At 42.9% G+C, this 72089-nt stretch overlaps 1 protein-coding gene and 1 pseudogene across 1 annotated transcript; both read left to right on the top strand.

Moving 5' to 3' along the window:
- The first annotated feature begins 46069 nt into the window (after positions 1–46069).
- LOC126124968 (gustatory receptor 23a-like) lies at positions 46070–46642 on the top strand. The gene has a single exon (XM_049915134.1). It carries the CDS (start codon positions 46070–46072, stop codon positions 46640–46642), a length of 573 nt encoding a protein of 190 aa, XP_049771091.1.
- A 4925-nt stretch (positions 46643–51567) lies between these two features.
- Positions 51568–51685, top strand: LOC126098509 (5S ribosomal RNA; annotated as a pseudogene).
- The last annotated feature ends 20404 nt before the right edge of the window (positions 51686–72089 follow it).

Raw genomic sequence — 72089 nt, forward strand, 5'->3', positions numbered from 1 at the left:
CGCTTTGCTCGACGCTCTGGCTAGAGTCGAGACGGTGGGGTGAGCGTTGAGCGGGCGAGTTCCGAGGGTGGGGGGGAGCGGTGAACTCACCTGCTCCGAGACAAATCGTCCGTTCCCTTGCGACCAGGTTTTTGCAAGTAGTTCCTATGTTATCCGCTAGGTGGCTCGCTGTCCTGTTGCTCGCATCAACTGCCCAGAGGGCAGGACGTGCGACTGAAATGATCGCTGACAGAGTGCGATGCGAAGTTAAGCTGCGCCAGACACTGCACAGTGCACACGGCAGACGATGCACAGAGACGGCACGGCATATGTGAAACACAAAATCCAATGGGGCACTGCACAATGTAGGCAGCCAAGGTAGAAGCAGGGCAGAGGCCGGCGCTGGCTGTGTTGTGTGGCGTGCACTGTGCTCTGACCAGCAGAGGCGCTGCTGATATGCTCCGTCTCTCTCTCTCTCTCTCTCTGCCGTGGGAAACGTTTGGAGCTACCGTTCTTTTTTTCTGAATCACTGATTGTTCACTCCTTTGAAAGATTGAACTCTATGAATTAGTTCAAGAGCGGATCCCCCATCTCTACTGCCTAGAGCTCTGAGCGCTGCCACGAGCGGGGCTGAGGTGTGAGGAGGTTCAGGGAAGTGAAGGCTGCAGCCGGACGCCAAACATTCGCCTTGTCAGATGCCAAGCAGTTTGCCGACAACACTGCTCACGTTACATTAGATTTACGTTGTACACTGTAATTACTATTGGAATTAAAAAATAAAAAGTGGAGAAGGAACACTGTTCAGCGCCGAATGGAACACTTTGCACATCGTTTAAAGTCCGTGCAAAGTGCTTAATATGCCATCACCTTACTATGGCCATGAAAACACTTACTGGCTCGTGATTACAACACAGCCAGGCAGACGATATGACGCACTTGTCATCTGACGAAGGACAGCGGAAGTTAGATGAACCGAAGGTAGCCATTAAGAAGAAAAAACCGAGTTAAATTTAAGGACAGTGTTGACAAAATCTTTTGTGACCATCATGCGTGTTTTTTGAATTCAGTAAGTGTCTTAACGGAACGAGACAATCTTTTGGTAACATATGGCGGACAAGATTGATGTCACCAAATAAAAAGTAGTACTATTAAAAGATCAGCTTCAGGTTCATGACATGGAACATTTCCCACATGTCAAGGGAATGGTTTGTGGACCAGACATAGCCGACAACGTTTAAGTAACAAACATCTCATTATAATTTCTGGTTCAAAAAAGACTGACTATGTGCAGTCATTATAATTTCTGAAAGAGATTCGAAGAGACAGCACGGTTCAAGACGGATTTCAATTTATTTTTTAGATCGTCTCACTTTTGACTGCTAGTGACCTCATTACTTCCAATTTAAGCTGATCCAGGTACTTACAGGACTTTTCTAAAATGTCACACCAAGAGCAATAACCTCAACAGCACAGACATGTCACTAAAGTTATTTCAGTGTGTTGTACAATACATGTGTGCGAACTATTTTTTGTGTTAAAAAATTAAGAATGACCCACCAACATTCAGGTTTAAGATATTTTAACCTGTGTAGAAGCTCCATGTCTTTGACTTTATCACGAATCTTAGTTGTAGACATCACATACTACAGCACTGAACTGTGTATAAATTTATAAACATTACAACTTAATGTAAAATGCCTATCTGTAGAGCTTCCGTAGTTCTGCTCAGGGTAATAGCACTGCCTTATGTGCTTCTTTAATCAAGTGATAAGTTATTGCTTTGGAAGTAAAATAAATATTTGAAAGTAAAAGTGGTAAAATCCTGCTTGTGTGCTGCAATATTCGCCTTTTAGGAGATGCTGAACTGTATTGCGAACACGTCTTCCTAAGTTTCCTGCGTATGCAGCTTTCAGCATGTAGTCCTCTTACACACTTACTCGGAATAGTGCAGTGGTGGGGGAAACCGGAGCGCTGACCCGACTTGAGCCTGCTCTGGGATCGCAAATCTTGGCCACGCCTGATCCAGACGAATGGTGTTGATCCAACTCATACTTCATAATTTAGAAGTGTCAGGGAACTTTACAATCGCATAAGCTCCTCTCCAAAGTTCACAATTCATTCAGGCAGCAGTAAAAAGGTACGGACTCATGTGAGAGGCATTGAAGCCTCTTCAGATACAGCAATAGCGAACTTCAGTTGACTTACGTTGAAATTTTTGGGATAAAAACTTCGGCACGACAGAAGAAAATTTTTGCAACATACCTTTGGAAGCTCATGACTACTACGTGCAGTTACACTGATTTGTGTCCCAGTATTCCACTTTTTGCAAGAAGGCACATGTAAAAAAATAATTGTAAGCCTGTACCGTTGATGTGAATCTTGATTTTTGGACCATGTTTTACGCTCAATAATTATAACGTTCTGGAGAACGAAAATATCCTCTATAAAAATCACCGTTGATTCAGCAAACAGATGTTACTAAACTGTTCGCTTTATTCCTCCAAGAGATCCATAGCACTTTAGACAATGGCGGTCAGGTTGGTGCCATGTTCCTTTGCTCCGTGAAGGCATACAACACCGTCCGGAACTGCCGATTAATGAAAAAAATACGAGCTTACTGAGTATCGGACTAGATCTGCTACTGGATTAAAGACTTCTTTGCATCATCGGTCCATTATTATTTATAATTTCTACAAATAATCTTGTAGAAAGCGTCGCAAACTTTAAGACTGGTGGCAGATGATGCAGTTGTCTTGAAGAAAGTAGCAATGCCAGAAGACATCATCGATTTGCGGAATGACCTGGAGAGGACCGATAAATGGTGCAGGATCCGGCAGTTGCCTCTGAACATAAATATCTGTAAGACACTGCGCACATATAGAAAAAGTAATCTACTACTGCATAACTATACTATTGATGACAAACTGCTGGAAACAATATCTACCGTATAATATCTAGGAGTAATTATCCTGAGCGACCACAAGTGGAATGACTATCAAGCAAATTATAGGAAAAGCAGATGCCAGACACATTCATAGGAAGAACCTTAAGGAAATGTAACGCATCCACGAAGGAAGTGCAATAGAAGGCCGTTTTTCGACCGACTTTTGAGTATTTTTCATCTATCTGTGATCCTTATCAAGAAGAGTCGATAGACGAAATAAAGATACAACGGAGAGCGGCCAGTTTCGTCACGGGTTCTTTCAGTCAGTGCGACAGTGTTACAGCGATAGTCAACTTCCAGAGGCAGACGGTACAAGTTAAGCGTTGTGCGTCATGGAGAGGTTCTTTCAGAAAATGTGGAAACAGGTATTATATTAATTCGACGTAGAATCCAGTTCAACACTAAAACTGAATACGAATCATCGTGAATGGATACGCACCAAAGAATCACACATCATTAATTAATGAAAATCCGCTCAAATTGCTTTATTAAGTCAACACACCACCGGTTTCGGCCTTTGTAACTGGTCATTACCCATGTGTATAAGAAACTGCCGAATGTTAATATATAATATGATAGATATAAAAATATTTTCCTATTTTTTATAATAGGAGACGAGACAACGTACAGTGCGAGTACAGAAGGAATCAACAGCTTACTTTACGCAGTATAACAGCAACTTCACATGATAGAAACATTAAACTAAACTGGATTTAAACACTTTCGCGCCCAGTTACGTCAAAGAAAAATGATCGTAACACAATTAAAAAACTGTAGATTCCAAGAAATTTAAGCTTAACATGCCTTAGCTTAATAATTTATTCTGACGTATTTCAGAAGCACAGTGCTACGTTTTACGAGTAAAATGATCAGGCAATACTTAGAATAAATAAATGTGTGAAACAGTTGCAATGAACGAGACAGCCAGGCACAGCGTAAGCAATTGGCGTGGGTTTTCATTTATTGAACGACATTTGCGGAATCAGCATCATACAAACATGCAGAAAGTGCAAACAGACCATTCCTCTACGATTACATACAATTCCATTTAACATACACGGCCAAAAAAAAAAAAAAAATAATTGGAACACCAGAAGTGACAACGTCCATTGTGTTCCAATGATGGCATATGCCACCTGGGGGATAGCAGATGTACTGATAATGGATTCGATATCATCCACCAACGGAGAGCGTTGCGTGTTGTTCCAACAGGATAATGCTCGTCCATACACTGCCCGTGAAACTCAATGTGCTCTGCCAGACATGCAGCAACTTCCCTGGCCACCATGATCTCAGGATGTGTCTTCAATCGAGCACGTGTGGGGTATGATGGGACGAGAAGTGACACATGCGACTCACCAACCAACAACTCTTACAGAAATACGTGAACATGTCGATCCGGCAGGGCACAACGTATCTGAATACACTATTTTCATCTGTACGATCAACGAGATGTCAGAGTCAGCGCATGAATTGCCGCTTGTGGAGGCTACACCACATAGCAACATTTTTCAAACAAAAAAAAAAAAAAATGTTGAAATGTGTGTGAAATCTTACGGGACTTAACTGCTAAGGTCATCAGTCCCTAAGCTTGCACGGTACTTAACCTAAATTATCCTAAGGACAAACAGACACACCCATGCCCAAGGGAGGACTCGAACCTCCGCCGGTAAACATGTTTCAGCATTGGTCCTAATCTAGTACTCTGGAACCTTTTGTGCTGCTGATCTGTAATGTAATCATTTCATTTAATCCATACGAGGTGTGGCTAGAAAAAAACCGGACTAGTACTGGTGAAACAATAAAACGAATGCAATAAGGCTGAAAGTCACGTGGCCTGTCACGTGACTCTCGCTCCGCCTACTGCTCGAGTTTCATCTGCCTCATGCACTCAGTCTGCCCGTGGCTTCTGTTTTAAATAGTTGACGTTTTGTCTGTGCATCGGAAAATGTTGAGTGTACAGAAAGAACAGCGTGTTAACATCAAATTTTGTTTCAAACTAGGAAAATCTGCAAGTGAAACGTTTGTAATGTTACAACAAGTGTACGGCGATGATTGTTTATCGCGAACACAAGTGTTTGTGTGGTTTAAACGATTTAAAGATGGCCGCGAAGACACCAGTGATGACACTTGCACTGGCAGACCATTGTCAGCAAAAACTGATGCAAACATTGAAAAAATCGGTAAACTTGTTCGACAAGATCGCCGTTTAACAATCAGAGCAGTGTCTGAGTTAACAGGAGTTGACAAGGAAAGTGTTAGGCAGATTCTTCATAAAAGTTTCAACATGAACAAAGTGTGTTCAAAAATGGTTCCAAAGTGTCTCACAATTGAACAGAAGGAACGCAGAAGAATGATTTGTTCTGACATCCTGGAAAACATTGAAAGTGATCCCACCTTATTACAAAATGTTATTACTTGCGATGAATCGTGGTTTTTTACTTACGATCCCGAAACTAAACGCCAATCGATGCATTGGAAAACTCCTGGTTCTCCACGACAAAAAAAAGCACGAATGTCAAAATCGAAATTCAAGGCAATGATGATTGTTTTTTTGACATCAAAGAGATTGTGCACATTGATTGGGTACCAGAGGGACAAACAGTGAATCAGCATTACTACATTAGCGTCCTGGCTACCCTACGTGAGCGAGTACGGAGAAAACGGAACGATTTGTGGAGAAAAAAGTCATGGATCCTTCACCAAGACAATGCCCCAGCCCACAGTGCGTTGTCAGTGAAGACGTTTTTGGCAAAACACAACATTCCTATCTTAGATCATCCACCCTACTCACCTGATTTGGCCCCCTGTGACTTTTTTCTTTTCCCTAAAGTCAAGTCAGCTTTGAAAGGAACTAGATTTGAGACTGTTGAAGCAGTAAAAGAAAGAGCGACGGAAATAATGTATGGACTTACCGAAAATGATCTGCAGCATTGCTATGAACATTGGAAAATTCGTATGGAGCGGTGTAGAGACCGAGGAGGAGAGTACATTGAAGGAGATAACATGAAATTGTAAATAATTGTAAATAAATGTTTTTTCCAGCATCAGTCCGGTTTTTTTCTAGCCGCACCTCGTATGCACTATTGCAACAATAAATTTTGAGTGAACTGGAAACCTCAAAGGGTGTACTAATTTTTTTTTCCAACAGTGTACACCGATGCTTTGTAAACATTCTGATAATTAAACGTATGCAACGAAAAAACCAAAAGTCTGCCTTTTACAATGTAAAAGACAAGACTGAACCAGTCATTATATACCGTAAGTGATTTACACTGATTGCACAGGCGATGTAGCAATCACTGCACTGGTCCTCTATAATATCACAAATCTAACTGGCTATCAGTAAGCACTGACATTAGCCATTTTAGGTTTCATTAAGGCTTACCTTTGCAAGGGAATTTTATTCAATCAAGAGGTACTACAAAGTATGCTGTCTATTTCATAAGGAGCACTTTTAGACCTAGCTGATTTTATAAACATTGATCAGCTTTTATTGGAGAAGAGAATTATGAGGGAACCCCTAATTTTCTTTCATTTATATTCCGTCACTTCGTAGCAAGCCGAAATGACTCCACGTAGGCCTAAATGACGTCACTGAACAGTATCCTACATTTTCTTGCCTCTTGCTATCACTAAGAAAACGAGAAAACTTCCTATCAGGTTGAAAACAAATAATGAATAAAAAATTCGTCTGCACTTGGCCCCTCTTTAAACAGATGTCAGCATAACCTCGAAGAGTTAATAGATTTTCTGTGTGAAAAAAGCGCAGTCAGTCCCTACAACAAGGAGGAATACACGTCCAACAGATAAATATGCCAACGGATATACGATGTTCTGTGTCTGTACCTTCGTGCATATTTAGTCTAGACGACGCTTTACACGTCTTAGGGTTTGAAAAGGTGGCTTATGAGCCGGCTGAAGAAACTGCTTGAGACAATCTAGCAAACTGACACTGATGAATTTCTCCTCGTGAAAGCAGCAGCGTAATATGATCGTTCTGGAGCGATGTTTCTACGAATTTCTTTTCTGTCTTCTGGCGACAAGGACACATTAAGCTGCTGATTTCCCGAAAAGAAATCGCCAGCGTAGTTTGCCAGGGAAGCCTGCATTCACATAAGAAAGTAGCAGATTTTCTGAATCAGAGAAGTTGTCGCCTCTGTAGCGGCGCAAAATCGCCAGTTCAATCCGATTGAAGGCTTAATTCATCCACGCACCGAAGTCTGCAGTGGTTCGTTGAAACTTGGAAATACGCCAGGATCCAAATCTTACGGTGGAATTTATGCTATGTTAGTAAACACTTATGACATAAAAAGGGAACACCTGAAGTCGAACCTCAAAGCATGAAGCGAGCTGCCAGGCAACATGGGACGGACAGTCAACCTTAGGTACATATCTGACTGACGATGTAACAAGCAATTTCGCGACTCGCCTCTTCCAGCTGCGTATCCTGCTCCAATAATAACTACTTCGCTATTTCACTGACAGTTTCACATATAAGTTTGCGATACGAAACGTGCAGGTTCAGCGTACTTACCTGCTGCATATATACTTGATGTGCACTTCCTACTGCGCTACCTCCTGACTGTGTCACGCCCTGCGAGTGACTGTTACAAACTTCCAAGCTACGCGAGGCGGCAGCAACTGTAGTGTCACGTGACTCCCGTTCCCCGAAATGTCGCGGAGAAGGCCGAACGCGCGAGGCGTGATCTTCGCTGCGCCCAGAGTTTCTTTCCAAGAAATTAGCCGACTGGTTCCTGTGCCGGAACGGTGCATTACGAGTGATCTATGATGCGAATGACGTCTTGCGGAAATGGTAGACGCGGCTGAACAAGTAGTTTTAGCCTACATTGATTTCTCTCCTATTTTGTCGAATCGTCGATCATACGTAGTATATGCGCAAATATTGTGTATTTCATTAACAGAACAAAGTACGTTATAATGAACGGCGAATGTGCTACGGAAACGAAAATAGCGTCGTGTGTGCGGAAAGAAATTCTAATATGACCGATAAAGTTCTCAGTATTCCTAATTATTTATCAGATTCAGTCAGATAAACTAAAATTTTTTGACCTTTCTATGTTGTCTACAAAATAATACTCCATTACAGTATCGTAATGTGAAGATAACCCTTAGAACGCTTCAGTTTTGTTTTCATTTTTTCCCAACATTTTCTTTTATGTAGTTTTTGTTTTAATTTCATTATACATTGAAAACGTTATTTCAGAAAAAGCTATCATAAGTTTAATTTTTGGTTCAATTATGTTTCTGTTCATGTCATGTACTTGTGATGAATTTGATTGCTATTTTCATTTGTTCTGATGTTGCATGCTCCCTCTTTAATTAGCACGACTATTTAATTCAGTTTCTATGAGTAGAGTAACATGAAACTGTGTTTTGGCATAAAAGTGCAAATCAACGTAATCAGAATCATTGAAAGTGTTATGTGAAGCGAGATGTATGAATGGTGTGGAACTATACCGATATGTCGACAGAGGAACATCAACAAAGACTCGAGCGAGAAGTACAGAATGGAGGTGACTGTTTGGCCGTGCATTTAGTACTATGCAATGTGATAGTGGCCAGTAAAAATCATCAGTGTTTCAACACCGTTGTATTTATCATTTCTATGTGTATCACGATTAAAGAACTAGTGACTTTACATGTCGTGTTGCTCATTAACCAGAACTGCGTTTTCATTCATTAAGCATAAAACTTTGACGTGCATACGTGCATACGTGCATACGTGCATACGTGCATACGTGCATACCGTAATGAAACCGTTTTCGATTGTAGACAGCACGAAGCAGGGACAGTTAAATCTAACAGAAAATATGATAACGCACTTTGTTGTCGCTTATCGATACTAAGAACTAACTGTGAACGTGGGGTGTGCTGCGTGACGGAAGGGATTGCGGGGACAACAGTGCACAGCACGAGTGTTCGGTACAAATCGCGAAAAAATGTCTTACGGTACGATTAGCTTGATTTACTTTCTTAATGCGGGCGGATATACTGTGAAAAGTCATGCGCCGCAATTGATTAGTAAAAAATCACCCTAAAAACTGACGATGTTGTACAGTATACAACCTCAGATTACGTCAAGTTTCCTATGTTCGTCGTTGCACGCAAATATGTAAGCTGAAACTATTTCTGCAGACATCGATCTTTCCTGTTAAATCCGCAACAATTGCCCACGATGAAGGAGTTCAACAAGACGATACCTGTAGTTGGTCTACACTCTCACGGATCATGGACTAAAGACGCGGACATGTACGACTCGCTGGCAACATCAGCTAAGTATTGTAAAGGGACAATGGGTAAGAGACAGTACGAACTACATTTTTCTAATCACTGCTGTAAAAACTCATTATATAGTTACAACAGTAACTTTTATTGATCATTCATTTTACGTAACTGTGATGTGTCATATTGTAAAGCTATTCTCATTTATTTTCAGTAACGTTCAGAACAATGGTTAAACTTGAGTTCGTTGACTGAATTATTTCTTTCTGTGATCTTAATACTTTTGCAAAGTCATTCATTTACAGCTCAGTAATTATTGCAAACAGTTGCTATTAATACTAATGAAGTAAAAGTTGGACAATTTTTTGATTGCCAATGTTTCTTTATTTATGTACGTTATAGGTGTTCATCTGCATTTGTATGTTTTATTGTTCTGCATTTAATTCCATACAAATTGTAGTGATGTGCAGATGAAGTTTGCGTGCTGAACATTATCTGCTATTACATTAGCAGACAGTAGCATGCCACGAGTTGTGTAGTTTGTTTAGGAGAATATCTCATCAATGGTAACTGTTTTATTTGGTAAGTGAGTGATCACCCATAACGTTAAAGTTTTTGGTTAATTACTTGCATGTGTAAGAGTAGTGTTCGGCTAAACTAAGAAAAAGGTAGAGTATTTCTGGTTTCAGTAGTCTTTAAATTTCCAGGCGCGAGAAATTAGGGGACATGGATTGGGGAATTCTCCATTCGAGTAATTGAACATGGTCAGTTCTACCTAGTCGATCTTCGAGAACATGCTGTTTTGTATAGTACAGTTACATTTTTTGATATCCTCTGATCTGTTATCTTCACAGTAAGGAAATTTAGAAACAGCTGGAGTAAAATTTCACTTGGGGTGATAAATGGCAGCTGTCGTTAAATGTGGCTAAACAGAAAATAATGCCAGTAACAAGGGGGAAAATCCAATATCCCGTTTCAAGAACTTAACTGGCAACAAAGCGTAAGAACAGAGGGGCAGTAGTAAGAAGCGGTGTGAAACTGGTCTAATTAAATCAGTATTAGGGAAGGCGAATGGAAGACTTGGATTTATTTGAAGAGTTCAGGGAAGCTTCACTCTGTAACGCGTCTTTCTAGTGCGACTAACACGTTATCACAGTGTTTGTAGGCATGACGTTAGACATGGAACGATTTCGAGGCGTACTGTTCAGATGCAAAATGGTCGCTATAGTCCGCACGAAAATGTAATAGATTGTCGAGAAACTTATTTGCTAACCATCGGAAAAAAGGTGACGCTCCAGAGCAAGTTCAAAAAACCAGCCTCCTACAGAGACAGCATGACCTTTCTGCCGTCGCCATCGTCATACTGCGTAGGGATCTTAAGAATAAGGTGAGCGGGACTGGGGAGTGCTGAAGCATGTAGAGTCATTTTCCCTCGTCCAGTATGGAAACGTTATAAGAAAAATGTTATAAGAAAGAAAATCTAAGTAATCTCGACCATAAAGTGTACTGTTTGGTGTGGATTATGTACTGTAAGAGGCCTGCCTAAAAAGTATCCCACTTTTGGCCAGAAAAAGAGTTCGAATACCTGACAGGGTTGGGACCCTAACCCCCTTCAAAGTAGGCCCATTGTGCCTGCACACCCTTAGACCACCGATCCTTCCACTGTTGGAAACACCTCTGGATGTCTTCTTTTGGAATGGCGTTCACCTCCATCCTCGTGTTCCGCATTGTCTCTTCTCTACTCCCAAAATGGGGTCCTTTCAGTTGCTTCTTTAATTTTGGAAACAACCAGAAATCGCAAAGAGCCATGTGTGGCGAGGTGGGAGGTTGGCGAACGGCTGTAATTCCACGTTTGGCCAGGAAATTTGGGATCAAGTCGGATGAATGTGCGGGGGCGTTGTCGTGATGCAGTTGCCAGTTTTTCGCCGTCCACATGTGTTGTCTTTTGCGCCGAACTGCTTCACGGAGTCGCCAGAGAATATCTTGTTAGTACTTCTTTGCCACTGTTTGTCCTTCCACTGTTTATTCGTGATGCACAACTCCACGAGCATGAAAGAAGACAGTCAGCATCACCTTGATTTTGCTTCGCAACCTGCCGTACTTTCTTCGGCCTTTGAGACTCGGGTTGCTTCCATTGCGACGACTGTCTTTTTGTTTCTGGGTCGTACCCATACACCCATGACTCATCTCCAGTTATCACGGTGTTCAGAAATCCAGGATCAGTATTCGTGGTGTCCAGAAGGTCCTGTGCAACGTCAAAACGGAGGTCTTTTTGTTCCGGCAACAACAAACTGGGCACGAATTTCGCAGCCACTCGGTGCATGTTCAAATCATCACGCAAAATTGCATGTGCAGAATCTTTACTCACTCCAACCTCTTGGGCAATCTCCTGCACGCTCAAACGACGATCTGCCATTACCAAATTTTGCACCCTCTCAACAACAGCTGCACTCCGTGCAATTTGGGAACTGCCAGACGGCTGGTCACTCTCCGCTGGTGTGCGGCTATTTTTGAATCTGTTGAACGACTCCTTCCTTAATTTGTGCTACACCCATCACACCTTCTCCAAACACCTGCTGAATCTCACGACTTGTTTTGCTTTGAGAATCACCAAGATTTTGAGAAAATTTGATGCAGTATCTTTGCTCAACACGTTCAGTCATCTTGACAGACTCGGTAACCCGACGAACACGTTGTGAAGCACCTGCCTCAACGATCGACAGGCAGCGACTGACATGCTGGAAGGCGGGGACAAAATTCACGCATGCGTATAAAGGTCTCTTCCTTTACTGTGTACAGTGGTGCCGCGCTATCGTCTGTATTTTGCGTGGGAAAATCAAAGGACGGATACCTTTCAGACAGACCGCGTATGTAGATGTAGATTTATTTCAAGTAATGCAACATTTACGTTGTTGCTTAAGGAGAATGATGCCTTGTCGTAAAATCAACCACCCGATTTTGTTTCTTACTAGCTTACTGTCCATTGCTTCGCTCGTATAGACCGTATGGTATTCAGATTTTTTTGTTTTCTTTTAGTCGAATTTTTGTTGTTCACAAATTGCAACACCTTCTATGCTTTCCACACTAATAAGTGTTCGCGGGGCTCTCAACGATGTTCTGTTCTCTTCCAACCGATGGGATGAATCTGTAAATTGTGTGAAACAATCTAACATTGAGATTGTTGCAATGTTGCACTCGACACAGATTTTAGTGACAGGAAGTATATCAACTGATTGGCCGGATCTGGAAAATTTATTAGAATCCTTCTTGAAAACCGGTTCTTTTGTGAAACCTAGTAGCCGTCCTATTGAATCTTTCCGTTTAAAGTCAGTGGCTGCTTTCAGTGTCCTCATTTCAAATTTAAGTGTACTGATGCTTGCATGTAGCGCAATCTCTTTTTCAGTCCGTTTTAAAACGTCGTTTAAATTGTCTATACCGTATCTCTAGGTTCTGATTCCAAAATTTGCTTCCACCATTAATTTCGGATGACGTTTGTTAGCCTGTGTGATATTCGGAATTATGTTGAATGTCTGCAATGCAGTCAGCGCAATACTCCAGTCTCCATCGCTTTGATCAGTCCGTGTGAAGTAACTCCCTCTTTATTCTGACGATAGTTCTCTTGAAGTCAGAGTATACGACATTCCAACTAAACTTCAGCAGACGAGTGGACGCTTAACGCACCTCCTTATATATGCTTCTTTGTGAACGTTACGAGGAACATGATGACCAGATGCCCACACAAGTGACCATTAAAGTCTCGGTATCGACGAAACTTGTGGGACACACGTCCTCTGTCGATGAAGTATCGCTGTAACTCTTCAGGTGGCTGCAGGTCTCCTAAAGAGCCGAAATAGTAGATGTTAGTGGTGTTTTCCTTAACATACGCCACTGAGGAGGTTTCTGGTCCCACAGCGACAGCTAAATTCACAATTCCACATTTTCTGGATTTCCAAATAGTCTTGAGTAACATATTCCGCGTAAACATACCATGGAATCTTTGAATGCGACACGGAGCTGAACTGGAAGTTTGCCGAGAATACCAGCACCTTATGTAACGTGTCTCCTATCGGGCATGTTATGCTACTGTGCTGGCTGTGCTCTCTACACCCCATTCTATAGCAATTTGTCAGCATTAATACAACTGTTTGTGCTGCAGGAAAATAAAGCCATTTAACTAGTTCACTATGCCCTAGATGTCTTATGATTTTATCTTATGTTTTACGGGAAACACATATGATTCTCAGCTCTTCTGCACTTCCTGAAATTTCAGTGGAACTGCCATCCTTTAAGATGTAAGTTGTAGGATTTGTTCTCTGTGCTCTGGAAACTGTGAATATCTCATTCTTCCAGTTAGGGAAGTATGACTTTTCAAATGCTGTCTTGTGTTTTGAGATATACATCAAATAAGCCAAATTAAATTTATGTTTATATGACTCCTACATTTTAATGCGATAGTATACCGCATTCATGAGTCTGTTATCATGAACATCGACTGGCCTGATTTTTATTGTGCTACGTTTGGTTCGATTATATTGTGCAGTTAATTCTGGAGGATAGTCATCTATTTGTACGAATTGCGCAGATTAATACGCATGCAGAGTTGACCATTTATTGTTCTGCTCGGATGTTTCATGATACTCGTCTTCAGGTGGGTGAATTTTCAGTGGTGATGCATTCCATACTGCTGCATCATGGCCTTGAAATATCCATTGTAAAACTCTCCACTGTGATTGGTTTGTAGGTTGTCCGGGCATCAGTTCGTACCTGTCTGCTACCTCTGTGACATCTCTCCCCATTTTCATTTTAACATATAATACCTAGGCAAATGTTGAATATTTACCAGTGACCCTTAAAATATATTTGTATCTATTATTCTCAGGTGAATATTATCTACAAAATCATCCTGTCAAAAGACATCCAAGCCTTTAATCATAACATGCTTATGAGAGTATGTTTTTCGTGCTAGTTTATGCAGTTCTTGAACTATTGACTCCATATTTATTTGATTACATCTTTCTCACTCTCTCTAAGCTATTGACTATTGAAACAACCTTATTCGAATGAGCAGTATTATGAGCTGCAGCTGATGTCATCAGCAGGTGAAGTCGACCTGTAAGCTCATTGGGAGCATACTAATATATAATATATATAAAGCTCCCTGAGTAATCTTTCGAATGACATGCAGTCCTCCTCTCCCCTAACTTCCATGTATTTTTAGAGTGCCAAAATTAACAGTTTTTAGCTCGAGCACTGCGCTGCATTCACTGCCTTCACTGTCTCCACTGCTACTGTCGCTCTTCACTGCCCCGTCCGCAGCTCGTGGTCTTGCGGTAGCGTTCTCGCTTCCCGCGTATGGGGTCCCGGGTTCGATTCACGGCGGGGCCAGGGATTTTCTCTGTCTCGTGATGACTGGGTGTTGTGTGTCTTTCATCATCATTTCATCCCCATCGACACGTAAGTCTCCGAAGTGGCGTCAACTCGAAAGACTTGCACCAGGCGAACGGTCTACACGACGGGAGGACCTAGCCACACGGCATTTCCATTTCGCTGCCCCGTGCTAAGCAGAAAGCTCCTAGCAGTGCGCAGGAAACAGCGTCGCGCCAACGAATCGCACGAAACTGCTCTCGACTAGGAGAAACAATAGCACCCATCGACTTCCAAAAAACTGTAAAAATCATTTCAAACCTTTCCGAAACTTTTTCTAGCTTTCACCCCCACAAAAAATGTAACGGGAAAAAGTTAGTCACTTACTACATTTAGGACGTTTCCTCCGTAAAAGTTCCACGTCAGACTTTCCTTTTTAATTTATTTCTTCATTATTCCCAACTCTATTGGCGAGAACTTTTGCAGACGTTATCAACATATGCTACTGATGGCAACTACAACGTTGCGTTGTACAATTTAGGATACATGGCGTGATAAATATCGAGTAGCGCGTTGTTGTTGGCTATTGTAGCGTTGCGCAGTTGGAGGTGAGCCGCCAGCAGTGGTAGGTGTGGGGAAGTGAGATGGCGGATTTTTTTAGAGCGGATGATCTGGACGTGTGTTCATCAGAAACAGTACATTTGTAAGAATGGATGTCATGAACTGCTATACATATATTATGACTTTTGAACACTATTAAGGTAAATACATTGTTTGTTCTCTATCAAAATCTTTCATTTGCTAACTATGCCTATCAGTAGTTAGTGCCTTCAGTAGTTTGAATCTTTTATTTAGCTGGCAGTTGTGGCCCTCGCTGTATTGCAGTAGTTCGAGTAACGAAGATTTTTGTGAGGTAAGGTATAGGTTAATATTTGTCAGGGCCATCCTTTTGTAGGGATTACTGAAAGTCAGGTTGCGTTGCGCTAAAAAATATTGTGTGTCAGTTTAGTGTTGATCAGAATAGGTAAAGAGCGAAATGTCTGGGTACGTTCAGTTTCGCTCCGCTGTTTGAAAATCAAATAATGTAAGAGGTTTATCAGCACAGTAATTCGATAATTTTTCTAAGGAGACGTTTATAACGTAGCTGTAGTAGTAATTATAATGAATCTGTGGCTAGCGGTATTGATCTGTCCCGTTCTGATAGTGAAGGTCATCAGATTAGCGGTGTCATGGCTCCTCTACAATACTCTGCGGTTCATAGGGCCTTTGAGGGGCGCACCTCATTTAGTAGAATAGAAAATCCGGCTGGGGGGAGGGGGGTATCGTGACCCAGTCAGGTTTCAATAAGCGTGCCTCCCAGTGTTGGAGGCAGTGCTCCTGAAAGCCCTAGAAGATCCAAGATAAACTGCGATTAAATGTAATGCTGTGCTCTGCTGCGAGTTGACCCATCCTCCCAAACAGCAGGGTGCCGCCGAGGAGGAAACTTTACATTATATCGGGGTGATAATGGGCTTATATCTCGGAGTACATCAGTAGCTGAGTAGTATTCTGAATCCATCTTTGGTGCTCTCGTTCAAATGGCTCTAAGCACTATGGGACTTAACATCTGAGGTTATCAGTCCCCAAGGCTTAGAACTTCTTAAACCTAACTATGCTACAGACATCACACACATCCATACCTGAGGCAAGATTCGAACCTGAGACCGTAGAAGCAGCATGGTTCTGGACTGACGCGCCTAGAACCGCTCGACCATAGCGGCCGGCTTTGGATGCTATACTGGCGCTGCTTTCTGAGATGAACGTAAGAGAGTCAGCTAAAGCACTCAGCCAATTACCCCACCTTGACACCTATAATCACGTCTGTGATCCGTTAAATGGGCTGTCTAGTTAAATCGAACTCCCTGAGGATATTAAGAAGAAGTGGGCTTCCATTAACGTTCAAAAAGAAAAAGATAACGCTTTTTTTGGATGGTCAGTCTCCTCTTCTGAAATAAAAATTAAACAAAATCCAGAGCGCACATCTCGATATGGGATAGGACTTAATATTCGTCGATATTATAGCTTTGACGGTGTCGAGATCCCTGTAAAGATTCAGGATATATCAAAATTTGAGGCACAAAATCCCGTAATATCGGTTCACGCTTATGTCCTGAAGAGTAAGCAGAAAAGCAAGCCAGATGAGCACATCAAGAATATGATATTTGACCCACTCCATATTTTGAAATATGCAGCTGAGCGTGATCTTGATATAACACGCTGCTCTTCTCTGAAGGTGATAATCAGCATTACGTATGGATCAAAGACATTTCCCGCCTCCTTTACAGCCAATTGTCGAACCATAAAGGTAAGAAACACATTTGCTACAGGTGGCTAAATAAATTTTCAGAAGAAAAGTAATTTCACCAACTGCGACATAGTCACGAATATGAACAGTGACCCAATACTGTCAATTTTTATTCCAGTATTTCATCACAATATCAATTATTTAGACGATGACAGGTTTCAGTCCGTAATGACCATCCTCAAATCTACAATATACAAATATATACACCTAGTAAGCAGTGCGTCTTTCAACGTAATACAGCAATACGTATCACAATATACTCCATACGACCAGGGAAATTTACAAATAAAATACGGTAAAACATACATTTTTTTACACCATGTCCTAAAGCGATAAGGCCATAATCGCATCGTCAAAACATATAAATATAATCAGCACAGCATCGTCAGATAGAACTAAAATATGGTGTAGAATAGGCCACATCGTCCACGCAGTTATTATTTCAACTGCTTACTGAAGTACAGTAGCTACCAGAAATATGTTTGCCTACATCCTCCCTAGATGTCGCTACTGTGGGCTTAGATGGAGTCATCATTTACGCAAAAAACTAAATCTGATGGAATCACATTAGGTAAAATACATGCAGCAGACTTTGAATTTACTGTCAACAATTAATATACATAATAGATTGCCTGTAGCTAGCTATAAATTGTCTATTAAAGATAAAACGTCTATATGACAGCTGACAAAAGACAGAGCAATTATCAGCGCCCTCTGTTGGGTCGGCCGACAGGATGTTATGTAGGCGCGCACTGATGTGTGTGTGTTTGAGGGTTACGGGCGCTAAACAGCGTGGTCATCAGCGCCCAGCGCGCACTGATCGTAAGAACTTAATCACTAGAGGGCTTTACATACATCGTGATATGTCTCCCACAGAAAACGTTTAAACAACATATTAACAGTCAATAAATATGATTGTATAGTTTGGCTATACATTCCTTGAATAGGTAGGACATAATCAGTTACAGGATTAGAGCTACTAATGTATAGCAGTAAGGCAAAGCCCTACTGTTCTGAACATAAATCATCAAATAAGGCTAAGTATAAATACATAGGCAACATGCACCAAAAAATAGCGTTTACTACAGAAATAGAAGAAGCGGGCGCTATTAACTATTCAGACTTTACCATTAAGAAGATTGATAACAGACAAAAATTTTCGATTTTCAGAAAGCCTACATGCACAGATACTATTATCGGAGCCAGTTCATGCCATCCTCCACGATATAAAAGAGCCTTTTCCACCTCTATGCTCCACCGACTTTTTACATTACCATTGGCCGACAATGAAATACGCCGAGAACTTAGTATATTAAGGCAAATTGCAGTAGCCCACGGTTTCTCTGCTGAAGATGTTATGCGCTCATACAATAAGATAAAAACCCAGAAAGTAAATAGAAGGCAGACCCACAATCATTAGAAAAAAGAAAGAATAACGAAAACCTGAAAACTATTCGAATGAAACTTTTACGAAAAATGTCCAAAAAGTAGAAAAGTGTTTGAGTAAATCTAAGGTTAGATGTGGTTTTTAAGTTAACAACACACTGAAACTCCGTGTAAAACATAATTTGAGCAAAGATTCTGATAAATTTCACGATTCTGGGATTTACAAGATCGTTTGTAGTGTATGTGACAAATTTTATATCAGTCAAACTGGCCGTTCTTTTAAAATTAGATTCAGGGAGGATTTGCAGGCACATAAAAAAACTGTATTGGGAATGCATTTGGCAGAAACCGGCCACACCGTAGGCAATATTGAGAGTTGTACGCGTTCTACACACGGCAGAGAAGGGTCGCGCTCTCGACTTGTTGGAGGAGTTGGAGGTTTTCGAAGCCAAAAATCATGAGCCCACTAGGGTACTCAATGGACAAAGAGATTTCGTGCCCAAAGCCTACTTTGCTTTGTTCGATAACGTACTACGATAACCAATTTTTTTCTTTATTGTTATTTTAACACCTTATACTAGGTAGGCTGGCAGCGGCAATACTACGCCGCTCATCAGCCACAGATAATACAAGCAGAACATAGGAAGACATAGATAAACAAAACAAAATGATGGACAAAAATCAGTACACAGACTAAGAAAAAACATGGAGCTTTTCACCGGCGTATTAAAATAGGAAACTTTCAGCACTGGTACACGAACATAGGCGACTGCAATGACACACGTGAACGATGGAGTGGGGGCGGTGAAAGACAAAGGCACTAACACGATGGTACACAAAAAAACCGATGGTGATGATCTCCAGCACGCCAATGTTCACTGTACGTGTACCAGTCCCGGCACCTGCCAAAGCGGAAAAGGTGGGTAGAGGGGAGGGTGTAGATGCCAGTGGCAGAGGAGATGGGAGGGGGGAGGAAAGAAGGTATGGGGTAGGGGAAGTCCAGAGGAGAGGAGGGAGGGAGGAAGGGAGGAGGGAAAGAAGGGAGGGGGGGTGCCCTTGGGAAAAGACACAGGGGGTGGAAGGGGAGGATCAAAGTTGGTACGAGGGGTAGATGGAGGGGATGAGGGCATCACCAGAGGCGGGGAGTCGGTGGAAGCCACCTTGGGCGAGGGTATAGAGACTGGAGACATGGAGAGCAGATGGGACTTGGGAATGCAGGCGTGGCTGTGGACGTGGTTGGGAGAGGATTGGAGCGACAAGCAGGTGAGGGGAATCAAGTTTACAGGAGGTGTAGAGGATCAAGGAAATGGAGGAGGTGTGGGAACGGAATGAGGTCATACAGGATCCATGTGGGGGAGGGGAGGCGGATGTGATAGGCGAGGTGGAGGGCATGGCGTTCTAGGATTTAAAGGGAGTTGTAAAAGGTAGGAGGGGCGCAGATCCAGGCAGGATGAGCATAGCAGAGGATAGGGCGGATGAGGGTTTTATAGGTATGGAGGATGGTGGAGGGTCCAGACCCCATGTGCAGCCAGAAACGAGCTTGAGGAGATGGAGTCAGGAGCGTGTCTTGACTTGGATAGTCTAGAGATCGGGGATCCAGAAGAGGTGACGTTCAAGGGTGGTGATAACCAAATATTTTTTTTTCTTCTTTATTGTTATTTTAAAACCTGTACAACAGGCAGACTGTCAGCAGCATTCTACGCTGCTCTTCAGCCATAGAAGAGACAATGATAAAACAACAGAAAGAATATACATAAGTTACATAACGGTGGGTAATAAAACAGTAGACACTTAACGACAAACACGGAGCAATTCACACTCGACGATAATCCACACTACAAACTGTTGTCAAGACACACTAACACTGAAGATGGCGATGGCACAGGTGAACGATGGAGTGTGGCGGTGAACACTGAACACTAAACACGACGGCACACACGAGACACTGATGGCGATGATCTCCAACGCGCGAATGTCCACTTAGCGTGTGCGAGTCCGGGGACCTGCCAAGAGGGGAGGAAGGGTGAGGTGAGGTGGGAGAGAGGGGAGAACAAAGATGCCAATGGCTGAGGAGATGGGGGGAGGAGGAGAGGGACAGGGTAGGGGAAGCGCAGGGGAGGAGTGGGGAGAAATGGAGGAGGGAGGGGAGAGAAGGGTGGGAGGGTGCCCAAAGGAGCAAAAACAGGAAGAGGGAGGAAGGATCTAAGTTGGTAGGAGAGGTAGATGGAGGGGAGGAGGGCTTCATCAGGGAGAGGGAGCTGGCGGAAGCCACCTTGGGAGAGGGTAAAGAGGGTGGAGAGATGGAGACTGGGTGGGACATGGGAATACAGGCTCGACAGTGGGTGGGGGTGGGAGAGGATTGGCGAGAAAAGTGGGTGAGGAGGATCGAGTTTGTGGGAGGTATACAGGATCCATATCCTTTCAAGGAAAAGGAGGACGTGGGGGAACGGAATGAGATCATACAGGATCCGCATGGGGGAGGGGAGATGGATGCGATAGGCGAGGCAGAGAGCATGGCGTTCAAGGATTTGAAGGGATTTATAAAAGGTAGGGGGGGGGGGGCGGCGGAGATCCAGGCCGGATGGGCGTAACAAAGGATAGGAAGGATGAGGGATTTATAGGTGTGGAGTATGGTGGAGGGGTCCAGACCCCACATACGGCCAGAAAGGAGCTTGAGGAGACGGAGTCGGGAGCGTGCCTTGGCTTGCATTGTCCGGAGATGGGGTGTCCAGGAGAGTTGACGATCGAGGGTGACGCCAAGGTACTGGCGATAGGACGGCCATAGATTGTGAGATAGATATCAAGGAGGCGGAAGGAAGGGGTGGTTTTGCCTACAATGATCGCCTGGGTTTTGGAGGGATTGAGCATGAGCAATCATTGGTTGCACCAAGCAGCGAACCGGTCAAGAGGGGATTGGAGAAGGTGTTGGGAGCACTGCAGGGTGGGGGCAAGTGCAAGGAAGGCGGTGTCATCGGCAAACTGGAGAAGGTGGATGGGGGGTGTCGGCAGCGGCATGTCCGCTGTATATAAAAGGTACAGAAGGGGAGAGAGGACGGAGCCTTGGGGCACACCGGTGGAGGGAAAAAAGGTGTAGGAATCCGTGTTATGGATGGTGACGTAGGAAGGTGGGAGAGAAAGGAGCTGATCAGACGGACATAGTTAATGGGAAGGCGAAGATTTGGAGCTTGAAGAGAAGACCGGAATGCCATACGTGGTCATAAGCACGTTCGAGGTCCAGGGAGAGGAAGATAGTGGAGCAACGGGAATTAAGCTGTTCGGAAAGGAGATGAGTGAGGTGAAGGAGAAGGTCGTCGGAAGAGAAGGACGGCCGAAAGCCACACTGGGTAACGGGAAGGAGGCGGTGTTGGCGGAGATGCTGTTGGATGTGTCGGGTGAGGATAGATTCAAGGACCTTGCTGAAGACCAAGGTAAGGCTGATGGGACGGTAGGAGGAGATGGCAGACGGCGGTTTACCAGGTTTAAGGAACTTCAGGATACGGGAGGTTTTCCACAGGTCGGGGTAGTAACCGGTGGAGAGGAAAGAGACAGGAGCTTCACGAAGGTGACGGTAGGTGACACGATCGTGACCAGGAGCGGTGTTGTGTTTCGTGCGGAGTGTAGCAATGAGATCCTGTGTAGTGATAGCAGCATTGAGTTCCGTGTGTGCAATGTTGTCCAAGTACTGGAAAGCAGGTGCGAGGGCAGGGACAGAGGTATCAGTTCGATCGCGGACACCCGGGAAGAGGGAGTAATCGAACTGGGGATCATCAGCGATGGAAAAGACACCGGAGAGGTAAGAGGCAAAGTGACTGGCCTTACTAAGGGTGTCAGGGAAGCGGTGATCATCATGGAGAAGAGGATAGTAGGGGGAGGGTTTAGTTCCGGTAAGGCGATGGAAGGCTAACCAGAACTTGGACGAGTTTATAGGTAGGGTAGCATTTAAATGGGTGCATGTCTGTCGCCAGTCCCGCCATTTCTTAGCTGCGAGCAAATTTCGAATGTGTTGCTGGAGTTGCCAGTGGCGTCGGAGTGTGTCCGGGTCACGCGTGTGGAGGAAGGCTCGGCAGAGACGGCAGGATTCACGGAGGAGGAGGACGGCCTGTGGGGGTAAGGTAGGATGGTGGGGGTGGATGGTGACAGTAGGGATGTGGGCCTCCACGGCCTCAGACAAGGTCTGCTGGAGAAAGGAGGCGGCATGGGTTACACCGTCAGGGTGGTGGTAGGGGAAGGGGTGGCTATCGACCTGGGTGGAGAGGGTATTCCGGTAGGCATTCCAGTTGGCATGGGAATAGTCATGGACGTACTTTGGGGGAGGGTCATTACGAGGGTCAGGACGGGGGCGACGACCATCTGAAGCAGTGAGGAGGACAGGAAGATGGTCGCTACCAACAGGTTCCAGGACATCCACTGTTATGCGGCCAAGGAGGTTAGGGGAGGAAAGGAGAACATTGGGAGTTGGATTCGGGATGGGTGTGCTGGGGGATGGGGATGAGGTCGCCTTGAAGGGAGGAGAGGAACCGATGCCACCGCCATAACTGGGCGGCGGAACGACTATGGATGTTGAGATCGGCGGTGATTACATAGGAGGAGAAGGTACGGTCAATGGGCGAGAGGAAGTCGAAGGGATTAGGGACGTTAGGGCGGACATAGATGGTGGCGCAGGTGACGGTAAGGCCGGGGAAGAAGAGACTAAGGATCAGGTGTTTGGTGGGGTCGGGAAGGAGAGGTTGGAGCCGAACTGGGATCTGGCAGTGGTGACCAATGGCAACTCCGCCACGCGCAATCGGGAGGGGATTATTGGAGCGGTGAAGGAGGTAGGGCGATATGTGGACGACGTGGTGTGGTTGGAGGAAATTTTCATTGAGGAGGAAGGCATCCGCGTGGTCGGTGGCAAGGGTGTGCAGGAAGAGGTTCTTATTGGCGGGAAGGGAGCGGATGTTGTTGAAAAGGATATGGTGCTGTCACGCCATGACAGGAAATTAGAGAAGGGTGCCAAGACGGGAGAAGGTGAAATGGGCCTTGTTGTTGGAGTAGGTGGCATATTTTTTTAAGTGGAAAATGGAACGGGCAGCGAGGGAGATCTGTTGGAGCTGTGAGGGCGCTGGAAAGGGTGGACGTTTTGCAGGACAATGGTGAGGAACCTGATGATGTCCTCAGCGGTGGGGGGGGGGACGATGGGAATTGCCAGGAGGGGTGGGGGCGTCCAGAGGATGGACAGTCATGGTGAGTTCAGGAGTGGTCGGTGGGGGTCGGACTTTACACTTTTGGGAGTAGGTGGGATGGGAGAGATTGCAGGTATTGCAGGAGGGAGGGGATTGAAGGTTAGGGCACTGCCGGAGGAAGAGCACTTGCCTACAATGCGGGCAGGTGGAGGCCTCGTGGTACTCGGCTGTTGGGTGTGTGTTATAGCGCAGACACCTCTGGCAGCACAGGGATTGAGGAGGGGAACGGGAGGGGTCGACCTTATAGCGCTGGTTGAAGAGGAGGGCACCCTCCTTCAGGACACAGTCAGTGGAGGGGGCGTCCTTGGAGAAAACCCCCATAAGGCAGGTGGGGATGGCTGAGTTGAAAATGCGGCGGACCACCCGCACCTCCAGCGTGGGATGCACCTTGAACTCCTCAACACCTCCTCCTCTGTGATCGACAGACTGAGCCGAGTGATCAAGGCAGTGAGGGTCGGCGGGCAATGCGAGGGTTGGGGTTGGCAGGTAGGAGATGGAGAAGGAGCAGGGGTGAGGGAGGCGTTGGGGCCAAAACGGTTGATGGGGGGTGGGAGAGGATGTCAGTATGGAGGGTGGGGCTGGGGGAGGAGATGAGAACGGAATCCCGTCTGGGAGTGAGGAGAGAGATGGGGGCACCAGGGAAGTGCTGGCAGAGGGGGAGGGAGAGATTCCGGGCCTCAAGAAGGGAAGGATTGGGACGGGAGAGGAGGTACTTGTATAAAGAGGGGGGGAGGAGGAGGAGGAGGAGGCGGAGGGAGCAGGGCAAGGTGGGGGACTTCCCTGGTATCCTGAGGGGGAAGGAGGATGGGGCGGGGCCTTTTTGGGAGCAGAGGAGGTGGTTGTGCCTATAGGGTGTTTAACGGCGGGAGAAGGGTGGGTGGTGACATGAGGGACGGGAGCTAGAGGGAGGTGGCGGGAAGGGGCAGGTCCCGGCGTGGACGCAGCAGTCGGCGCCGGAGATGGTGACAGTGAAGGCGACAGCGACAGCGACGGTGATGGTGGTGGCGGTGATGGCGAAGGTGATGGGGAGAGTTGGACATGGGCAGTGGCCTGACGGGCCCCCACCCTAGCTGGAGCTGCAGTGACAGGCTGGGGGAGTGGGGGGAAAGGATCAGAGGGAGAGGAGCGGGAGGAAGAAGCTGGAGAGGGGGCGAAGGGAGAGTGAGAAGAGGAGGGATGGAAAGGGGGGAGTGTGACTGGGCACACCATGTAATGGTGGTGGTGGTGGCGGAGGGGGAAGTATAAACAATGGCTGTGGTGGTAGTGGTGGTGGGGGCTGACATGACGACAGGGATAAACAAAAACGCACAGGACGAAAAGGAAACGACAAAAACTGGGGACTGACGAAGACAGATGAAGACGAAAACGGATGAAGACGAAGACGGACGAAGACCAGAGTCCCACGCTGCTGGCGCTGACGGCGACGGCGACGACAGGTGGCAGGAATGCCGCAGCTGCTGTCGCCACTGCTGCTGCTGCTGCTACGGACGGGGCCGGGGCCGCAGCTGCTGCTGCTACTGGAGTGCTGGCTGGCTGGCTGGACCGCTGCTGCTGGAGGGCTGGCTGGCTGCTGTCGGCTGGATCGCTGCTGCTGGCCGGGACTGCTGCTGCTGCTGCTCGGCTGGACCGCTGCTGCTCGGCTGGATCGCTGCTGCTCGGCTGGCTGGCTGGCTCCTGGAAACCTACCACTTCGATTAGTGCTGGATTGGCACATTCGAAGGGCTGTATCCTTGCGGAGTACCGCCGGAGATGGATGGATAACCAAATAATCTCCCACCTATTTATACCTACCCTTACTTGATGATTTATATCGAGAACACTAAGCATTTGCCTTACTTCCGTAGATTAATCACTCAGATCTCGTAACTGATTATGTCCTACCTATTCAAGGAATGTATAGCCAAACTATACAATCCTATTTATTGACTGTTAATATGTTGTTTAAACGTTTTCTGTGGAGAAATATTACGATGTATGTAAAGCCCTCTAGTGGTTAAGTTCTTACGATCAGTGCGCGCCTACATAACATCCTGTCGGCCGACCCAACGGAGGGCGCTGATAATTGATCTGTCTTTTCTCAGCTGTCATATAGACTTTTTATCTTTCATAGACAATTTATAGGTAGCTACAGGCAATCTATTATGTATATTAATTGTTGACAGTAAATTCACGATAATAGGGTGGGATCTATTCTCTTCACATATTTCCTTTTAATAATTTTATGTGGGTAACTGTATTCGTCTTTATATGTACCACAATTTGTTTCTATGGTAGTTATCAATATTTAAAAGTCTGCTGCATGTATTTTACCTCATATGATTCCATCAGATTTTGTTTTTTGCGTAAATAATGACTACATCTAAGCCCGCAGTAGAGACATGTATGGAGGATGTAGGAAAACAGATATCTGGTAGCTACTGTACTTCAGTAGGCAGTTGGAATAATAACTATGTGGACGATGTGGCCTATTCTACATCATATTTAAGTTCTATCTGACGATGCTGTGCTGATTATATTTATATGTTTTGACGATGCGATTATGGCCTTATCACTTTAGGACATGGTGTAAAAAAGGTATGTTTTACCATATTTTATTTGTAAATTTCCCTGGTTGTATATTGTGATACATATTGCTGTATTATGTTGAAAGACTCACTGCTCACTAGGTGTATATATTTGTATATTGTAGATCTGAGGACGGTTATTGGGGACTGAAACCGGTCAATATATGAAGAATTGATATTGAGTTCAAAGACTGGAATAAGGAACATTAGAAAACTACTAAAAAGGCAACTGATGGACAGTGAATCCAAGGAAACCGATTTGTGTTGTTATGCCTACAGAAGAAAACAAATTCATTAAATTAAAGAATGCTCACCACCAGGAACATTGTCCATTTGTTGCATATGCAGACTTCGAATGTTTCCTTGCCCCTTTTAGCTGCTTTAAAGGTAACCCCCTAGCCTCACATATCCTCTTCACGCAAAAACACATACCGTATGCGGTAGTGTACCAAATTTTATGTTAATATGATCCAAGTCTTAACTGGTATGAATCTTATGTCGGGGATAATCCAGTAGTTTGGTTGCTCACTGTGTTTGAGAAGCACTCATAGGATGTTGATAGGCTTTACAGCACCAAAATCCCAATGACCAAATTGGAGGAGGATAAACAATTATACAGTGATAAAGTTAACTGTCATATGTGTTGGTGTGGGCTGCCATTAGATATAAAAGCTCAAACTACGTGTAGAGATCATTGTCGCCTTATAGGGAAGTTTCATGGTGGAGCTGACAATGCATACAATTTGGTATCAGTTACCACGACACATACCCATTTCTGTCCATAACTTAAGTGGGTATGATGCACACTTTCTAGTTGAGCAGTTAGCTAATTTTGGTTGGGAGAAAAATCAGGTAAGTAGTATTGGAACAAGGGTGACTCTGAGCCACTCTGCATTGTCGCTAGATGTATGTAAGATGGTAGCGATTACATTATCGAAGATGGCGGCATGTGGACTTGCCAACAGCACATGACGTCATTTAAGATTGTGGCCATGACATCATCCAAGATGGTGGCTTTTGGTGGGAAGTTTGAATTTTGGCCGGAAGATAGCTCAACTGGGCTACCTCAACTAACCCAACAACCCACTTTCCGTCCCCTCCATCAGAAAAGTTGGGGAAGTTAAAATTCCCACACGATAATGCATCACAGCTATACTAACCTAAGATAATCGCAAGAAGATATGGCACTTAGGATACCTCCACTAACCTAAGTGATCCAACTGCCACCTCTTCCTATGGATTCGCGGGAAAAGGACTTGTCCAGTGCTGGACATAAGTCTTTATTATTTTGCATGCAGCAGTCTTTATTTTAACAACTTGATGCAGTACAGCCATTCAGTATGTTCACCTCCAACTGACCTAGTACACAGTACTGCCACCAGAGGGCGCTGTTATCTGTTCCGTGATGTAACCCAAGATGGCGGTCTGGGGTGGGGAAAAATGGCAGGGAAAGGACTCTGCATGTGCTGGACATGAGTCTTTATTTTGTAGGCAGAGACTCCACCACAAGATCTAGAGTCCTACTCACCTAGAACACAGCACTGCCACGAGTGGGTGCTGTTATCCTTCCTATGATGTAATCCATGATGATTGGCCAGAGGGGGAAATTTGCACAAAAGTGACTCAGCCTGTGCTGGGCTGCTGGAGAGAGTAAGGAAAGAGTGTTCTTTATTTACTTTGGATCACTTTATTTAGGAATGGAGTATATTTATCACACTGATACAAAATACACTCTGGTTTCACAATAAACAGTTTGCGGCCCTGTAAACTGCTCCTTTATAATGCTCTGCAGACATGCAAACACTTCCTAACTTACCGAAATAATTTTAGTACAGGCCAGCAAGCTGCTCCTAAATAATGCAGCACAGTGATGTGTAGACACACTCATTATTGTAAACTATCCAAATAGTGCATAGCACTGCCTAAAGACCTACTTGCAAAATAATGCAACAGTCATGCACAGACACTGCCTACTGCCCCATGTCCATTGGACCTCACACGCACCCAGTTGCACCGACAGCCCTGTGAGGTAACACAACTTGAGCAGTCAAAACACACAAGGCGCCCATTTGCATCCCACATGAGTGAGGTGGCGGCATCCCTTTCACACACCTGAGAATTTCCTCTCCAAATTAAGCACTCCTGATGACGCGACTGGACTGGAGCGAAGACCTACATACAAAGTGCAGATGTTCCAAGGTGGGCCGCATGTGCTTATTCACCGCTGCTGGTGTGAACCGTCCTACCTGAGGTCTGGCAAAGAGCTTATTGCTGAGCGACACTGCAGAAATCTGTTCCAGAATAGCACAAGCTGCTATCTCGCTAGTGATTGTAATGGACAATTCATGAGGTGTGGCTGATGCATCACTGTGTTAGCTACATACCATCACAAGTGCATTTAGCAACGTTCTCAATGTTATACAGAAGCCACATGGCTATCTAAAATAATAAAGAAGTCGAAGCCTAGTAAATTGCATAGTGTCCCAGAAATACTTAATGTGTGTTTTTGTAGTTTTCATGATGTCTCAGCTTGTATGCACGAAATTCTTTACCTAACAGAACCTGTTTACGGAAATAGCTCAGAATACTATCGAATGCACACTTCCCAGAGGTCCTAACGTGATATTATTCCTGCTCTGAGCATATGCAAACGTCCTCATTGCTATGTACAGATTCCTATATACCAGCACAAAGGATGTCTTGAGAGTGATTCGAGCATTATGATTGGCTGTTATCCAATTTACCCGCCGAATTATTGATGTCCCCTGTATCAAGGCACCATCCACCTTTTCTTCTTTCTGCAGATGACACATTCAGTGGTAAAATTATTTTGCACAGATAGCTAAATTGTGTTGACAGTTAAACCCACAAATTTGTCTACAGATAATTAAATACATAATAGACTCACAAGAACATTGGAAGCCAGGAACATATTTACCAGTCTAACTGCAATTAAATATTATGATTGCTGCTACAGTCTGACACTGATCGACGTACAGGTAATGTCTCCTCGTGATGGCTGTGCCTGTGAAATGAATCTCAGTATCTATAGTGCACCTAATTTTCCACATAAAAATCTCTCTCATACCCTTGCAGTTATCAATGTGCTGAATCTATACATCCCTTACAATAGCTCACACAGTCATCTTCTCTTGTTATGCCACAACACAAACCACAGTAACTTTACATTGCAATATATACACATTTTACACAAACAGTACAGTTATCTTTTATATCTGTACAGCACAAAAAAAAAAATTATGGTATGCCTACACTCACACTGGCTATAAGTCACAGTTATTCTCAGTCCTAGGGAAGCACCGTCCACCTTTTCTTTCTTTCTACAAACGTGACTTTCAGCAGCAAAAAAGGTATTTTACACTGATCGCCTTATTGCACCGACAACTAAACCTCGCAAAGCGCCATACACATCTTCAAATACGGAAATACTCTTACTGAATTACACTGCTCTCCCACTGAGGATAAGAGATTGAATAGTAGAGCGTGAAACCGACCTCCAACCCTGCAATAAATCAGCGTGTACCGTGTCGATGTAGTAAACATACACTTCATATCCTCCACCTTACAAAGTCATCCCTTTTACATCAGAATGCCGTCAGTGGATCGAAGTCACTCTCAGAACTGTTGTGCAAAGACTGACCCGTTTCCCCCTAGTCATAAGCGCTGTACTGTTTCTGGTCCAGACATGCTTCCCTGCTTGCTTTTTTCTACACCCATCTCCAGACTCTGGGGATTACAAGAACAAATATATTTTCGCATGGTTTGCACACAGCAGTATCCTACTGATCTCTCACGCAACATAATTCCGAAGATGTGGACAGGGAATTATATCTCTACATACCCGAAACTTTAGCTAAGTGGAGTGTGCTCTAGACCATTGAGTAACTAGGAACTTAAACTTTACTCAGCAGCAAGAAACAAATAGAGGAACCTGATATTATCACTCTCGAATACCGATGTCGGTGATGTAGTTGATTCCAAATCGTCCCTATAATTTACAAGGCCAACTAAAATGTTCCTTATGTCTAAAGAACTGGGAAACAGGCCTTTCACATGCTAGATGCACACACCACAATCCATCTTCACTTAACTAAATAGAGGCACGAAATGTGCAGAGGCAGTCAACCAAACAAATTACAGGGGTGGGAATAACAAACCAGTGCAAATGCACCTACATATTCAATCTCAAATTTCCAAGCTATTAAGAAAGCTATCCAACGCACACTAAGTATTAGCTCGCTATTAGGTCGTCTAGAGGATAATACGGTTGATTCATATGCATTACTACTCTCCAACAGGCATCTCCAGTCTGACAGCCTCTACGTTAACGGGAAACGTGACTCACCCCAGCACATGTCACCAGCGCTGCAGGCCGAGAACATATAAGTAGAATGTTTATCCTAAGAAATCGGTCTCATATATATTTTATCCCTGTACTTGCAATGAATTGTTACAATCGCAGTCTCAGCTGAATGACATTCGACAAGCAGCAAAGTATCGGAAGTACACTCTGTTGATGGCTGGAAATGGAATTATCTGTACCATCCTTATTAATGGATATAGTCATTTTCTTTACACATGTCCAAACACAAGCACATACATTATAAGCCTCATGCTGAAATTTGAACATATCACGTACCCCCCACTACTACTAAGTATAATACTTGACCGATAAATGATGCAGAATAATGCTGACCGAAAATCAACGACTGGTGGGCTTGTCTCTTAGTTTTTTCTTGCGACTGCTACCACTGTGTCTTAGGACGAGGGACGTAATCGGACAGATGGAAAAAAAAAACCGATCGCAACAACTACTGTATGTTACTGTCACAAGCGGTCTTGGTTCTACGGCTGCACACAAGTATCTATGCTGAAAGTTATACCCGCTTTAGAAATTGAGGAACGACATTACCTCTGAATGAGGTGGATTTTTCCTGACAAATGCCGTGATGGTGATCGTAGGCATGTGTATTATCAGCCCAACACGTAGCCCACAATGCAACCTCATGATAAAATTACCTCATTTTTAAAGTGATTTGGCTAAAGAATGTGGTATGTAAGCAGCATCTGCAACTCCCTCACACCACCGCTGCTAGGTAATTCTATAGTATTTGTAGCGCATTCTGTCTCGATATCATAACAGAAGTTCTGCGATATATTCACTGAGTTATTGGCGATGACTGATTGAGAAGGAACACAAACGGCAACAGTAGATGATGTGCTGGTTAAGGTCAAAAGAAAATGTGCACTAATTTCTCAGATCTCGAGTGTTACGCTATCCGCTAGAGATGATGTCCATGATTTCGAATGAGGTCTTTCCATTCAAGCACATACCTACGTTGGATCCTATTGACAATTCCTTTAATGATTACAATCCTTTAGTCGGGAACCATGTTGCTGGTATGGTCGCAGGTTCGAGTCCTATCTCAGGCATGGATGTGTGCGATATCCTTAGGTTAGTTAGGTTTAAGTAGTTTTAAGTCTAGGGGACTGATGACCTCTGATGTTAAGTTCCATATTGCTCAGAGTCATTTGAACCATTTGATGACAAATACTACCCAATCATTTTTCTGGCACTCCCGTATCTCGAAACGAGTCACCTTTCCCGAAGGTAGTTGCTACAGTAAAATTCCAATGTGGTTTCAGTCACACCCTACGCATCTTGCAACTATCCCACTTCTATAGCTTTCCACACGTGATCGTTCGAAATTAAGTCATAACTGAGCGTAAGTCAGAGAAAAACATATCCACAACCTTCTGCAAAACCTTTAGAAACAGAATGACCTGTGTTAGTGCAACAGGACCGTGTTTCGATCATTCGGCGTAAATGCGCGCAATGTGGTACGTCGCCAAACTAGATAAGGGACCAACATGTGAAGAGTTTAAGAAGAAGTAGAAAGAAAAACATAAAGTTACAATTAGGCAGTTTTATTTGACGAAACATGATATTTGTTTAGGAAGTGAAGTGGAGATAATTTGGTGTGGAGTTGTTTATTCCTGGCAAATTATTCAGTGAATTAATGTTGTTTATATGTTTGAGCTACAAAAAATGGTTCAAATGGCTCTGAGCACTATGGGACTTAACTTCTGAGGTCATCAGTCCCCTAGAACTTATAACTACTTAAACCTAACTAACCTAAGGACATCACACATACCCATGCCCGAGGCAGGATTCGAACCTGCGACCGTAGCGGTCGCAGGGTTCCAGACTGTAGCGCTTGGAACCGCTCGGCCACCCCGGCCGGCGTTTGAGCTACAGGGACAGTGATGTAAAGGAGAAGTTTCACGAACATAATGGAAAATACTACTTTCTTAATATGGAGAGTGGCGTCTGCCCAGATTTCATTTCACATAATCTCAGTCAAGTGGCAAATTAGCCAATAGTGTCACACCATACACTTTTATTTCAAATTATTCTGTCAAGATTGGAAGAGCCCACTTCAGTTGACATGTTTGGAGCTATTACAATAACTGTTCAAGATTATTCCTAATTTTTTGTTGCTGTAGAGCTGATGTCTAAATTTGCTTTACCAACACCAGTGAGTAGAGCTACCAGACAGTGTATTACACAAGCATTTGTACGTCGTTTCCTACGCAATGTTGAGAATGTGATTGCTGAAATCGTTTGCAGTTCATATTGATAGTTTGGAAGACTGATTTGCACAGTAGAAGAATGCAAACAGTTTACATTTCTTCTTACCACCAGGTAAGATTCGGCATCTTTTCCTGTTATTTTAGTGTTGCATAAAAAGTTTCCCTCAAGTAAGATAAGAGAAAATGCACTATCTCTTACTTTCACTAAATTAAGGCACAACATGGAAGGCTGCTGAGAGATGTCAAAGAAATGATAGGTATAAAGTATCAAAAAAATCGGGTAAGGTCTGATAGATTTCACAAACTGTCCCACAAGCGACGTGTACTGACACGTATGTTTTTATAAATTATTCCAATCTATTCAGGGTGGGACTTGTTCCACACTCATATGCATTAGTAGTCGAAATATTGGGGAGCAGGACGCCGAAAGCAGTCAATCATGTTTCTAATGTGGAACTACTGTAGGGGTAATTGTTTTAGGATGTGTAGTAGGAATACTGCAACTTAACTAAAAATTAAGTGTCCTGAATATTTACGTAGTTATTATAGAATACTAAAATGGTGTATCACACAGAGAGTGATCATGGAGCCTATAAGGCGATGTATAATGAGAGCTAGTGCAAGGTACTCATATCACTCAATGAAACGTAACAATGTTAGGGTAGTTATTATTGCCATATGTATTTTGTCTCCTTTAATTTTTTTTATATTGTGGCCCATGTTATGTACTGTATTGCGTATTTGGTTTTTGAATGAATCAATTTTGAATGAATCAATAAATCTTGATTAGGACGAGGTGCATCGGAGGTTGTAGCAAGGAATAACGAAAAAGTGTTTAAATGTAGTTGATATGAAGAATTTTGTTTAGTAACCATGATGTATGCAATTTCATTCTAGGAACTGCTCATACATGAGAAGAAAGTTTCATGCTAATTCATTGTGCATTATTTACAGGAGATGTGCAGGAGATGTCTTTTGCTGTTTCCATTTTCATTGTTTATGTTACTGAGCACTGCAGTTTGTATTAACTGATAGGTTTTGGAAATGAAAACACACACACACACACACACACACACACACACACACACATATATATATATATATATATATATATATATATATATATATATATATATATATATGAACAAACCTCCAATTTAAGACTGTTGTCAATAAAGGGATTTGGCATACAAATTTTTATTGGCCAATATAGTATTATTGGTTTGAAGTGGAAGGCAGTGCTGTTGTACCTGATTACAAAAGCAGTTAGTGAAAAAAAATGAAATTCCTATGTAAACAATGTACTGATCTATACTAAGTATTGATGTATAGTTACTGGACCAATGAATGATCTATTTAATTTAGTAATGCACATTAAGTGCCACTTACCCTTTCATATTAAAATCCTAATGTAAATATTTATTGTTATTGCGAACTCTCTGTGAGAATTTTATGCTATCTGGAATATCTGACATGAGCTAGTTAACCCTCAGCAGATTTCCCTGATAACTATATGATAGTTAACTTGGAGCATATTAGCTGTCTTTTACAAAGCGATTAAGTTTGTGTTAATCATAACAGTGATGAAATGTAAATATAAGGCATGGAGAATCATACTTATTGTTTCTGCTTTCATATCAGTCGGAAACAGAGAGAGATGAGAGACGGGGAGAGATGGTATGTGGGAACAAAAATGACAGGCTAGGAAATATGTAGGCTCATGTATGATCCCTTGGGGCCATAGGAGGAGTGACCTGAAAGTAAGCAGAATTAGTCTTTTTCAGAGATTATAGAGTACCTCTAACATACAGAATTGAATATCCATACATGGAAAACACGTTACTCATGGTATATATTCAACACTTGAAAGTGTGATGTGTAGCTAGATCATAAGGACCTTTTATGTAGTCTGGATGTAGCTAACATTAAGCTGCTACATTAAGTGAGTGGATGGGTGTCAATCTGCATGATTGAATGAGGATGTAAATTAATTGCCTATTCCTGCTTGTAATCTGCACTTAATTCACTGAAACAGTAGCCTAAAAAACGTTTAAATGAACAGGTTCCCTTGAACCGCAAATAATGTTTGTATCAGTGCCCTCAGAACAGAGTTACCTTTGTCTTTCCAGTGTGCCAGTTAACTAAGGAAGCCTAGGCTAATGGACTAAAATGAGGTTTCTCTCTCTCTCAAAATGACAAGCAATCTGCAATTTTTGTGTCGTAATGTTTAGTGTCCTTAAATATCATGTAAACTGTAAATTATTTAGTGTTAAAACATCAAACACATCTATCTCAGTTGTCTATCAGGAATTAAAACTTTATATGGATCAATTTAGTAATGATTTTCAGATTTGCTTAATTATTGCTTATACACACTTATTTTTGCGGAGTGTGTCACTATTTTCTACTATTTCCTACTTTTCTGGAATTTAATGAATATGTTATTACACTGCACAATCTTAATCTTTTAGTAACCATTTTAAACATATGGTAGCGTATTCAGCATCATTTAGATTCTCTATAGTTGTATGTGCTGATAAGGATATAGTTAATATTATTCACCTAGGAATTAATTTTAAATAGTAACACAGTTTGCTTATTGATTTTGTGATAATTGTATGCTCTTCAAGCCAAGCTAGCTGAGGATAATGAAAAATAATTGCGTACAGTAATCTATAAGGCGTTACTATTTTCTCCCCAGAATATTCAGTCGTTGCTTGAGTTAATTTTTACTCACTTACCTTAAAAATATTTTCTTGTTTAGCAATATAGTAGGATATCATGATGAAAGTTGGAATATCCTATGATGGTCTACTCCAAAACATGTTCCAAGTCTTCTCAACCCATTAAGGTAGAGGAGATGAAAGGTGTTTGTTTGCTGGCTCTTTCATTTCCTCACCAACTACGTTACAGTTTTCAAGATCTGTAATACTTATTTTACAGATATCCCTGAGACAATGAATTACCAGCTCCAATATACGTCGATTACGATATTTGTTCATACTTTTTGCTATGTCTCTAATTTGTAATTTAGACTGTAGTGAGCCAGTTAGCCAACAGCGAATATCGTGTTTTGGTTGTTGAGAATGTTATGTGCTTAGAAGGTATATAGAAAGAGAAGGTAGGCCATTCCGGCTCCTGGCGAGGAAAAATATATGTAAGTGTTCTAGCGCGTCGTGATTCACTTTGAGAAATCTTGTAGCTACGCATTTGACAAAACACGAAGTTTTGGTTTGCATCCAAAGAAAATTACTAATTTTTTGTCGATTATGAGCAATGATCACTTGAATACGCCTCGGCAGAATGCATTAATATTGCTCAAAATACGACAAGCGTTATTTATCATGGTTTTACCAAAGATAGCACCTGCACTGTGAGTGAATAGTTCGATGCAGACATGCATTCAAAGTTAATATGAAAACTATGTGTGTCTGTTCGGTTCATTTTCGGTCTGACGATTCTGAACGAGATTTGAGATACAAACTTTTAGGATTACTTTCAAGAAAGAAGTTGATGCTCACAGCAATCAACAGCGTAATCATTCGAAACTATAACGGGGAAAAAATTGCAGAAAGCAAGGATGCAAGCGGAAAGATAAGAAGTCCGTACGTAAATAATACTCAAAATATTATAACTCTAAAATTGCCTGAAAATAAATTAAGTCATCTAAATATAATGCTTTTTTTTCATATGGTACTGGATTCCTCTACGGTAGCGAAGGACCTGCAGTACTGTGTAACAGACAAATAAATAATGGTAATCAGGTTTATTTGCTTTTGTTCCTGGATACTGTAGCGCCATTTCTCGTAGAATTAGCCGATATTTATATCGTATTCTAAAGTTGCGGTAACTATTTAATGTATGGATATAGTATGACTTGCGAGTGAGCTCTTATACCTGCACATTTCGTGTCCTGCTCTAATACCTTAACAATAAGAATATATGCAGCAGTGGCTGCGTAGTTTAGTAGATCTGATGTGTTCCTGACACGCTGAAGGTGCTGAGTTCACAAAATGTTGAATACTCTAAAATTTTATCTTTAAATTTTGTCGAATAAAGCTATTGTGGCGATTTACGTCACTGTTATTTATTGCTTTTGTCTTATATTTATTGATTAATAATGAGAAATTGGTGTAGTAATAAAAGGAAATTTATTCCTTAGAGATATAGAAGTCGTGCACAACAGTGCGAGGCGAGATGTTTGCAAAAACGAGCTTTCACGGCTTCAGAAATAGTGTCATAAAAAAATGGATTTGACCACAGCTAATGATTATCTACATGAGCTCAGTGAAATAGTGAGTAAGGATTTAGAAATTAATGAAATGAAGGCCGGACTGAACTTTTAATAAAACTAAACGCACAGAAAGCAACACCAAAAAGCCGTCTTCTTTCGTTAAAGTGAAGACAGAGAGTATCTGAAGCGAAAGAAAAAGAAAGTTACATAGAAGTGTGAGCACTGTGATGTCCTGATGTTTTACATCGCCGCAAATGCGACGCCTGTTGAACGAAAGCAAAGGGGGAAAGTGGAATCCAGGAGACATTCCCCATGCGCTGACTTCAAGATCTCAATTGCATAAAGCATATCGTTATTTGCGCAAGCGAAAAAGTCTGTGCTCAGCAGGCCAACACTTCAGAAATGTACGAAAGAATTTAAATGGAGACTGGGTGCTCTCGAAGATATCTTATGTTTATCGAAGGCTAAGTCAAACACTTTCACTGCCCAAGAAAGACTGGAAGCTTAGAAATTTGTTGAAATGAATGTTGATGTCCGCATATGTTGTGATTCGTCTGAGAACTTAGTAGTAGTTGGTCCGCATTCCAATGCACGCGTTTGCAGATCCGTGGATTATGTAAGCTGTAGAAGCAACCAGTTTAATATGACTTCATAATAATTATTAATAATGTTTTGCATCAGAGTATCGTTAATGGAGTTAAGGAACTGGGAATAAACATTGCATTTGTAGTGTATGATATAACTGGAAATATATAAAACTTCAGAAGGAATTGTATGTTAATGTAGGTAAAATATATTTCGTAAATCCAGCTGATGATACCAGAGATGCACGGGCATTTTTTCGATGTGCCGCATCTGTTAAAGTTATTGAGGAACAATTTCATTACGCTACCTAATAGGTCCAGAATAACTAAGACAGATATATAGGAGCTTTTTAATCATAAAAAGTGACCTAACGATAACACACCACACTACAGAAGAATACATAAACGTAACTGGACGATCCCATAACTATTTTCACGACGAAAAGCTTACGCCTTGACGCATGTTCTTCGAAAAGACATTGAAAGACGTTTTACTGAACACTTTAAGGACTTTTTCGATGTCTTTAACTCTAGAGTTCGATAGGTGAGTGTTCATATGGATCTGCAATGAATCTCATATTTCAGCAAAACACACGAAAGAGATTCCTAGACATTTGTTTGCAATGCGAGATGGTGATAAAGAAAGACATTTACATATCCAGAAATATTTCATCACCTCAGTAAAATGTCTCTTTTAAGTAAGGAACAGAGTGCGTCTCCATAAAACTGGCTGGTAACTGAAGTAATATTTGTTTCTCTGCAAACACGCCAGTTACTGAATTAAGTGCAAAATTTACTTAGTGTTACGTTGACTCAGATATTACACGCCAAAGATTCGTTACCAGTGAGCTCTATGTTAATGATTAATTGCCAGTATGAGACAAAGATAGTTTATTAGCAGCTGTGGCAACAATGCGACGACTCTGTAATCTCTTTAGTTCTTCCAGATGTGATGAAATACTTCACAGGCTTTATTACTTTCGAGCACTAAAACACTGAAAAATCGTTAGATTTTCCAGCAGCAAAAAATTAAGCATTTGGAGAAGAATAGAAGAGTTTTTTGCTTTTCGTGTAAACGACTTATGCAAATTAAAAAAATGTGAAGGCTTTGTCCCCTATTATAAAACACAGTTATAGCCCTTTACGAAACAACAAGAGCATGTGTAATTATTATGTATCTGTATGAAGAAGTGAAAGTTGGAGCCATGAAGGAACGTGCCGTAAGGTGGAAGCAGCTATTGATTGCATCTTCACCTGGTAAACAGCAATAGAAAGCTGCAATAAGCTACATTGAGATCTGTTTCTATAGCAAATGAGTGCGTTATTTTTCATCTTAATTACCATTTATTTAGTCCTAACTTGTAATACGTCTGTTATAACACTTGATTTGATTTGTACAACTGTGTACTGAACCAGACCGAAAGTAAAATGAACGAGCATCACACCACAGCATTTGTGGTGTGGCGCGTTTGCGATATTACCATACTGCTGTGATGCATTTCGCAGCGTCACAGTGACGTCACGGGTTCCAGCCAGTAGCAACCGTTTCTGACGGAATGGCCCCTTCCCAGATTTGCTCCCTTACTGGAAGGAAGTCAGAAATTAGGACCTTCTAGTGTAAAATATGTGTGGTTCTACAGCTATATTTCAGGAATGATGCTGTTCTCATGAAATTGCCGTTGTTTGATGAAGAGCCAACATCTTTAACTGATGAAAATGGCATGCAAAATGGCTTGCAAAGTCATTCCAGTTTATATTCAGTAACAAATAGCTCTACAGTTAGAAATAAGTCAGGTCATTCATTTGTATCGGTCTGCACGCAAAAATACTTCGATGTTGTCGTATGCAGTGGAGTAGCCGTGAAGAGGTTGTTAATTACCACGTATGTGGAGACTCATTACTACATCATTTTAATTTCATTTCATTCTGTTACTTCTCCAGTTCTACCATCTTAAACATGAAAAAAGTACATGCTTTGCTTCATATGGACGATAATGGATTACATTTCCATTAATAGAAGCGTGGCTTTATAGTGCGATGAGGGGGGAATTATAATTATGAAACTATAATTCGTGTCCATACTTAAGAGGCATTATACATATATTACCAACACCATGTATTACACAGTGATTCATTAGTCAGGTCATTCTTTTCATTTCGACTTCGCTTAGTTGTATCACATATATCATGCCACCTTACTGTAGTCATGACTCAAGTCAAAGCAGCTGTTGGCCATTCTCTCTAGCATGGTGAATACTTAGGCTACGTAAATATTTTACCCTTTCAGCCTTGTTATAATGTTACGTTGACGGGAGCCTTTACCAGTGGGCGAATATATTTGTGTATTCACTCTGACGTGCGCTGATTGTAATCTGCCTACTGTGTTAAGCCATTGGGTGTGATGTTTCTGGTTTTTATATCAATTTTATATATTAGAAGAGCCGCTCGTCTTCAGCTATTACAATTTTCCACCATGTGGAGCAACAAGTGTAAGACATGTATATTTCTATTGTCTATTGTCAAACCACAATTTATGATAGATGTTTATATTTTATTAATAGGATTAAGTAGGAATAATTAATATTTGTCATGTTGCAAATAATTGTGGTAGCAGGGAATGTCTGCACCAAAGTATTGTTGGCAAGAGAGACCGCGCATTGCGCATTGACATAATTTTAAAAAGGGCGGGAGAGACCACGTATGGATACATTTTAAGAAAAGAGCGGGAAAGACCGCGCATTGATACATTTTGTAATTGTAGCAGGGATTGTATGCACCAGAAAGCATTGTTAGCAGGAGAGCCCGCACTTTAGCGTTCGTAGGAAGTCAGTAGCAAGTGAGATGTGAAGCGAGGTGGTAGCAGGTCTGAAGCGAGAGGTTGAGAGGAGCAGTGTGCCTGCCAGCCACCAGCTAGGATTTACAAGAGATTATGAACGGATGTACAGAGACATCAGCTAACTATTATCATAAGAGGAACTAATATTATTGAATTATTTTCTTTGCGGAACTCAAGACTACCGAAGGTATGTTTGCGCAATGCTAGTTGTAAGATTATTGTAAGAAGTAAGTCCCATTTAAACGTTTGTAAAATCATTTCATTACCAGCAGTAAACATTTGAAGAAACGTTTTCAGGATATAATTAATTTTTGCCAGCAATGTTGCATTACTAATTATAATCCATCCAAAAAATCATCAACGTAAAACTTTGCAAAAATGTTGTTGTTGTCACGAAAAAGTGTAACGGTGAATTACGTAACTTCAGTCAAATTAATTAAAGAATAAGGCCAGCTTTGGTAATAAATACAGCCACTTATTATGATAGTGCACCAGCAGCTAATAGAGTATAGTAAAACAGAGTAAGTATATTCATGTCGCAGTACGATGTAGCAGCCAGATGGCGATCCAGCAACAGTAAAAAAGGTAAGGAACAGTTTTCGGTTATTGCAGATAATGACTGAGGGCCATTACGGCGCCACATTATATGTTTCGTCGAAATAATCAGAAAATCACTTCTAATAAGCAGCAATTAAATTTGTATGCGAAGATTCAGAAAGAGGATAAATTTGAAAGGAAAGATTTCATTTGTTATTCTTAAGCGACAGATAGAAATCCTAAGGAAAGGTTTCATAGGTTATTGTAGAATGGAAAGATGCGTAACCAAAAAAAATAAAGAGAGATATAGAGGAGACGGGAAGGTTTGACAAGACCCACTCCTTTTGAATAATATAATTTCAGAAATGTCGAACCTATGTCAAGGGCTAAATAAGCCTTGGGTTTGCAACTGCTGGGCTGATTTTTTCAACTTCTTCATCAAGGTAATAGTTCACCAACTGAAGTTGTATAACAACCTCTTCAAATTTTCTAAGAATAAAGTTCTCAAATAGCTAGGCCACAACGATCTTTAGGATATGTTTGTCTTATATGTTGTTGTTATGGCCTTCAGTCTGAAGACTGGTCTGATGCAGCTCTCCATGCTACTGTATCTTGTGCGAGCCTCTGTTTACTGTATGCATCTCTTGGTCTCCCTCTACGGGTTTTGCCACCCTCACTTCCCTCCGATACTATATTGGTGACCCCTTGATGCGCCAGAATGTGTCCTATCAACCAAACCATTTTTCTGGTCACGTTGTGCCATAAATTGCTTGTCTCCCCAATCCTATTCACTACCTCCTCATTAGTTGCGTGATAAACCCATCTAATCTCCAGAATTCTTCTACTCCACCACATTGCGAAAGCTTCTATTCTCTTTTTGTTTAATCTATTATTTGTCCACGGTTCACTTCCATACATGTCTACATTCCAGACCAATGCTTTAAGGAAAGAATTCCTGACACTTACATCTATATTCGATGTAAAAAAAATTATCTTATACAGAAATACTTTACTTGCCTTTGCCAATCTATATTTTATATCCTCTCTACTTAGGCCATCATCAGTTATTTTGCTGCCCGAACAGCAAAACTCATCTACTGCTTCAAGTGTCTCGTTTCCTAATCTTTAGGATCAATTGATCTAATTCGACTACGTTCCATTATCCTTGCTTTGCCTTTGTTGCTGTTACCTAAAATACAACAGATAATTCAGGTTTACCTAAAAGGAGTTCATTAAAAGGAAACCAAGCAATCAAAGCCGCTTGATATGAAACCATCACGTGTGGGGCAATGTGCTCCGGACCCGAAATTACTTTCGGCCAACCCGATAAGCCGCCAACCACACTCCTTTTCTAAGCAACTAGTCGGAACGTGCCCCAAGGCACGAACATAGAATGACAGCCTGATGAAGAGAGAAGTAATGTTTAAGTAAAATAAGTAAAACTTAGGTCATCAGATTAGATGCTGGCAGTGTAGACATAATGTATCATTTCTGAAAATGTACTAAGAGAAAATTGGGTTACTAGCCAAGGCAACCACCCTCACTTACACCTGATAGGAAAGAAGTTCAGCCGCCAACTGAGATTCATCTACAAGTCATGCCACGAGGCGGAAACAGTAAATACTTACCCGTACAACGGGACGGGAAACGTAGGTGGAAGGAAGACGCCAACAGTTGTCTGATGAATCTCACATACGCAAACACAGGCTTGGTTTGCAAATACAATCCATAAAAATACAATCAACAAGATTTGCCGCGGTGAGGCACGTAAGCTTTTGAATTCCAAAAAGCTAACAAAGGCGACTTGGCGATTTAGTACAGAAAGTAATATGCACGAAAAATTTTGTGAATGTCACAATTAATGACATTGAAGATACAAGAAATTTACAAAACCTCAATACTTTAAAACACACAATCAAGTTATAGCTCTATGATAATAACCAAATGGAAATTCTTATGTTTTGATAAGAACGACACGCTCCTCAAATCGCCTGGTCGGACACAGGAATAGGGAGCAACAGCTACAGGAGGCTGAACCGACTCCGATATAGAAGCAGCAGAACCAATAACATCAGTCTTTATGAACGCCGCGTGGTCTCGGAATTGAAGTAGCCAACTAAGAATAGCTCGCCGGGCATGCAAAACCGCTGTGGGGTGACACATAGTGGAAGAACATGGAGCTGCAGGGAGGTGAGTTGATGACGACGACCCACCGCTCGTCTCCAAACCTGGTCAACCAATGGAGTACTGCGTCCACTCCCGTTTCTGGTGCACGTCCCTGATGACGGGAAGATGCTCAGCTAGACCAACTTGGAAGTCATACGGGCGGTAGAACAAAAAGCTTGCCTGTTGCCCCGCAGGCCTGAGCTGTCCGTACTGCTTCACTAACTGCCTTTATCGGCAAAGCGCCTCAACGTCAATCGCGACAAACGTGCCTCGCTCCTTTCGCACTGAGGATTCTCTTCTAGGAGACGTAGCGCGCAGTGTTTCAAGACACATACAAGCTTACCTTTCAACAGAGTGGTCTGGACTGCTATTCCCGAAATTTTGAAGGCAGCAGGGATGTAATACAGGAAACGGAAGGTCATTTAAGCTGCACAGGCAAGAACCGAAGGACATGAAAGGGAGGCAATGGATGAGAAGGGAGCGAGGCAGAGTTAAATCCTATTCCTGTTGTCAATCAATACGTAGAATGACCAAGCAGTAAAGAAAACTGAGGAGAAAGTTGAAAAAGAAACTGAAGTTGACGGGGAAGAAATAAAAACTTTGATTTTTGGCAGTGACGTTGCAATTTTTGCAGAGTAAACACAGGACGTGGAAGTGCAGTCGAAGGGAATGGATAGTGTCTTGAAAAGAGGTGATGATATGAACACAATCAAAAGTAAAACAAGGGGAATGGAATATAATTGAATGTAATCAGGTGATGCTGAGCAACTTATTTTAAAAAATCAGCTGTTAAAAAATAGTAGATGAATTTTGCTACTTGGGCAGCAGAGTAACTGATGATGGCCAAATTAGTAAGGGTAAATAGACAGCCAGACAACAGCAGGGAATGTGCGTCTAAAAAACAATTTGTTAATAGCTGATGTAAATTTATGTAAGAGAATATCTTTTTTCAAAGCATTTGTTTGGAGGTTGGACTTGTACAGAAATAAAACGTGGAGAGTAAGCTGCTCCTACAACAAGCTAATAGAAGCTTTTGAAAAGTGGTAATAAGAAGAATACTGAAGATTAGATGGATAGATCAGAAAACAAATGACGAGGGATTCAATTGAAATGGGCAGAAAAGAAATGTGTAACACAGCGTGACTAGAGGAAGGGACTGGTTCATAGAACATGTCTCGAGGTATGAAGAAGTAGTCAGTTCGGTAAAATTTGGAAGTGGAAATTAAGAGTTGAAGAGGTGGACCAAGGTAAAGTTTGGAAGTGGAAATTAAGAGTTGAAGAGGTGGACCAAGGTATGACACAGTAAGTGGCTTAAACTTAATGCGGTTACAGGAGTGCTTCAGTAATGAGAAGAGCTGCACAGGTTAAACTAGAGTGGAGAGCTGCAGATTGAGAATCGCAACAGTAAAGAGTCGTTTTATTATGATTGAGACTGCATTTATTTCGCAGCTTTTCATAGTATTTTTCTGTGTCTTTGAAGGATATATGGGCTATTCTCTGACAAATATTGATAAACTGCGTTATGCAGGCTAGCTCAAAGGTGGAAGGAATATTTAAAGGGACCATACAAGGCTTGAAGACAAGATTATAGGAAAAGAAATGTAAGTAAGTGAAGACGAGTTGAGACAAACGACACTGCGAGAAGAGTTTGTGTGAAAACTGAAAGACCTGAGTCGAAACAAGCCCCGGCAGCAGACGAAGTTCCTTCGGAATTATGAAGGACCGTTGGAGAACCAGGACAGACAGGAAATATTCCATCTGGTGTGCAAAATATCTGAGGGGAAAATACCAGCTGCTATCTAGAAAAATGTATAAATTTCAATTCGAATAAGTAAAATGTGATCTAGGCACAGAAACTCTGCGTGTAAGTGCATCGTGGTCGCAGAGCTCTGGAATGGCTTCTTGTCTCCAACTATACAGCATGAGTGATCTGCACTGGCTTTGTGCAGATAGCGCCAAGTATCTATAGCCCCGACAACTTATCAGGCATAACGATAATAGAATGCATAAATATCTCTTTCTCGTGAATCAGTCTAGCTGTCAGTTCATACCATATCCAAAGTGCTACATTAATTCATGAGATTAGAAATTTATAATGTTCTCTTTAATCTATTTCCGAGATGGTATATGAAATATTTGTATTACCTTAACACCTGTCCTTAAATTATTACTGGTTGTAATATAAGTCTACAAACTACTAGCCCGCGATTGACACAGGATGTAATATTTCTGGGCCTACCCTCTCAAGTTAACGACTCATTAGCGCTAATGATTCATTACTGGTATTCGTGAAATTACGTTTCGATCGTTATCCCATCAACAAAATTAGACTTCTCATTTTGTGCTCTGTCTGACAACTAGGTCGTAACTCAGTCGTGAGAGCTGCTCGGTTACACGAGGGGAGCTCTTTCAATTATGATCAGTCCATACAGATCTGTTTCTCAATCGAGTGGTCATAGCTTCGAAAGCGCAGTGAGACCATTGTACCTTACATTTCAAATGTTTGGTTTGGTTCCCATCATCAGTGACAACAAAAATTCTGCAAGTTGTGCCTTTAGAGTGTCATTAAAGAGACTCACAGGCTACTTCATATGTTTGATGTGGCTTGTCTCTGTCATTGCCTTTGGTTTTTACTGCAGTTATTTAGTAATGCATATAATCACAATAGATGAGCATTCCCCTATGACAGTGCATTTTGTAATTGTGTTATCTGTTTTACTGTCAATGTTGGAACCAGCTACAATTTTATGTAGATCTCTGTCCACTGGACAAGGTAACGTTAGCAGAATCACGGACCTGGTTCAACAGGTAGATGCGCTGCTCGCCATGCGAGATCACACTTACAGAACGGAAATATATCGCAAAACTCGCCAAAGTGCAATTTTACTTTCCATTACAGTGCTTGTTTTGGTTGTCACACGAGTTAGCGTACTAGCAACCTATGTGTTCAGACGTAGGCCAATAGGTACTATCTCCCTGTGCCTTCAAGGATTTATCACGATCTGGCGAGTTCAGTTCTTCGCTGTTGTGCTGGTACTCCGACACAGGATGGGCATCGTCTGTGGGCAGCTGCTGAGGAGTACTAGGCCGCCGGCAGGCAGCGAGGAAGAACTGGAGGAGCTGGCGACGCGCGCCGGACAGCCGGGGGCGACGGGGGCGGTGGGGGCGGAGGTGCGGCGGCTGCAGCGCGCCAGGTTGGCTCTTCACCGCTGCGCTCGCCTCTGCGGTCTGCACTTCGGGCCAGCACTGCTGTTGGCCATCCTGGGAGATTTCGTCGAGATGACTTGCTCTGCCTATTGGCTTATAATCCTGGCTCAAGAAACAGACAAGAGAGCGGAAATACTCATGAAGTTATCTGCACTTACTAACGTCCTGTTACGCCAGCTGGTGGTCTGTTGGGTGTGTTCCTCGGCGGCTGACCGCGCCGACAGGGCTGCTCTGCTGCTGTCGAGGCTGCAGCCGCTCCTGCGTCCCGGACCAGCAGTCGATGTTCTGCGACTTCCAATGGACAGACTACGAGTTTCCGCCATGGGGTTCTGTGACATCGATTTACAGATTTTCACAACCACTGTAAGTGCGGCAGTCACTTATCTCGTGATACTTGTACAATTCCATAAGTGAAGTACTACGCAATGATGTTTGGAAGGTCGTCTCTCCTTGTAACAGTGCAATGTACAGAAGCTATCATTGCTGGAAACATCATCTTGCAAAGTCAGAGTTTGTGTCATATTACCTAGTAGCTGCATGGTACGTGCAGGTTCTTTTTCAATTACTCGTAGTGTTTGTTTTATCCATAGGACCGAGAGACATGTGCTGCTAATGAAACAAATGGCAATAAAGCTGTTCTGAAAAATTTTATAGTAAACGTGTGTAATTATTTTGTTTCTACCTACAGCCTGCATGGAAAATGGAACTCTAAAATGGTTCCTTTGAATCAGGTGACATAAATAATAGAGCAGATCCTCCAGCACCGAATTGGATTACTGCTCCAAAGCATGAGGATGTATTAGGGCTCCAGCATAAGCTATTATTTTAATATGATATTTCCATCATATGTTACCTTTAAAACATTCTTTCCTACGTAGTACCTGAGGCAGGTGATATCATGCCCCACGTCTACAGCACGCACATAACATATAGGACACCTGCTGGTTCTCCATGACCTTAAACCACCGGCAGAACAATGTCAATACTGTTTTTGCAACACTAACACACTTCATCATGCACAATAAGCTGTATTAAGTTTCTTTCTTTTCTGTGATCACCTCTGATAAAGAAAAATGGCGAATCATAACATGTTAATGGTTTGCCAAAAATCCGTCAATATTCGCCACAAAGTTGACACACTCCTCACACGTACCTTGATGACAAGTAAATAAGAACCACACATTATACTGCCACTGCTACACAAACATACGTAGCAGCTTACGAGCAGTTGGAGCAAACACTCAAGTGCTGATGAGCTTTAAAGATCTGAGACTATAGAACTGTTTTGTGCATTCACTGGCTTTAATACAACTGTTCTCTGTACTGTACAGAACCAGCATAAGAAATTATTTGTAATCTATAAATCAAATGTATCAACAAAATCCAAATGAGAATAAGTTCAAATTTCACTGTACACATGGGTTAAATGCCACAGACGATACTTACATATTGAATGAGGAGCAATGTATGTAAATAGTGTTTCGAATTCTTTTTAGGTCCAAGGTTAAGTTGTTGTTTTGATCTTCAGTCCAAAGACTGGTTTAGTGCCGCTCCCCATGCTACTCTATCCCGTGCAAGCCTTTTCATCTCCTAGTAACTAAAACAACCTGCATCCAATTGAAACTACTTACTTCATTTATCGCCTAGTCTACCTCTACGTTTTTTTTTGTTTTTACCTCCATCTCCCAGCCCCACACTCCCATCAGCACCAATATGACAATTCCTTAACGTCTCAGAATGTGCTCAATTAACAGGCCGTTTCTTTTAGACAAGTTGTGCCATAAATTTATTTTCTTCCGAATTTAGTTCAGTACCTTCTCACTGGTTACGTGATCTTCGATTTTCTTCTGTAGTAGCACATTTCAGAAGTATCCGTTCTCATTTTGTTTGAACTTATTATCATCCTGGTTTCGCTTCTACACAAGAGTAATACTTCCCGAAACGATTTCCTAACACTTGAATATATATTCGGTATTGACCAGTTACCGCTCTTCACACATGCTTTTCTTGCACATTGACATCTACGTTTTTATATATTCTTTGCTTCGGCCGCCATCAGTTGTTTCGCTGGCCAAAGGACAAAAAGGACATACTACTTTTAGTGTTTCATTTTTTTACCCCATTGCATCAGAATCGCCTGATCTGTTTGACCACATTCCATTGCCTCTCCTTTGCAACAGGTGATGTTCATCTTAAGCCTCCTTTCAAAAAATTCAGCTGCTCTTCCTAGTCCTCCGCTGTCTCTAACAAAATTGAAATATCGCTGGCAAACCTCAAACATTTCTTTTCCTTATCTCTGAACTTTAATGCAGTGTCCAAATTTTTCTTTGCATTACGTTACTGCTTGCTCAGTGTACAGATTGAGTAACTCCAGGAGATCGTTACAACCGTGCCTTACGCACACCTCAACCACTGGTTCCCTATCATGCTGTTGGACACCTATTACTGACGTCTGGTTTCTATACAACTTGTATATAAGCTTCGTTCCCTGTATAATACAGCTGCTACATTCAGAATTCCGAAGAGTAGGCCGGCCGGAGTGGCCGAGCGGTTCTAGGCGCTTCAGTCTGGAGCCGCGCGACCGCTACGATCGCAGGTTCCCATCCTGCCTCGGACATGGATGTGTGTGGTGTCCTGAGGTTAGTTAGGTTTAAGTAGTTCTAAGTTCTAGGGGACTGATGACCTCAGCTGTTAAGTCCCATAGTGCTCAGAGCCATTTGAACCATTTTTGAACCGAAGAGTAGATTCCAGTCATCATTGTCAAGAGCTTTGTCTAAGTCTACAAGTGCTACAGACGCAGACTTACCATTCCTTAGCCCGTTTTCTGAGATAAGCTGTTGGGTCATCATTGCCATCGCTATTCCGGTGCTCCTACACTTCTCCGGAACTCACACTCATCATACCTGAGGTCGGCCTCCACCACTCGTATGTAAATAATTCATGTCAATATTTTGAAACCATGACTTCTGAAACTGATGGTTCCGTAATGTGCTTACCAGTCTGCATTTGCTTTTTTTGTAATTAGAGTTAATACATTCTTCCGGAAATCTGGAGGTACTTCGCGTGTCTCATACATCATGCACAGGTGGACGAGTTTATTAGTACGTATGAGGGAACGTCGTATACTCCAGGGGCTTTGTTTCGTGTTAGGTCTTTCAGAACTCTGTCAAATTCTTCCCAATCATACCTCCCATATCATCTGCGTCTAGTTCCTCTCTTTTTCTGTGATATTACAATCAAGATACTTTCGCTTGTATAGCCGCTCTACACACTTTTTCAACCTTTCAGCTTTCCCTTCTTTGTTTAGTACCGGCATTCCATCTGAACTCTTGACATTCATACTCCTACTACTCTTATTTTCCAAAAATCTCTTTAATTTTGCTACCGGTGGTAACTATCTTTCCTGTAGTTACACACGCCTCAGCCGAATTGTATTTGCCCTTTAGCGTTTTCTGCTTTCCCATTTTGCACTTTTTGCGAATATCCTTTATCAATTTAATTCAGTGCCTCGTGTGATATCCAAGGATATCTGCGAGGCGCTGTCTTTTTATCTATTTGATTCTCTGGTACCTTCACTGTTTCACCTTTCAAAGCTACCCATTCGGTTTCCACTATACTTGCTTCCCCAATTTCGGTTAATCGTTTCCTAATGCTCCCTTTGAAACTCTGAATAACCTATTGTTCTGTCAACTCATCCAAGTCCCAAAACATATATTTCTTACCCTTCTGGTATTTCATCAGTTTTTATCTACAGTCTACAGCCTATAAATTACAGTCACATTTCACATCTGCTCCTTGGAATATCTTACAATGTAGGATCTACTTCCTAAATCTCTGTCTTACCAGTCCAGGTCTCTTCTACGTATACACCCATCTTTCATGTTTCTTAAACAAGGTGCTAGCAATGAATAAATTACACAGTATGCCAAAATCTACCAGGTGGTTTCCTCTTTTGCTCGCTGTCCTTAGCTCATTCTACTACTACTTCTCCTTCTCTTCCATGTCCTACTGTTGTATTCCAATTCTCCATTACAATTAAATTTTCGTTTTCCCTACTACCTGCATAATTTCTTTTTATCTCATAATACATACATTGAATCATCTGTGGAGGTATGTGGCTCACAAACTTAGAAGGTGTTCGGCCTTGTGATAATGCGTTCACTATGTTGTTGATTGTAGCTTACTTGCGTTCTTATTCCCTTATGTAGTATTAGGCCTATTCCTGCGATACCCCCATTTTTTATTCTATTTAAAACCCTGTACTCATCTGACCAGAAATTCTATCCATCCTGCAAGCAGAGTCACTATTTCGTTGTATATCTAACTTCAACTCATCCATTTCCCACCAGGTACCACCAGCCTCATAAAACCCTTCACATAAGTGCTATGGTCCTTAATTTTGCTGCGATTACAAACAACGTATGGCCCTGCAGGTTCCTTTGGGACAGTGTGGCGTTTCAGTTTCTCATTTCACTCATTATACCTGAAAGAAGATCAATTCAGAAAAACTTTTTCTTTCAGTCTTTCACAATGACCAACAGTCAGGAGTATTGTGGAAACCTCATCTCCCCTAATTATTCATCTGGGCCATTTGGTTTTATTCTGCCGACATTTGAGCGTAAATAAAACATATCTCACTTCCAACAGCAGCGCTCGTCCATAGACTATTATGTAGACATAACAAAAGAAATTTTAACAGATACAGATAAATTCGACAACGGATTACAGTAGTGAACTAGGAACAATAATAAAATCTTCCTACACATTTCTGCTTTTATCTCTAATGACTCGATGTTGTGTCTTTTGAACATATAAATATATTCAGAGTTCAAGTCCTGAATCGACAGTGTATGTATTTACTTCGTACAGTAAAAGCAGAGAAAGGATCAGCCAGGTTTATTGCTTATAAAATATTAATAATCAATTAAAAATATGTAGTTGCTGAAGGTGAGTTTTATTTCAAATACTCTTCTCTAAACCCTGAAAAAGCATAATATAATCAACTCCTTTTTCACAATCAACTTTCTTACGATCAATACTGTAGTAGGTGGTTCTACTGTTAAAAAGTGAAACAAGTTTGGCCTGACTACCATGAGTTGTTCCAGCTGTTACCAATAGTGGGTAAAAGCTTTCAAAGCTCCATTTATGAACCGCGCTTTGTTTACTGCACAAAAGATTAATTAATTTCCACAGCTATGATGTCACAGTATTCTTAACTATTTGCGAAATACGTTAGAAACGCGAAAAGTGTGATTTTATCTTTATTATCTGGGACATATTTGAGGTTAAGTAGAACAAAAGACGTTCTAAGAATAAAATGAATTACTTTATTTCATCTGGCCAACGGCTTTGCCGCAGATGTAACACCGGTTCCCGTCAGATCACCGAAGTTAAGCGCAGTCTGGCTGGGCTAGCACTTGGATGGGTGACCATCCGGTGAGCCGAGTGCTGTTGGTAAGCGGGGTGCACTCAGCCCTTGTGAGGCAAACTGAGGAGCTACTTGATTGAGAAGTAGCGGCTCCGGTCTCGGAAACTGACATACGGTCGGGAGAGTGGTGTGCTGACCACATGCCCCTCCATATCCGCATCCAGTGACGCCTATGGGCTGAGGATGACACGGCGGCCGGTAGATACCGTTGAGCCTTCATTGGCTGTTCGGGAGGGGTTTTAGAGTTGTTTACTTAATCTCATCTATGATGTCACAGTGTTCAAAAAGGAATCTGGAAATGTAATGTTTACTTAACAACAGTATGTAAAAATGTAAAGTTTATTCAACCTGTCGAAAATCTGACGATCATGTGGATTATCGCTTCAGAGCAGAAAGCATCGTCCTCGGTGTAGACAGACGTTGCGCCGATTTCAGGTCGTTAGAGAGTTGGTCAGCAGCTCGAAGACTATTTAAAACTTGTATGCTCGATATATTGCCCACCCATGTGGGAAATTCCATGTATCGTCAGTCGAAATAATGACCCCACATATAAACTTCAAAGTTTTCTCGTTCTTTGTGCCAGTTATCGTTTCCTTTTCTAGAGTATAAAGGTAATGGTTCAGTGTTCTAATTTGTGTTTGGAAGACGTGTAGCCTGAGTTTCTCTTCGTCTACTTTCTGGTGCTCATGATTTCTTTGCACTGCTGTAACATCGATACTTAATAAGAGCAACTTTTATTTAGTGTTACATTAATGTCCGCGTAAACCACCAAAAGGCGCACATTACATGATTTCCTCATTTAGTTACACTCATCAGGCACGATATTTCTTACACATTCTCTGCCCTGGTTTCAACACATTAGAAGTTTAAAGTACTGCTCGTCAACACAAAGTAGTACCTATTAAACAGTTTCAAGCTAAAACAATTTAAAGCACGAGTCATTAATATTATCCCTTAATTTTCTTTAGTTTAATTACTATCTCCATATACAATGGTGAATGGAGGTTACACGTAATGTCTGTTATTTAGTAGAAGAAAGTATTTTGGAAGTTTATACGTACAGGTATACATGTGGATACAAAGGGGACGATTTAGGTACTAAAATAAATAAAGATGACAAAATATTTTATAGAGAAAAGTTACTTTATTTACGGGACTGGTGTGCAAACATTGGTGAAACGGTGTATAATTAAATAGGCGACGTCTGAGGTGACGCATCTGTAACTAGCAGTTCTGGATGACAGCAGGAGAGGCGATGTAGGCTACAGAGGCGGGGAGAGGTAAGCTGCAGCAGGCTGGCATAGGCTACAGTAGGGGTGGCGAAGGCGGCCTTGACAACAGCGGGGGCGGCGTAGCCCACGGGGCCGGCGGCTGCCGCTGTGACAGCAGGCGAACCCAGGAGGCCGGGGGCGGCGGTGGCCACTGCGAAGACCATCTGTGGCGTCAAAGAATATGTGTGTCAGAGATACTCTTCACTGCTCATAACCAACGATTAAATGTTGACATAACAACGGCGTTGTGTTGCAGTGCTCTTGTTTTACACTCCTGGAAATGGAAAAAAGAACACATTGACACCGGTGTGTCAGACCCACCATACTTGCTCCGGACACTGCGAGAGGGCTGTACAAGCAATGATCACACGCACGGCACAGCGGACACACCAGGAACCGCGGTGTTGGCCGTCGAATGGCGCTAGCTGCGCAGCATTTGTGCACCGCCGCCGTCAGTGTCAGCCAGTTTGCCGTGGCATACGGAGCTCCATCGCAGTCTTTAACACTGGTAGCATGCCGCGACAGCGTGGCCGTGAACCGTATGTGCAGTTGACGGACTTTGAGCGAGGGCGTATAGTGGGCATGCGGGAGGCCGGGTGGACGTACCGCCGAATTGCTCAACACGTGGGGCGTGAGGTCTCCACAGTACATCGATGTTGTCGCCAGTGGTCGGCGGAAGGTGCACGTGCCCGTCGACCTGGGACCGGACCGCAGCGACGCACGGATGCACGCCAAGACCGTAGGATCCTACGCAGTGCCGTAGGGGACCGCACCGCCACTTCCCAGCAAATTAGGGACACTGTTGCTCCTGGGGTATCGGCGAGGACCATTCGCAACCGTCTCCATGAAGCTGGGCTACGGTCCCGCACACCGTTAGGCCGTCTTCCGCTCACGCCCCAACATCGTGCAGCCCGCCTCCAGTGGTGTCGCGACAGGCGTGAATGGAGGGACGAATGGAGACGTGTCGTCTTCAGCGATGAGAGTCGCTTCTGCCTTGGTGCCAATGATGGTCGTATGCGTGTTTGGCGCCGTGCAGGTGAGCGCCACAATCAGGACTGCATACGACCGAGGCACACAGGGCCAACACCCGGCATCGTGGTGTGGGGAGCGATCTCCTACACTGGCCGTACACCACTGGTGATCGTCGAGGGGACACTGAATAGCGCACGGTACATCCAAACCGTCATCGAACCCATCGTTCTACCATTCCTAGACCGGCAAGAGAACTTGCTGTTCCAACAGGACAATGCACGTCCGCATGTATCCCGTGCCACCCAACGTGCTCTAGAAGGTGTAAGTCAACTACCCTGGCCAGCAAGATCCCCGGATCTGTCCCCCATTGAGCATGTTTGGGACTGGATGAAGCGTCGTCTCACGCGGTCTGCACGTCCAGCACGAACGCTGGTCCAACTGAGGCGCCAGGTGGAAATGGCATGGCAAGCCGTTCCACAGGACTACATCCAGCATCTCTACGATCGTCTCCATGGGAGAATAGCAGCCTGCATTGCTGCGAAAGGTGGATATACACTGTACTAGTGCCGAAATTGTGCATGCTCTGTTGCCTGTGTCTATGTGCCTGTGGTTCTGTCAGTGTGATCATGTGATGTATCTGACCCCAGGAATGTGCCAATAAAGTTTCCCCTTCCTGGGACAATGAATTCACGGTGTTCTTATTTCAATTTCCAGGAGTGTATTTTGCTCTGAACAGAGTGTCTTGAATTCGGCACTGGCAAAGCGTGGCTCGCGAGACATCATCCGACCCTGAGCGGTTCCCCTCCAACTCCACTCTGGCATTGCCGCCATAGCCTTCCGGGAAACTACTGTTCATTTCTTTATTAGCTGTCTCTTAAACTTCGAAGAGCATCACACTCCCGCTAGTCTCGTTTGCTCTAGGTGTTTTGTTCAAATTAACTCTCCTTAATATTGCTCTTTGATTAACGTTGTCATTTACTATTGCGTCTATCATCGTGGTTTTGATTCTGGTTATTCTGTGGCCATTTTTGTACTGCGGTTCTTAAAAATCCCGAAATGAAAGAATACCGTTCAGTATGTAAAACATCCTTGGGTCAGAACACAAATCTACTAACCTTGGTTGATACATCTCTTCCCTCCACGAAGCCACCCATAGAATTAACTCTCGTGACGATCGAGGCTCTTTTGTCGGTAAGATAGAAAAAAAGGTGTATAAGAAATGTATGAAACATCAAATCCTAAAGAAAAGAGCTGTGTCTAGGGAGGATGCATACTCGGTTCACTAGACGAACAAACAAATAACTAGTGTTAACGAGTTTTATTGCAGTAAGACGAGTACAACACTTAACTTCGTGAGACGTGTCGCAAGCAAAGGGCGACATACAAAATGTTCAGTCTTCTTCAAAATACACCGCACAAGTCTGTGCTACATAGAGATTCCTAACGAAGTCGCTAAAGTTTAAGCTGCTATCAAAGTGGCTTTCACTGACGCTGCTATCCAAGTGGACCGCACAATTCGGGCGCGGCCCTTATGTCCTCTTCCCATAGGGGCCACAGCTGTCGCGTTGTCGTCCTTGAAGGAAGGTCGGTCAGCGTGCGATTGGCTGACTTCTTCTCACAGCCTTCTCTTCCCTGTCGTTCCCGACTGGCGTGCCGGTGCTTGACTTTAGCCCGTAACAAAAAGGGTTTAAATTGGTCCATACCTCGTATGCTTGAAATGAAAGCGCAAAAAAGCGACTGTTTACTGGTGAAAGAATCTGCAATAGAATTGGTAAAATTTCTGTCATGCGTTTATGGGTACTAATGGATTCTGGTGTAAACTCACGTTGCTTGATTTATAATTAAACAAGAAAAAATTGTGTTATTTCCCAAGTTACTGTGAAATGAGACAAGATTACTTGGAAGTAAGCTTTCCAAGATTTTCTTCCGTTAATGATGAAGTCAGAAATGTGCTTCACAGTAATATTAAATAATTTGAACGTGTAAAGCCGGATATCATTTTGTTTAATAATCCAATAATTACTAGTCTTACAAGTGCTCGAAATGATCTCCAAGAAGAAGTCTGAAACATAAAAATGATCTAATCATGTTATTCAGAACATAAAACAGATGCCTACACTTTTTAATTACACAACAGGATCACAAACGCGCTCAAAAAATCACAGATTTCACTCCTAAAGTGAAATCTTTTCTTATCAACATTCAATTGTGACAGTACAGTTCATGAGCCGTCAGTCGTGCTTGGGTAAGTCAGTTGTAGAATATTTGCCCGCGAAAGGCAAAGACCCCAGTCCGAGTATCGGTCCGGCACAAAATTTTAACCGGTCTCAAAATAGCACCTGTGAGGCTATTGGTTTTGGACGATAACTTCCTGATATGAAAAGGCCTGCCCAGAGTTCTAGTATGAACCCAGCGGAACGTTTTTGGAATGATTTAGAATGTCGACCTCACTCCAGACTCCAGCATTCAACATAACTACCATCTCTGGTTTCGACTCTTGAGGAAGATAGGGCTTCCATTCGTCCACAGACTTTCAAACATCATATTGAAAGCATTCCCAGCAGTTCAAACTGCCACAGAGACGAATGGTGAAAACCTCACGCATTAATGTACAATAAGAGGGGCCCAGATACTGTTGATGAGATAGTGTACGTGTCATGATGTCACATTAGGTTCAGCTATCGAATCTCAAAACTGTATTGTGCCAACGGCCTTTGGCAATGTGTGAAAGTTGTGCCAACTACCAAATCGCAAATACCCACATTATTCTCTGTTATAGTTAGGCAACAAACAAAACTGTAGCACAACACTTCATGAGAGCTATATTAAGTTTTGCAATCGCATGTAACAGTTGCAACTGCCTTGCCGCATTGGATACACCGGTTCCCGTCAGATCACCGAAGTTAAGCGCTGTCGGGCGTGGCCAGCACTTGGATGGGTGACCATCCTGGCCACGATGCGCTGTTGCCGTTTTTCGGGGTGCACTCAGCATCGTGATGCCAATTGAGGAGCTACTCGACCGAATGGTAGCGGTCCCGGTCAAGGAAAACCATCACAACGTCCGGGAGAGCAGTGTGCTGACACCACGCCCCTCCTATCTGCATCCTCAGCAGATAATGACACGGCAGTCGGATGGTCCCGATGGGCTACTTGTGGCCTGAAGACTGAGTGCATGCAATAGTAGGAATGAAAATATAAATAAAACACAGATACTTAAAAAATAGTAGTATAAACCATCACATGTATAAGTAAACCTTTATTGGCTACTGTTTCGATCACTCAGTCCGTCATCATTGGAAGACTATGAACAGGAGAGCGAAAAATAGGATGTACTCATTACGTCCACCAAATAAGATTCACACAAATGTCAAAGATAAATACAGAAGTACTTACAAAAGCAAATACTTTAGATGGAAAATCAATTCATCTTTCATCTACATTTTTCGGAAGTCCTCAACCTTACAACGATGCTACACCCCCGACCATTATGTACATTGACGTTAAATAGCAACAGATTGCTGTTAAAATACGATATGATCAAATTTAAAGGAACTATTATGAAAGCTGATCCCAGTTGACCGAGAAACAACACAGATCACATATTTAGTAAGGACTGCAAAGAACTCAGTTCAAAATAGTCCTGCCATTTTCAATGTCGGTTGACAATGAAGATAGAACACAGATCACATATTTAGTACGGACTACGAAGAATACAGTTCAAAATAGTCCTGCCATTTTCAATGTCGGTTGCTAGTGAAGGTATACTCTATCATCTGCCAAAAGAATAGAAGCAATAAAGTATATGTTAGAAAACATCGTGTTCATATTGTGAGTTGTGTTGTCAACCTTACTGAGTCTAGTAACGTATATGAAAATAATATATGTCTTTGCTCAGGAAGTGTTTTATACAAGTAATGAAACATGTGAAATGAACCCAGTCTAAGGTGAATCCTGAATTGTCTACATAAATCTTAATAGCCTAACATATACATCGTGAAAATACATTGTTTATCTACAAGTTCTAAGTACATGGTTAAGTCGGAAATTAAGAAAATGCTCTCCTAATCTAGGCCCATGTTGGGCATGGTTTTTAATGTTAATGTTTAATGCCTGGGGCTTAAATTTTAAAATCACTAATTTGCAGTTGAAGTCTGTTATGTGTAACGACATAATCTGATAGTCCTCATATAAGGTCTGCACTGTGACTCTTATAACGTATTGTTACCCACTGAGGTAGATGAATCTCTGACATTTACAGTTTGTTTGTCGAGTCTCTTGCCTCCTGAGATTTAAATCCTTAACCATCAATGAACAAGGGACTAGCCTCTACTATTCTTATGAATATTTTATAACGTCTCGACGTGTACCGTCACAAAGGTCTATATTGTGTTCCCATTTACGAAGTATATGGTGTTTTATATTGCTACAGGTGGTATATATTGTTAATGAGTGCATGTGAACAGTTTTTATCCACTGTTGATACTTGATATGAATTATTCTTACATCTAAAGCTAGATTATTTTTCGATGTTACTTACTTCTGCCCATGGTCTAGGTTTTAGGTTTACTATTGTATACTCATATTCCTTGTCAAACTATACAACATTATAATAGTGTCATCATATGCCAATATTACGTTTCTCCCATGATAACACAAATATACTTAAACTTATCTGACGTATCCCTGATATATAAATTTTATATGGGTCCACAGTCCTGGATTCTATATCACATACACCTGAAACAGCAAGTCTATAGTGCACACAATGGTCTGTGACTCTGTGGTGGCACTAGTTGCCGATGACACAATTTCCACTGCCATTGTGGGTCGCAGCTGCATGGTGAGTGCTTGCCAAGCATTGGGGTCAGAGAGGTGCATGACATTCCTACCCTGCTGCCACAAGTATAACATAAACATATAACATAAATAATAGTAACATAAATAATATTAATAACAAATAAAAGTACTTTCTGAATATATGAACTGGTACTTTAATATGTAACTTCTTGTTTAGTGAGATTCTTGGAATAACGTATAGTCTCTCATTAACCAAATGTTGTTACCAGTAGCTTACACAAATAATGTTTGGTGAACAAGCCCAACTGATCTCCTGTTATTATATTCCCCATTTGGATTACAGACGACATGAAATAAATATTTCGTAATATTTCCAGCTAAACAAACGTAAATGACTCTTTCGCTTGGAAACCAGAACTGTGCAGCAGGCATCTCAGAAGACTGCCTGTGAGGTGTGACATGGGTAAGGGTAAAGTAGTCCTTCCCATCAGTCCCTTCTGTTCCCAAGCCTGCCGATAGCCTGTGTTAGTGGCCGTCCGAAATACGCTCCTGGAAATTGAAATAAGAAAACCATGAATTCATTGTCCCAGGGGTCAGATACATCACATGATCACACTGACAGAACCACAGACACATAGACACAGGCAACAGAGCATGCACAATGTCGGCACTAGTACAGTGTATATCCACCTTTCGCAGCAATGCAGGGTGCTATTCGCCCATGGAGACGATCGTAGAGATGCTGGATGTAGTCCTGTGGAACGGCTTGCCATGCCATTTCCACCTGGCGCCTCAGTTGGACCAGCGTTCGTGCTGGACGTGCAGACCGCGTGAGACGACGCTTCATCCAGTCCCAAACATGCTCAATGGGGGACAGATCCGGAGATCTTGCTGGCCAGGGTAGTTGACTTACACCTTCTAGAGCACGTTGGGTGGCACGGGATACATGCGGACGTGCATTGTCCTGTTGGAACAGCAAGTTCCCTTGCCGGTCTAGGAATGGTAGAACGATGGGTTCGATGACGGTTTGGATGTACCGTGCACTATTCAGTGTCCCCTCGACGATCACCAGTGGTGTACGCCCAGTGTAGGAGATCGCTCCCCACACCATGATGCCGGGTGTTGGCCCTGTGTGCCTCGGTCGTATGCAGTCCTGATTGTGGCGCTCACCTGCACGGCGCCAAACACGCATACGACCATCATTGGCACCAAGGCAGAAGCGACTCTCATCGCTGAAGACGACACGTCTCCATTCATCCCTCCAATTACGCCTGTCGCGACACCACTGGAGGCGGGCTGCACGATGTTGGGGCGTGAGCGGAAGACGGCCTAACGGTGTGCGGGACCGTAGCCCAGCTTCATGGAGACGGTTGCGAATGGTCCTCGCCGATACCCCAGGAGCAACAGTGTCCCTAATTTGCTGGGAAGTGGCGGTGCGGTCCCCTACGGCACTGCGTAGGATCCTACGGTCTTGGCGTGCATCCGTGCGTCGCTGCGGTCCGGTCCCAGGTCGACGGGCACGTGCACCTTCCGCCGACCAATGACGACAACATCGATGTACTGTGGAGACCTCACGCCCCACGTGTTGAGCAATTCGGCGGTACGTCCACCCGGCCTCCCGCATGCCCACTATACGCCCTCGCTCAAAGTCCGTCAACTGCACATACGGTTCACGTCCACGCTGTCGCGGCATGCTACCAGTGTTAAAGACTGCGATGGAGCTCCGTATGCCACGGCAAACTGGCTGACACTGACGGCGGCGGTGCACAAATGCTGCGCAGCTAGCGCCATTCGACGGCCAACACCGCGGTTCCTGGTGTGTCCGCTGTGCGGTGCGTGTGATCATTGCTTGTACAGCCCTCTCGCAGTGTCCAGAGCAAGTATGGTGGGTCTGACACACCGGTGTCAATGTGTTCTTTTTTCCATTTCCAGGAGTGTATATCGGCTTACGTAGCTGACTTCATTTCCAGCCTTGTGTTGCCTTGTGTTCTGCTGATCTCATTTATGGTCTCCTATTTCCTTTTTTTTTTTATTTATAGCAACAAAATATAGTGAAATATCTTTCGAGACATCACATCGCCAGTGTGAGTGACAAAACTAATGAGACAAGACCACTATTAGCGATGTAATAACAGAATGTTTCACGAAGGATTTAGGCATCTTATTAAGTCCAAATCAATTAACTATGCGACTGCTACCGATACAAGAGACCCACAAATCATTTATTTGCTTCACATTATTCCCTATTTATTAGAATGATTGAATGTGTAGCGGTGCTATATATTTAAGGTGCTCAAATCTCAAGAAGTCAGCCATGATAATAAAGATGACATAACTGCATTGATTAAAATTTTTTACCATGACTTATACTACTCTGCTGTAGAACACATCCCAGTACACACCTGACTCCCTGACGCCTTGCTGCTGGACGCATTCTCCCTCGCAGGGGACTGTAGCTGGAGGAAGAGTGCTCTGCCTCTGCCAGCTGCCGGAACATAGACAGCGCCACGATGAAGCGGCGCCGCCTACCGATATCTTCCTGACCTACAAAGTACAACAAAACACCCAAAGTCATGAAGCAGCTCGTAGTAGCCACGTACAACACTGCATACACATGACAGAGGCAAGGGAGAGACAACAGCCATTTTCACTGACAACCACTTAGGATGGTTAGACTCCTGTAGCACCGAGCGAGGTGGCGCAGTGGTTAGCACACTGGACTCGCATTCGGGAGGACGACGGTTCAATCCCGCGTCCGGCCATCCTGCTTTAGGTTTTCCGTGATTTCCCTAAATCACTCCAGGCCAATGCCGGGATGGTTCCTTTGAAAGGGCACGGCCGACTTCCTTCCCCGTCCTTCCGTAATCCAATGAGACCGATGACCTCGCAGTTCGGTCTCTTCCCTCCAACCAACCAGTTAACTCCTGTAACACTGGATCAGGTGCATCCGCCAACAGGGAAGATTAGAAGGTTCAAATGGTTCAAATGGCTCTGAGCACTATGGGACTCAACTGCTGTGGTCATAAGTCCCCTAGAACTTAGAACTACTTAAACCTAACTAACCTAAGGACATCACACACATCCATGCCCGAGGCAGGATTCGAACCTGCGACCGTAGCGGTCGTGCAGTTCCAGACTGTAGCGCCTTTAACCACTCGGCCACTCTGGCCGGCGAAGATTAGAAGCCCCCTCTAGTTTCAAAAATTTTAAGTGATCAGGAAGCTGATAATGGCTATGATACAAGTGCATGTCAAATATGCTTCAACTCCCTCCCATTTATAATGGATTAGGCCTTCATGGCCTGTTCAGGAGGAGTTTAGTTTAGTTTCAGCACCAAGTGTAACCCTTTTACGACTGTCGGAAGAAAGGCGATGATGTAAACAAGTTGATGTTTTCCTGCAGTTCCTTTGAAGCATGGCAAAACCGCTTAGTGCATAATCTTCTGAAACTGAACATTCCCTAGTTTTTGTAAGTCATGAAGATACTCAAGTACACAAAGCCCGTTTTGATTTTTTGAGTGATGGTAATGTGTGTTTATGACGTTTGGTGTACTATCTGTGTCTGCACAAGCACTCTACTCTAGAGTATATGCCCCCAAAGCGCCACGCGGGGTAGTTGCGCGGTCTCAGGCGTATTGTCATGGTCCGCGCGGCTCCCCCTTTCGGATGTTCGAGTCCGCCCTGTGTGTGTGGTCCTTGGCGTAAGTTAGTTTAAGTTAGAATAAATAGTGTGTAAGCTTAGGGATGGATGGCCTCTGCAGTGTGGTCCCATAAGACCTTACCACAAATTTCCATAAATTCCCCCCATTATTTTTGTAGTGGGCCAGTAGCGCAATGACCACTACTGGGTGATAGGAACGATCTTCTTGTTTGTCAAGAGGCGCTCGAGACCCCCGTTGGGCGTCCGGGCTTCGGCAGATGGTCAAAGAGGCAGGAGTGACTCCAGAGTGTAGCGTCGTAGAAAGGTTAGGGTGACTCGCTGCACACAAATGTGTGTGCGAAGATAACAATGTCTATTATTCTCTTAGGTTTAACAGTTATATGTGTGTGTCCTCGCCCATGGCACGACCTCGCACGGCACCTTGCTGTGCCTGCATCAGAGCGACATTTGTCGTTTACGCCCTGGCAATTTGTTCATACTGCTGGAAGGCAGGCTGCTAGCTCGACGAATGCCAACGCGACTGGACAAAAGTCAAATAGGCTGCTGCAAAGCGGCAGCGACCGAGAAAAGGGCTCAACAAGGCTCTGCAGCTGGGAAGCGGTCGCCAACGACGTCCTCGCAAGGTTGTAGCTCGGTGTCCCAGATATGCGGAAGGCTATGGCATGGTCTAGAATCAAACTCTGGTCCACTGACTGGAGAGCAGCGGCTGGCCTCTGGCAGACCCAGCTGTTCGCTGCTGGGCGGTCGTCCATTCATGCCTCAGATCATGAGGTGGCGGTGTGGTTTCTCGGCAGGCGGTCAGCCAGCGGACGGCGGTTCGGGCCTGGTAGTGGTGGTGGTTGCTAGGTCATGAGTACGTCATCATCTGGCACAGCATGGCTTACCTGTGCCGATTATGACGGCATCATTAAGACATAGTGTGTTTCTGCGGCGGCGCTGTCACACGTCGGGTATTGTAAAATGGACCTGCACCGGAGATGACCTGCTGAGGTGGGCTTGGTATTCAAATACAACTGTCTTTAACTGACCACGTGGAAGATGTAACACTGCCGCGTTACTAGGTCACTTGGAAGTTTCCGGAAGAGGAGCAAGTTCTCCAGGCCCAACGGTCATCATGTCGTCATGCAGAAGGAGGCTGTGTGGAAGCTGGCACAATGGAGGGTTTCTGTCTTAGCAGGTCTTTGACCTCAGCTGTTGAAGCTATAGTAGAACACTACATCGTGGGTTCAACCTGTTTCTTTACACTTGCGTCATCTTAGGGGAAACTAGTCCACTGGATTCTTGTTGGTGAACTGCCTGAGAGAGGATCATTGCTATAATAAAACTATTTTTACACTTCACATTTTTCGTATGGTGTTCATAGTAAATAGTCTTGAACAACCTTTCTCGCCAGATGTCTTTTCTTCTACAGTCAGTTCACTGATTCACAACATAGAGTATTTAGTTCATATTTTGCTTCCACTCTTTTTTTTTAGTTGTTTCGCGTCATAGTGTAGTTAATGAGGAATCGCAGCTCGTGGTCTCGCGGTAGCATTCTCGCTTCCAGCGCACGGGGTCCCGGATTCAGTTATGTATGGAAGGGATTATTTTTTTATTTATGGGTTTCGTGAAAGTGTTAATTTTATGAATTACCTTAAAAGATATTTACGTTGTGATTTGTCCAAAGTGAAAGACACGGGATCGTGAGATTTAAAAGTAATAGCTCATTGTCTATGACGAATCTCCTTCGATTAGAGGTATGTGCATTCACGAGTATTTTGTGTGACAGCAAATTGCTTTGTGGAGCTTATAATCAGATTCGGCTCTCAGCCGCCATGACCATAGGACGAGTCTACAGTGAGCTTTGAAAATATGTATTAATTTTGCTAAATTGTCAATGAAAAACGATTGTGAAGTGCCATAGAGTATTAATAGTGAACGATGAAGACGAATATGTCAATCCCGGATATTTTATGTGAAGTGTGACCCTTTGAATAACTAAGATCCGCGTGTTGTATTGTAGATATTGACTGAGAACTGATTTTTCAAAGTAACCAGTTTGATAGAATACTGAGCGAGTATTTTATTTTAGGCCGTCTGCGGTGCCTTGCCATGGTCCGCGCGCCTCCCCCCGCCCTCCCCCCGCCCTCCCTCCCTCGGAGGTTCGCCCTCGGGTATGGGTGTGTGTATTGTCCTCAGCATAAGTTAGTTCAAGTTAGATTAAGTAGTGTGTAAGCCTAGGGACGGATGACCTCAGCAGTTTCGTCCCACAGGAAGTTATCGCAAATTTCCAGAACTATTAATTTTCTGTTGACAAGTTGAGGTATAAACCATAAACTGGATACTGCGAGAGACTGTGGTTGCGGGTCAATTTTGAAATTGCAACCTCTAGTTCGGATTTTGCAGTTAATCTCTATTCATAAAGTTACAGTATACCGAAATGATCATACTATTCCGATTCCTAGTTGCAATTACTCTAAATACTGATTATTTTTACTTCAAATTAAATTATATTCTTTTAATTTAACAGACTGAATGGAAATTAGCTTCAGGGGAAAAATTCATTGTCGATTAATGGCGCACTTAATGATTAATTACTTTGTAAGTACATTACTTTTTGTGAAAAGTGAAAGATTCAGAAGCAGTGGTCTGCGAGACACCACGATAAGAGGATGTGTAGAACAGCGGAACCATAATAATTGATTTAAATGGCAAAGAGGTGCCTAACAGCGCTCTCTTGTGTGTAACCGGAAGGATCAGTTTTACACAACGCTCAGTCTGTGCAGAGCCGTCATACGAAGAGGAACCGTGTGACCAAGTACCAGTATTCCTCGCCGCCATCGGAGGATGATGGAACATCGGCGTGTGAGTGCGTTCGAAAGGGGCAGAACGACTGGCCTCCAGGAGGCGAGGTTTAGTCACACTGCGGCCAGTACAGGACACGCAGTTTCAACAGTGAGGCGTGTGTGGAAGCAGTGCAGAGAAGAGGGCCGCATGCAGCGCCAACAGGGTATGGACGACACAATGTGACCACAGCGTGAGACGACCGCCATGAAGCTGCGAGGACGGGTCGAGAGTCGTGCTTCCGTAACTCAGCTGGTAGAGCACTTGCCCACGAAAGGCTAAGGTCTCGAGTTCGAGTCTCTCTCCGCACACAGTTTTAATATGCCAGGAAGTTTCATATCAGCGCACATTCCGCTGCAGAGTGAAAATCTCATTCTGGAAACATCCCCCAGGCTGTGGCTAAGTCATGTCTCCGCAGTATCCTTTCTTCCAGGTGCGCTAGTGCTGCAAGGTTCGCAGAAGAGCTTCTGTGAAGTTTGGAAGGTAGGAGACGAGGTACTGGCAGAATTGAAACTCTGAGGACGGGTCGAGAGTCGTGCTTAGGTAAGTCATCTGGTAGACCACTTTCCCGCGGAAGGCAAAGGTCTCGAGTTCGAGTCTCGGTCCGGCACACAGTTTAAATATGCCAAGAAGTTTCATATCAGCGCACAGTCCCCTGCAGAGCGAAAATCTCAATCTGGACCACCATGTAGTCCGCTTGGTGGTAACGGGCAGGTCAACTTCGTCTACAGTGTTGGAGCAACGCTGTAACACTGCAACGGGTCAGGACATGTCTGCGTCGACATTTTAAAGCCGTCTGTTGCTGGCTGGACTGGTGGCACGGATGCCGTTGCGTCGGTTTCCATTGACCAGAACCCAAAAACGCCGTACACTGCAATGGGTAAGTGAACACCGACACTGGCGCATTGAGTTACAGACTGTAATGTTTTCGGACGAGTCCCACTTCAACTTATTGCACAGTGATGGTTGCACACGCGTTCTACGACGCCAAGGTGAACGCAGTCGGGCAGACCGAAATGCTAATCATTCGTGTAGTGTTATCCCCTAACAGTGGAATACATTTTATTGTGATCACATCTCTTGGTTTTGATGTTTCACTTTTTCCAAGACAGTGGTGTAGTTAAAGTTCATACGAAAGAAATTATATTGTCAATCGTTAATCCGACTTCGAATTATGTTACAGGTTCCACATTTTAAAGATAAACTAAATAACAATAGAGAGTTTAAGGCACTCGATCGTTATGTCACCCAACGAGCTGCCTCCAACTTAATTTTAACGTCAAGAAATGAACTGCATGACTTAATTTGAACAGGACAACTGAGGGGTTTGTTGTTTAACAGAACAAAAATCTATTTAAAATGCAATACTCCCCTTATTAAAAGACACGTCTCGTGCAACTTACATATGTATTGCGTCAGTGCCAGAACAAGAAGCAGAAGACAACCTAGTGTCGCATATTTCACAGAGAGAACATTTATCAAAAAACATAGACTGATACAACATCAATGCATTAAGGATACTGGTATTTCCAAGACATTGCATTTACATAAGTACGACCAAATGAAATTGTTTTGTGGTGTTCACTCAGTACAGTCGGCATAGACTCGTCAGCTGTTTAACCTGTTACGTGCAGTCCACAAAAAGGAATATCACTTGACATTGTTACACCGTGTTCCTTCATTATTATCTAATGAGACAAAGGAGTTCACCTACGTATCTTTATCAAAAGATACGTTATACGACCACTGCCGCATTTAATGTTGACTGAAGACTTCAGGTATAAGGGGTCACCACTATTGCGGCAAAGAGCTTGTCAAAGTGGGTGATTAGTGGAAAGCGGTTCAGGACATCTTTATGCTCTTCGCGTCGGAAACTAATTCGGACAGCAGGAAGTAGCAATGTTCAACAGCATGAGAATGCAGAGGACACTGCGAACCAGTACATTATGAAAAAGAGTGTACGTGGTTATGATGTGAGTCCACAAAATGTATCGCTCGTTATTGAAAAAAATATCATGATCTCTCCGTTGGCAAAATGTTCAGTAATTTTATTCCCAATATTGATATTTATTATCGTATTTCTTAGAGGAAAGCAACCATGAAAAACGTATTTAAAAACCGAAAGAATAATGCTCTATGCGTTGGAGTGCGGAGTGTCAGAAGTGTGCTGTGGTTTGGAAACCAGAAAATAAAGGAAAACGTAAAGGTTGATACTAGATGCGAAAGGAATCAGTGAAGGGAAAATGAAAGAACATCAAGAGATCTGATCACATGAACACACGGTAACGGCAACAGCAGGAAAAAATTGTATAACGGGAGTGAGGTTTGTTACGAGTAGGAAAGTATGTCAAAGGGTGAGTTATTCTTAACACTTCAGTGACTACATTTGTCTCATCATAATCCAAAGTAAACATACTGCTACAACGATAATCCAAGGATGCATACTGACGTCACAAGCAGAAGGTGACGAGAGTGACAGAACAAGCTATTTAGTATGTAAATGGAAATAAAACATTAATAATGTTGGTGATTAGAACTCTAGAGTGGAATTAAGGAGTATGAAATAGTAAATAGTTTGTATGTTTGTATATTTTATTTCATTTGAATATGTACCTATGACATGAACTCTGATGTAGAAGTTTATGCAATATTTATGGGAATAAAATTGCTGGTTCTTGTGAGTCAATTTTATTTCATTAGTTACAAAAAATAACTATATACGGGTAATTAATCGTAAACGGTTAAGTAACTCATGTGAAAGCATCAGTAATACTATACTATTTAAATAATTTATGACTGCCCGACACACCGTCAGTTTGAGTAGCACTGTCACGACTAATTTATTATAACTGTTTTTTATTCAGTCTATTGTCACCGTCACAGATTTTAATTTTTACTGATCGTCTTCAGATCTGTCATAGTTACAGGAAAACCAGTTAGTTCTCTGTGTTGTGAAGAGTGTCCATAATTGAACAGCATATAGTAACAGGTACTCATTTTGAGGTAATTTCACTGTTTGTATTTGCTTCAACAATAAATGTCATTTGAGAAAATTGTGTCTTGAACGACACGCAAAGAATACTTTTTTCACTAATTCAGTGACCAATCTTGAGGGATTCCCTTTATTTTTCTGTGGAATAAATGTTACATCACAGTACATCAAGTTATATAATGTCATTTTTATGTTGTAAAATTTTTAACTCAAATATGAACTTGGATAGTACACACTGTTGTTCATAACACAGTGTGTACGGTACAGCTGATAGCTCAATATAGTCATCAGCGAAGAGAGCTTTTGCTCCATGACTAACGTTATTAGGAAAGTAATTAATGAATAGCAGGAACAGTGTTTGTCTTCATGTGCTACCCTGAGGAACGCTTATAGTGAGGTGTTTTTGGTTTTGCAAGTGTTTCCTCTAAAGGTTTGTCTTAATCCAGATGGGTGCTGTCTCCACTCTTTGTACCTTACTGTTAGGCATGATCAGAACCATTCATCAGCTATACCAGACTAGCACAGACAATGAGAGAATTCCTCACATAAAAGACATCTGACCTAGGTCTAAATTTTAATAAGAAATTCCTGAGAATGTACGTCTGTGGAACAGTATTGTATGGATGTGACTCATGGACTGTTGATCAACCAGAAAAGGAGACCCCGAGCCTTTGAGGAGCAGTGCTGTGGAATGTTGCTGAAAATGAAGTTTACAGTTAAGGTAAGAAATGGGAAGGTTCTCTGAAGAATCGTCGAGTAAAGGAATATTTAGGAATCACTTACTAGAATGCGGGCCAGACGACAGAACATGTTCTTAGTCACTAAGAAAGAACTTCCACGCCATTACCGCGAATGATAGAGGGTACACATTGCAGACGATACATAGGCTGTAATATGTACCACAAGTAATTGGGAACGTGAGGTGCAGGAGCTGCTCTGAGTTCAAGAGATTGGCACAGGAGCGGAAACTGTGGAGGACTAAGAGAAGTGAAAGTGAGATTGCTTAGTGAGCATGCATTTCATATGAACTGGCATTCGGTCACCTCAGTGGAAGTCAGAGTATGGAGAAAATGGGTGCTGCTTTGTTATTTCGAGACCAAAAACGCCTGAGGATTGCAAATGTTTAAGTGTAATTCGTCTGGACGAAACACTGATGCAGTATCATAAACAAGATGCCAAACTGAAATGGAAAACTTGGATTGGCCAAGGTAAAATTTTCTCCAGTGAAGGAACTCACCATATATTATCAATGCTTACTAATTGGATCAAAGAAAGAGGTTATTGGTACTTGTTACACAAAGATATTACATTGTTATCATGACACGAGCAGACGTTACAAATTTTTGTGGTTAAGAATATGGCCTAACAATAGGACAAGACGCCATCTACCACGTCAGTCACTGGGAAAGGAAACGTTTTTGTGGTCTTTACAGAGCAGTTCCTCAATAGTCATGTCGTCAGCGTTCGGTTGTGTGACACTTTATTCCGTTTTCATATCGCTATAAATTTATCCACGAGAGATGAGTGGTGTAAATAATAACCTACATCTTTCCATGTGGCACTGTGATATTAGAGGCATATAAGACTGATGTCTTTGGTGCTTCAGTATGTCCTCACTGCTGGTGCAGTAGTTGATGATTTCATGACAAAGGCGATGAAGCTAGACAACGAAAATGAATTTTCTTCAGTAGAGATCAATTCAGATTATAGAACAATCAGATGACGCTATCAAACTCAATCTTTTATAACTTATTCTATATCTTTCAAGAGCATGTTGTTTTTCATAATCGTCTCCTGGAGTAGTTTACTCTGCGAGTACAACAAACTCACCGGTACTGACAGAATGACACACTGTTCTGTTCCTGCCTTAGCTGATGATGCTTTGTATAAACCTGGCGTGTCGTGTTCTTCATAGCTCGAACATCAGTCTTTTGAGCAGTTATTCGTATTTTCTGCTACCAGTCACATTTTTTTTATTTTTGTGTTTAATTTAATGTACTTCAACACGTTTCAAGCTCTTTTGGCACACTATCAGCCATTTATGCATGGAGATATATGTTACTTACAGACAAATTTTATTCATCTAAATTAACATACAACTGTTTTGTTTACCGTTCGCTGCTATTCGGTGTCAGGCGGAGGGAAGGGTGTGTGTGGGGGAGGGGGGGAGAGCTGGGCCTCGTTTGTTGTTGTGAACACCACAGCCTATGTGGGATGCAGATAGTGTAGCACCAGTTATATTGATGCAATAGTTGTGTGATAAATTATTTGTATGTCAACTACACACTTTCGATTTTGGCGTCCCAGAGCTTAATTTGCATTGTTGGAACGCTGGTGGAAATGTTTTGTGACACCACACTTTGTAAGACATCATGGTATCCTGACTTTCAGTGCTTACATTTTCCGCCCTCACAATCATATTCCGCACATCAAGACGCTTCATTCGAACCCAAATTCGATAAGATAAAGCCAATGTTGTATGAATTCATGTAGACGATATGCAAATAACAAGTGCACATCGGGGTTCAGATACTCGAGGCTGGCGTACACACACACATATTCTAGACACGACGGCCAAAAGAGCTTTTAGTTCAGGAGAGGCGGACCACACACCGAGAGTCCGGTCCCTTCAGAGGACGATTCAGCCTATATACGTTGGTCGGCGACCGCCCGTGGAGTGGACAGCGATTGCCTGAGTGAAAGGGGAGAATGACCCTGTGCTTGGCTTAAAAGCAAATTCCGCTACATTGTGTGGGAGCACCCAGCCTAGGCATGCTTCACAAACATAGCACGCAGTTTCAGTGGTTTTCACAGATAGAGACAGTAAACGCCAAACGCCGGTGCTACAGATTTCCGGATTGGTCGCCTTAAACGAAACGTCATTCTCCCGGTTTAGAAGAGCAATGATGATCGGCAGACGATATTCCTGACGCCTTGAGCTGAAGGAGTAATGGAAGAGACTGAAAGATATACCCCTTCACGTCTGGTGTGGAGAGGGGCCATTCCATTGTCGCTCTTGGAGCGAGAACACGTAACGAGACCGTTTGCACTCGTACGTGTACTCAAACAGCGAGGAACAAGTCTCTCCTCAGTACTTCACTGGGAGAGCGCCTCTGTCGAGAGCGAATTGGAGTGCAACTCTGTATTGACTCCTTGCGATTAAGCATTGTTCACTGTGTTGGCCGCCACACTAATCGTGCGGTGTGAACAGACAGAGTAATAGTTAAACGCCAGCGAGCGAATTTTTGAGTGGCATCATGGTGGACTGGTTATCTGACTGGTGTACCACGCCAATAGACTAGGGGCGAATAGGGGTTCTTGACTTCATCAAGGTGTAGGGAGAGTTTGATTGGCAATGGTCAATCCAGATAGAACAAGAGTTATCTTACTTGTCAGCAGCGAGCAGTGCAGACAGCAGTCATCACAGCTCACAGTACTGCGAGCCCCATATTTCCTCCACAACAATATATTTCACTGAATTTCACACGCGACAGCATCGACCATACCTAGCAACATTCTAATTATTCGGGTTGAGTAGGTGTGGCTCTCAGCCATTCTGCCAAGTCATTAACAATCTTAAACTCTGTATAGAAATTTCATTAGCGAATCCTATCCTTAAGAGGTAACTTCACATTCCGAAAAGAACCCAGAAATAACTTGTTCAGTTCATAACTAAAAGTTCCATTGTGATTTCTCAGAATTTTTGCAAAATATATAATAATTTTCGTTAGTTTCATGTTTTTCTTACACTACTCCAGTACCAAAGTATCCCACTAGTTACGTAAGAAATTTTGTTAATTTTTGTGTCATTTCCTTACAGCAGACGACTCCAGAAGATATTTACTGCTGAAAGTATTTCAGGCATTTCTCTTTAGAACGTTACGAGCGTCTGTCTGGCTTCTGTAGTAGTGTGGGGTG

This window comes from Schistocerca cancellata, chromosome 1, assembly GCF_023864275.1.
Source record: "Schistocerca cancellata isolate TAMUIC-IGC-003103 chromosome 1, iqSchCanc2.1, whole genome shotgun sequence".
NCBI lineage: Eukaryota > Metazoa > Arthropoda > Insecta > Orthoptera > Acrididae > Schistocerca > Schistocerca cancellata.

Excerpts from the sequence above, each read along its gene's own strand:
- LOC126124968 (XM_049915134.1), top strand. The coding sequence starts at position 46,070 with ATGGGCATCGTCTGTGGGCAGCTGCTGAGGAGTACTAGGCCGCCGGCA.